The following is a 59,191-nucleotide window of genomic DNA, read 5'->3' as shown; positions in this document are numbered from 1 at the left end:
AAGTGTCCCTATGATGAAAATTACAGTCCTCTCTCATCTTTTTAAGTGGGAGAACTTGCACAATTGGTGGCTGACTAAATACTTTTTTGCCCCATTGTATGTGGAGTGGAGGAGTTTGATGCACAATGCTTCATTTACGGATGTTGTTTGTTTCTTTATCAGAGAATAAAAGATCAACACCAACCTGTTCTTGTAAGCCGATCAAAACACAACGCAGAGGCCGGTCTACACCGGTCAACATAGTTGTGTTCTGTGTCTGTCACGGAAGTAGGCTGGACATTGCAATACACAATGTTTAACTGGTGAGCTTAATGTTCATTGCAATGGAGTCCCGCAGTAAGAGTTACACTGCTAATATACAGTTGAAGTTGGTAGTTTACATACACCTTAGGCAAATACATTTAAACTCAGTATTTCACAATTCCTGACATTTAATCCTAGTAAGTAAATCCCTGTTTTAGGTCAGTTAGGATCACCACTTTATTTTAAGAATGTGAAATGTCAGAATAATAGTAGAGAGAGAATGATTCATTTCAGCTTTTGTGTCTTTCATCACATTCACAGTGGGTCAGAAGTTAACATATACTCAATTAGCGTTTGGTAGCATCGCCTTTAAATTGTTTAACTTGAGTCAAACGTTTCGGGTACCCTTCCACAAGCTTCCCACAATACGTTGGGTGAATTTTGGCCCATTCCTCCTGACAGAGCTGGTGTAACTGAGTCAGGTTTGTAGGCCTCCTTGCTCGCACACACTGTTTCAGTTCAGCCCACAAATTTTCTATGGGATTGAGGTCAGGGATTTGTGATGGCCACTCCAATACCTTGACTTTCTTGTCCTTAAGCCATTTTGCCACAACTTTAGAAGAATGCTTGGGGTCATTGTCCATTTGGAAGACCCATTTGCGACCAAGCTTTAACTTCCTGACTGATGTCTTGAGATGTTGCTTCAATATATCCACATAATTATCCTCCCTCATGATGCCATCTATTTTGTGAAGTGCACCAGTCCTTCCTGCAGCAAAGCACCACCCCCGTGCTTCACTTTGGGATGGTGTTCTTCAGCTTGCAAGCCTCCCACTTTTTCCTCCAAGCATAATGATGGTCATTATGGCCAAACAGTTCCATTTTTGTTTCATCAGACCAGAGGACATTTCTCCTAAAAGTACGATCATTGTCCCCATGTGCATGGCGGTTTTGGAGCAGTGGCTTCTTCCTTGCTGAGCGGCCTTTCAGGTTTTGTCGATATAGGACTCATTTTTACTGTGGATTTTGATAGTTTTGCACCTGTTTCCTCCAGCATTTTCACAAGGTCCTTCGCTGTTGTTCTGGGATTGTTTTGCACTTTTCACACCAAGGTACATTCATCTCTAGGAGACAGAACGCGTCTCCTGCCTGAGCGGTATGACAGCTGTGTGGTCTCATGGTGTTTATACTTGCATACTATTGTTTGTACAGATGAACGTGGTACCTTCAGGCGTTTGTAAATTGCTCCCAAAGATGAACCAGACTTGTGGAGGTCATCAATTGTTTTTCTGAGGTCTTGGCAGATTTCTTTTGATTTTCCCATGATGTCAAGCAAAGAGGCACTGAGTTTGAAGGTAGGCCTTGAAATACATCCACACCTCCAATTGACTCAAATTATGTCAATTAGCCTATCAGAAGCTTCTAAAGCCATGACATCATTTTCTGGAATTTTTCAAGCTGTTTAAAGGCACAGTCAACTTAGTGTATGTAAACTTCTGACCCACTGGAATTGTGATACAGTGAATTATAAGTGAAATAGTCTGTCTGTAAACAATTGTTGGAAAAATGACTTGTGTCATGCACAAAGTAGATGTCCTAACCGACTGGCCAAAACTATAGTTTGTTCACAAGAAATTTGTGGAGTGGTTGAAAAAAATGAGTTTTAATGACTCCAACCTAAGTGTATGTAAACTTCCGACTTCCAACTGTATAGTGCCCTATGTCAAAGCTCTGCAATAAGAGCTGCGAAGCTAATATAGGTGTAAACTCTACATAGTTGTGTTCTGTTGATGTCACTGAGTAGGCTGATAACCCATTTCATGGGTGCACAGTCCATAGGTTAGGCTGTACATAGGTCTCGAAAAACTAGGCGGCATTTCGACTTCACTCCCTACAGTTCTCAGCCATTAGCTTTGCACACGACTGCCTCATATGATAACTATATTACCGAAGTTGTGTTTTAGCGTTTGGGAACGTCAACAATCGTCGCTTGTGATAACGGCTTTCAAAACATATGGCCCTTATCTTTCATCCGAGAGAAGGAATCCTTTAAATAAAAAAATATACATTTACTGTAGCAGTTTTGCACAGATGAACAGAGTACCAGAGTATGAGTCATAATACCCAAAAAACCTAGCAGTCAAATAAGGAAATAGTTCCAATCTCATTTTCCACAATTCATTTCTGCCATAGAGAGTTTTAGAAACACTTAAAATAAGGGCTATGTTTCCTGTAGGCTTACGTTTGACGTTTTGCGTGACGTTTTGATAACCAATTTACAATTTACTCTCAGATTTCAAAAATGCTAATTTTCCTGGTTGACCGCTAGATTTTATGGGTATTGAGACACCTCCACTGTGGGGCTCTATACAGCTACAGGTGCCTACAGACTAAACTACATTTCTGCTCCACTTCCCGAGTTACGTTAGCGCGCAGTTGTTCGGAGCATGCCAAGTAGCTAATTAGTAGCGACGGTCTCCGTGTTTTCCGTAAACACACGCTGTAACATGGAGATGTGGCCCTGTGGGAACACTAAACCCTATAAATGTGTGTATCAATTTAACCTTTTTGTTTTTCCAAAATGATGTCTCGCTGATATGAAAGAGGTCCTTAGGCTTCCAATACCAAGATCTTAACAAAACACAAGAGACCTTCGTCCAATGACTGGTGTTGGGCCAGTAACTGAAAGGATGCTGGATCAAATCCTTGAGCTGACAAGGTGAACATCTGTTGTTCTGCACCTGAGCAAGGCAGTTAACCCACAGGTGCTGTGGATGTTGATTATGGCAGCCCCCTGCACCTCTCTGATTCAGAGGGTTAAATATGGGAGATGCATTCAGTTGTACAACTGACTAGGTATCCCCCTTTCCCTCTTATGTGTAATGGAACTGAAATGGTCCACCCACACAGACAGTGTGGTGAAGAAGGCACAACACAGCCTCTTCAACCTCAGGAGGCTGAAGAAATGTGGCTTGGCTCGTAAGACCCTGACAAACTTTTACAGATGCACAATTAAGACCATACTGTCGGGCTGTATCACTGCCTGGAACGGCAACTGCACAGTCAGCAACTGCAGGGCTCTCCAGAGGGTGGTGCGGTCTGCCCAACGCATCACCGGGGTCAAACTACCTGCCCTCCAGGACACCTACAGCACCTGATGTCACAGGAAGGCCAAAAAGATCATCAAGGACATCAGCCACGGCCTCTTCACCCCACTATCATCCAGAAGGCAAGTTCAGTACAAGTGCATCAAAACTGACACAGAGAGACTGAAAACAGCTTCTATCTCAAGGCCATCAGACTGTTAAATAACCATCACTAGCAGGCCTCCACCCGGTTACTCAACCCTCCACCTTATAGGCTACTGACCTATATACATAGACATGGAATCACTGGCCACTTTAATAATGGAACACAGGTCACTTTAATAGTGTTTACATACTGCTTTACTCATCTCATATGTATATACTGTATTCTATTCTACTGTATTTTAGTCAATGCCACTCCTACATTGCTCAATCTAATATTTATATATTTCTGAATTCCATTATTTTATTTTTAGATGTATGTATTGTTTTGAATTGTTAGATACTATTGCACCGTTGGACCTAGGAACACAAGCATTTTGCTACACCCATCTACTAAATATGTGTAAGTGATCAAAAGAATTTGATTTGATGATCAGGGGCTAGGCATATAAATCCCCAACGCAATTCTGAATCCAAATACATTCACAGTGCGATTTGCACAGATTTTTCTTGTAAAAATTAACTTATTATTTTGTTTTGTTGAATATATGTAACAACATTCCAAACTCGTTCACCATTATTTACTCTAATTGTGGCATGATTCCACTATTATTAAAAAAAAATCCGTTTACATGTTTCATTGGCGGCCATTTATTTTGAAGGCGAACCTCCGATTCCACTATAGTTGCTCACGGTAATGTAGTTCCCAAAACACTGGTATAATTCCGTACGTAATTCCGTAAATGCAACGCCAGGCGGATATGTGTCTTGCTAGTTTTTTCCGAAAAGAAATCTTTTTTTAAATGATTATTTTTTTAATTCAAACAAATCTTTCGAAAGGATTCCCTGATAGCTTGGCGTGATTATATATCGATGACCAATAATACTGTATCTACATATTGAATAATTTATGTTTTTAACTATAGAACTTTCGCGTTCTTTAAAACAAGGTTTTGTAGTTAAAGAATATTAATAGTTACGACATGGGAGTAGTTTTCTCGGTTTGATATTTTGTATAATGTTTGATATACGTTATGAAATGTGAAAGGAAAGACCGGGACGGACCTGAAGTTAGCCAGCTAAACTAACCAGGCATGATCAAACAGTGTCGGTGACTGAAGAAATTTAGCTAGATGCCTGACAGCGAGTAGGTATGTTGTAGTCACCTGTACTACAGGCTAACACACCGAAATCTTTCAGATAGTATTACGGTAATTTGACTAGTTAGTCAACTATAGTGGTCTCAAGTTGAAGGTCTCCACTCCACTTTTGGGTGCAGTTTGAGTAGACCGTTCCCCCCCCGAAAACCGCATCAAGCTCAACTTCAGCAGAATCATCTCTCGACTTGCGGTCAAATTAAATGATGACAAAGATGCTGAATATTCTACTTGTCCTTGCAACACTAGTAGGTCAGTGATCATTCGATATTTAAAAAAATATATATGTGTGGTATAATTTGTTAATTGTAGAATGAGCTAGTTTAAGTATTTCAATATGCTTGTGTGATGAGTTAAGTATCAGAAACAACCTTGAGTACTGATACTGTAGCAGCTAACATCGATATGACTACTTTTGCTGAAGTATTGTCAAGATTGTAGATCAAATGTACAGTTTTCCTCACTCTTTCTGTTGCTGTTCCCATAAAGACTGTGCTCTTGTTGTACAGGCTGTGCTCTTGTTGTACAGGCTGTGCTCTTGTTGTACAGGCTGTGCTCTTGTTACTTGGGATGGGGTAGGTGCAGACGGTGTGTCACTCAGAATAATTCCAGCTGCAGATGGCTTTTCGTTCATCCGTCTAGTCCGTGGGGACAGTGACTGTGCGGGGCGCGTGGAGCTGCTCCAGGGGAATCAGTGGGGGACAGTGTGTGACAAAGGCTGGGACCTGACAGATGCTGACGTGTTGTGCAAGGAGCTGGACTGTGGGCTGGCTGATAAAGCCGTCCGTGGAGCTGCGTTTGGAAGGGGCACCGGAGAGATCTGGCTGAGGCACGTCAACTGTTCGGGCCAAGAGACGAGCCTGACGCAATGTCCCAGGGTCGTCAACGGGAACCCCACCTGCACCCATGATAATGACGCTGGGGTGAAATGTTCAGGTGAGACTGAGTCCCAGGATTATAGCCTGGTACCAGATCAGTTGAAATTGTTTAAACAGATCTGGGGAAGCCATGCTTCAGGAGGTAAAGTAATTAATAAATAAAGTAAAATACATTTTTGTTGTTGTTATGGGACAGAAAACATTTCCACGTTGGAATGTAAATTAAGTAATACATATTAACAATAGTAATGTTTTAAGAATTGATAATATTCGTGTGATGTGTTTGTACAGTGCTTCAGCAATTTAAAGTTGCATCATACCATGGTGTAATGTGCGGTATGCGTTACAGTGCTTGCCGTTAATGCTCGTTCAAACCACCAGAGGGCATCTTTGAGCACTTCTACTCCATTTATTAGTAAGGGCTTTTGAAGCTGAGCAGAGATCACCATGCCATGCAATTGTGAAGAGAGGTCGGCCGATTAATCGGAATGGCCGATTAAATCGGAATGGCCGATTAATTGGGTCAGATTTCAAATTTTCATAACAGTCGGTAATCGTCATTTTTGGACACGATCATGGCCGATTACATTGTACTCCACGAGGAGACTGCGTGGCAGGCTGACTACCTGTTATGTGAGTGCAGCAAGGAGCCAAAGTAAGGTGCTAGCTAGCATTAAACTTATCTTATAAAAAACTATCAATCTTAACATAATCACTAGTTAACTACACATGGTTGATGATATTACTAGTTTAACTAGCTTGTCCTGCGTTGCATATAATCGATGCGGTGCCTGTTAATTTATCATTGAATAACAGCCTACTTCGCCAAACAGGTGATTTAACAAGCGCATTCCCGAAAAAAGCACTGTCGTTGCACCAATGTGTACCTAACCATAAACATCAATGCTTTCTTAAAATTAATACACAGAAGTATATATTTTAAACCTGCATATTTAGTTAAAAGAAATCCAGATTTAGCAGGCAATATTAAACTAGGGGAATTGTGTCACTTCTATTGCGTTCATTGCACGCAGAGTCAGGGTATATGCAACAGTTTGGGCTGCCTGGCTCTTTGCAAACTAATTTGCCAGAATTTTACGTAATTATGACATAAAATTGAAGGTTGTGCAATGTAACAGGAATATTTAGACTTATGGATGCCACCCGTTAGATAAAATACGAAACGGTTCCGTATTTCACTGAAAGAATAAACGTTTTGTTTTCCGGAAATGATAGTTTCCATATTAATGACCTAAGGCTCGTATTTCTGTGTGTTATTATGTTATAATTAAGTCTATGATTTGATATTTGATAGAGCAGTCTGACTGAGCGGTGGTAGGCAGCAGCAGGCTCGTAAGCATTCATTCAAACAGCACTTTCGTGCGTTTGCCAGCAGCTCTTTGCTGTGCTTCAAGCATTGAGCTGTTTATGACTTCAAGCCTATCAACTCCTAAGATGAGGCTGGTGTAACCGATGTGAAATGGTGACGTCACTCGCTCTGAGACCTTGAAGTAGTGGTTCCCCCTTGCTCTGCAAGGGCCGCGGCTTTTGTGGAGCGATGGATAGCGATGCTTCGAGTGTGGCTGTTGTCGATGTGTTCCTGGTTCGAGCCCAGGTAGGGGCGAGGAGCGGGATGGAAGCTATACTGTTACACTGGCAATACTAAAGTGCCTATAAGGACATCCAATAGTCCAAGGTATATGACATACAAATGGTATGGAGAGATATAGTCCTATAATTCCTATAATAACTACAACCTAAAACTTCTTACCTGGGAATATTGAAGACTCGTGTTAAAAGGAACCACCAGCTTTCATGTTCTGAGCAAGGAACTGAAACGTTAGCTTTCTTACATGGCACATATTGCACTTTTACTTTAATCTCCAACACTTTGTTTTTGCATTATTTAAACCAAATTGAACATGTTTCATTATTTATTTGAGGCTAAATTGATTATTGATGTATTATATTAAGTTAAAATAAGTGTTCATTCAGTATTGTTGTAATTGTCATTATTGCAAATTAAATAAATAAATAAAAATCGGCCGATTTAATCGGTTCCGTCTTTTTTTTAATAGTCTTCCAATAATCGGTATCAGCGTTAAAATCATAATCGGGCGACTTCTAATTGTGAGTACACTTTATGATTAAAATGGAATGATATATTTCATTTTTGGTCAATGGGAAGCGAAAGGGGAGAAGATCAAGCAAGCCAAATCCCAACATGGGCAGAATATTGTATGAAATATTTGGATGGTTAAAGGCCGACATTTGGTCGTTTCAATTACATCTGGTTATTTCAATTCAAATGTGACTTGTTCCATTCTACATTCTCTTGTTGATATTTTATTTAGGATTATTTTAGTGTTTTCCCAGCGCTGTATGGGTTTGACAGGCAGCAGTTAGAAACTTCAGCACCGCGCAACAAGAAGATGCCCCATCCTTCCAGCTAATTGGGCTACTTTTGCAAAAAATGTTGTTCTCTTAGTGAGGGAAATGCTGTAAATCAAGATGCTACAAGATGCTTCTTTCTGTTGTTGTCATCTGTTCGGTAACATAACATAATAATTCATTCATTCATCAGCAGGATAAACCCATTCCTGGCACAAATTGGGGGATTTTCACACCTATCCCTTTGTAAATGAATGGAGCTGTGAATGTTTTCTGTCTGAGAGTCTCTCTCCTCTCGCACTATAGTCCTGCATCCGGGACAAAAAGAATCAGCTGGCGGGTAGTTGAGAGAACTTGAGTAATGGCGCAATTACACTTCACGTGGACTGACGATTTTCCCCCCCCAAAAAAAGGATACAGTCCATTTACATAAACAAAGAGTGGTTGCTCGTCTATCATGGAGTGGGACAGTTCCCAGCGCAAAACTGCAGATAACATAAGGCCAGCTATTGTGAAAGAATACTTGGGGCTCTTGTTGATTTCCTCTCGCTTCAAAGAGACCAGACGACTCTTTCTCTTTATGTGTATTTCACTGAGGCGTTCATTTAGGAAGGTCATAAAAAAACATGGATACTAAGACGATGTATTTCAAAAGAACAGAATAGCATGTTTTGAATTGTGCTTAGTAGCCGAGGATATATGGCTGCGTCATCGACTCATTCATTTAAATCAAATCAAATTTATTTATATAGCCCTTCGTACATCAGCTGATATCTCAAAGTGCTGTACAGAAACCCAGCCTAAAACCCCAAACAGCAAGCAATGCAGGTGGAGAAGCACGACATCGACACGACATCGACTCATTCATTTAGCAGACACCAATCGCGTATATTCAGTCAACACACATATTTTACAGTAAGAATTTAATGAAAAATGTAATGTAACATTTTAGTTTATCTTTTAAAAACATTATAGTGTAACAACAGTTATAGTTAGTCATATTCTACAGTCCAGTTACAGCTTCTTCTGACAAAGTAAAAAATAAAAAATAAAGTGTATTTGTCCAGGTGTGAGCCTTTGCACATGGGACAGAGGAAGAGCAATTCTTACACTGTTGTTCTAAACTCAATCATCATTATTCAGTTCGTTCAAATATATTTGTGAAGTCATGTGCACAATTTTCAGTTTCTATCTGGTTTTCACCCATTCATCAATTGACGTCATTCATTCAGTGAAACACAGATTCAACCGCAAAGACCAGGAGGGGGGAGGTTTCCAAAACCTCGCAAAGAAGATCACCTATTTGGTAGATGGGTAAAAACAAGTATCCCTTAGAGCATGAAGTTATTTAATTACACTTTGGATGGTGTATTAACATACCCAGTCACTACAAAGATACAGGCGTAACTCAGATGCCTGAGAGGAAGGAAACCGCACAAGGATTTCACCATGAGGCCAGTGGTGAATTTTAAAATAGTTACAAAGTTTAATGGCTTTGATAGGAGGAAACTGAGGATGGATCAACAACATTGTAGTTACTCCACAATAAAACCTAATTGACAGAATTAAAAAGGAATCCTGTGTATAGAATAAGAAAAACATTTTAAAAAATGCATCCCATTTGCAACAAGGGACTGAAGTAATACTGCAAAACATGTCGCAAAGCAATACATTTTTTTGTCCTGAATACAAAATGTTACATTTGGGGCAAATCCAACACAACACATTACTGAGTACCACTCTCCATATTTTTAAGCATAGTGGTAGCTGCACCATGTTATGGGTATGCTTGTATTTGTTAAGTACTGGGGAGTTTCAAGATAAAAAAAAAAAAGAAACGGAATGGAGCTAAGCACAAGCACAATCCTAGAGGAAAACCTGGTTCAGTCTGCTTTCCACCAGACACCGGGAAAGGATTTCACCTTTCATCAGGACAATAACCTAAAACATAAGGCCAAATCTATACTGCAGTCGCTCAACAAGAAGACAGTGAATACTCCTGAGTGGCCGAGTTACAGTTTTGACTTAAATCTACCTCTTAAGGATCCGCCCCCCTTTCTTAAAATTTTTCACCTAAAATGACACGCAAATCTAACTGCCTGTAGCTTAGGAACTGAAGCAAGGATACGCATATTATTGATACCATTTGAAAGGAAACACTTTAAAGTTTGTGGAAATGTGAAATGAATGTAGGAGAATATAACACATTCGATCTGGTAAAAGATGATACAAAGGAAAAACATGTTTTGTATTTTTTTTTGTACCATCTTTGAAATGCAAAAGAAAGGCCATAATGTATTATTCCAGCCCAGGTGCAATTTAGAGTTTGGCCACTAGATGGCAGCAGTGTATGTGCACCGTTTTAAACTGATCCAATTAACCATTACATTTCTGTTCAAAATGTTGTATCAAGTCTGCCCAAATGTACCTAATTGGTTTAGTAATAACTTTTCAAGTTCATAATTGTGCACTCTCCTCAAACAATAGCATGGTATTCTTTCACTGTAATAGCTACTGTAAATTGGACAGTGCAGTTGGATTAACAACAATTTAAGCCTTTTGCCAATATCAGATATGTCTATGTCCTGGGAAATGTTCTTGGTACGTACAACCTCATGCTAATCACATTAGCCTATGTTAGCGTACAACCGTCCAGTGGGGGACTCACCACTCCTGTAGAGTTTTTAAATCTATGGCAAGACGTGAAAATGGTTGTCTAGCAATGATCAACAACCAATTTGACAGAGATTGAATAATTTTCAAACGAATCATGGGCGAATGTTGCACAATCCAGTTGTAGAATGTTCTTCGAGTTACCCAGAAAGACCTCACAGCTGTATTCTCTGCCAAAGGTGATTCTAACAACTCAGGGGTCTGAAAATCTCATGTAAATGAGATTTCAGTATTTCATTGTCAATAAATAGGCAACATTTTCTAAAAACATCTTTAATTATGGGGTATTGTGTGTAGATTGGTGAGAAAAAATGATACATTTAATCAATTTTGAATTCAGGCTGTAACATAACAAAATGTGGATTAAGTCAAGGGTTATGAATACTTTCTGAATACTTTTTCTGTCTCCCTGACAGGTACACTGTTGATGCCCACCCTGTCCCTGCTCTCCCCTCACACCATCTTCTCTCCCGGGGAGGCGGTTCGCTTCAGCTGTACTGTGCTACCGGGCCACCACCTGAATTACTTCGACCTGTATAAGAGGGGCATAGCCAACCCGTTGATGACTCAGCGGGTGGCCTTTGCCCAGTCCAGGGTGGAGTTTACTCTGCCAAACCAGAAGACTACTCAACAGGGCAGCTACAGCTGTCTGTACAGGATCAAGGGTATCCCTCCCTCCTCCTCCATGCTCAGCTCTCCACCCAGCAACTCTATCAACATCACTGTGGGTGAGTCATCTAGGGCCTGTTCAGTTAGAGGAAGATGGAAGGGATTTGCTCCAATGGAAGAGGAAAAAGGGATTTACTATAGTATGCTTTAAAGTTCATTAGGGCACAATGTAGAGAAATGTTTTTGACACATAAAAAGGGACAAATTAAAAAAAAATATATATATATTGGACGAGTTCAGGACAGGTAGTACTGCCTCGTTTCACTCTGTTCTCCCTACTGAACTTATCTTTTATCATTTTGGTTTTGTCATGAGATCCTGACATCTTTTCCCACAACCCCCTGTCTCCCTCCCATCTCGTCAGTGGAGCTGCTCACCCCTCGGCACTGGTACAACACGTCCATCGAGGCTCCCACAGGCTTTGTCATCAAAGGCCACAGCTTCAACATCACCTGCTTCACTGAGAAGCAGTATCCTGGAGGTAGCTTAATTGATTGATACATTAATTGATTTGATTTATTTTACCATTCATTTTTAAAAATAATAATACTAATTGGTCTGGTTTATTTTGACATTAAGCCTAGGCCTGGACTAAATAGCCATTTCAATGGAGATTCTCCAATAAGAAATCTTTTTAGTCTAGTGCTAAGCTGTCTCAGGAAAACCGTCCCGTATAGGCAAGAACAAGCAGTACATAGCTACATTTACTAAAACTATCCAGGATAACACAATTGTTTTATTTCCTTATTGAGGTTCCTTCCAGCTGCGTCTGATCCGCTCCAACGACACGGTACGCCAGTCGCTGCCCGCCCTCACTCCCTCTGTCACCTTCAGCTTCTCAAACGCACAGCTCTCCAACGAGGGCTACTATTACTGCCTCTATATGGTCCAGCTTGACGGGAGAATCTTCGTGTCCCGGGAGAGCCAACCGCTTCATGTCTCCATCAGAGGTGAGGGCAGGTCAGTCAGCATCTACGGCAGGGATGAAGCCCTCGGATCAACTTCCCCCAAAATAGTAGAATAGAAATAGAATAGTAGAATAGAAAATATGCAATTTCAAAATGTTGTTGTGCATCAGCAGTTTTTTTGTTTCCATTGATCATCCTTGAGATGTTTCCACCTGTTGTATATTCAATTGATTGGACATGATTTGGAAAGGCACACACCTGTCTTTTTAAGCTCCCACAAAAAAAAAACAAGCCATGAGGTCGAAAGAATTGTCTGTAGAGCTTCGAGACAGGATTGTGTCTAGACACGGATCTGGGGAAGGGTACCAAGTACACATTAATGCCCTTAATTTTTTTTTTTAAGATGTTCAATGTGCAGGTGTCCACATACTTTTGGTCACGTAGTGTATAGTCGTGTTTGTTTGTGTCCACCCACCCTAAGACCTGGAAGTTATTGACCGTAATATAAAACATTTCTCACTTCTCATATTGTCTGTCCATCTGTGTTGCGTCCACCCTCATCAGACCCAGACCCAGTGTTGAGCCTTATGGTGATCAGCTGGCTAGCTTCTGCTCTGGCCTTCCTCGTGGCTCTCGTCGCCGTCATCATCATCATCATCGTTGCCAGAGTCGAGCTCTGCAAGCAACGGGAGAACCCCTTGGCGCTAGAGCTAGAGACCAGAACCTGTGAGTCCTTGTATCGTCTCACTCCTAGCTTTTATCCTGGAATCCAGGTTGGGGTCAGTTTTTAAAAATAAATTTTAATTTTAAATTTTTTAAATTTTTATTTCACCTTTATTTAACCAGGTAGGCTAGTTGAGAACAAGTTCTCATTTGCAACTGCGACCTGGCCAAGATAAAGCATAGCAGTGTGAACAGACAACACAGAGTTACACATGGAGTAAACAATTAACAAGTCAAGTAAACCCAATTCCATATTTTCCTCTTTGAAAATAATTTGACTTTAACTTAACGGATAGAAACACTGGTGAAACTGGGCTTATCAGTTTGGATTCTTGGCTATCTTTGCTTACCACGGTCAAGTTAATTTAGAAGAATCGTCCTGTATAACCACTAACAGACTGACACATCTATTTACATGTCTGATTTGACCAACAGGTGTGGACAACACGTACGTTGCCTTGGATGATGAGCTGGGCAGATATATTGGATAAAGAGAAGGACCATGTGTTTGTGAGAGAACCATCAAGATGGAACCCACAATGCAGACATTCCTGAGCTTGACAACCTTCCTCAGGGATGGGTCACAGACAGAGATAGTGACACAAGACGAGTACCAAAGCACTACGTAGGAGCCATACACACGACATCTACTAGAACCTGATAGAATCCTGCATTAGAACATGACAACAACACTTGTAGGTAGATATGTTAAGCCATCATACATATACCAGGCACACTATAATGAACACTACAATCAACTAACTATAAAAGGACAATGACTACAATGACCCTATGGGACACTTTGGCTTTTCTAGGCCAGTTCTCATGACAAAAAATCAGGTACAACTGACGAGACTGGACATGAATTCGACTGAGCACTAAATTCCAATGCCAATGATTTTAATTGTTGAATAAGACTGAAGGTCAGTTAAACTTTTTCACTATTGACGTCAACAAGAGAACAGCGGACACTTGTTGGACTGAAGATTGATTCACTTTAAGGCGTCAGCATACGGCAGTTCGGCTAGGCAACCGAACGAGTGTGGTCGCGTACTCCCTTAAAAGACCTTCGCTTGAAAAACAAGAGGCAGTAGTACTGTTTGTCCAGTTTGAGGCGCCGTAGCCAGTATACACTTCCTCACAATAGTCTGAATTAATCTAAGATACAGTAACTAAAGAAATCTGCATTTTTTACGTTTTTTCTCAAGAGACTTTAGTTTTTTTTTTACATCTAACTAAGATGTTTGGTGCAGTATTTCGCAATGAAAATAATGTGCATGACAACATGTCGGTTTGAAGACCGAAAAGCACCCTATCCCCTCAGCATTGAAATTAAGTGGACACTTGTGATGACGTGTCATGACAAAAGACGAGTAATACACTTGGAGGGCGAGGGAGGAAGGGATGATTTTTAAATAGACCGCCCTTACCCGGAAATTCGTCCCTCGTTCATCCCGTTATGATTATGTTTTCAGCCAATTATGATTGCATGTCTACTTACATTACATATATAAGTATTAATATACGCCTACTATATGACAGCTAGAAAATGTATTAGCTAAATAACATTAGCCTGCCTAGTTGGAACTTCCGAAGAAGGAAAATGTTTTATTTATACATTTTCCAAAAGCTAACCAAACAAAAACCTTACTTTTCTGAGACATGTTTATGCCTTCATGCGCATTAGTAGCACAATTTCTGACTTATTTAACATTCGTTTTTACTTACACGTGTATGTTGACTCCATATGTTGTTTTAATTTTTGGCATACTTGTCTTAGTGGATGTACAATCGCCGCGAATTGAATTATGGGGAGTTTCAGGCCCCGAAGTGAACATAATTGTACACAAGCTTTTGATTTTTTTTAAATTTAAATTAGATTTTTTATTAACAACAAATCAATACATAAAGCACATGAGGGAACACAAGCATACATAGATTACAAACACTCGTCTAAAAACGAGGGGCTGACGTTGCAAACTTCCCTTGCTAATCATTTGGACCGCCCTCCAAGATGGTGACGGGGATTCCCCCAAGGGCATAAGGCGAGGGTCTCTTTTATGAATTGGAATCGCAAACGTCGTCTCTCGTTGAATGATAAGAGACTTTACGGAATAATCTCTGCTATTGATCAATCACCGAAGAAGGGGTTCGGTTCGCCTAAAAAAAATGTGTGCATGAACAACATTCAAAAACGTCACAATTGTCATAATATAAACACAAACTTCCGAACTGTTTCGGTTTGTAAGCATGTGGATGGATGCTTTCAGTCTTGGCAGCAACCACTCCTGATTGGTGGAGTAGTTTGATAGCCTGGTCCCAGATCAGTTTGTCCTCTTTTGCCACTGTTGGTAAGACAATGACCACAGGAGTGGGCAACATGGCATAAACAGATCTGGGACCAGGCTAGCCGTTTTTGATGATACTGGTATTCAGGCAAAGCTTTGACTGTGAAGTCAGTTTGTTCTCTTCAGGTCTCTTGTTAATATGTTGTGTATTTACACTATTTATTAGTTGAATCCATTTTTATTTTATTTTACAAGATTGTAAAATTAACACGAGGCTACATCAAGGATCATGAATTGTTGTTTTCACAGATAACAGTCCATGATTAGTGAGATAAATGTGTAGTTATGTTTCAGTAGAGGTGACCCAAGCGACCATAGTTAGGAGGGGTAGCACAAACAGAGCTGGGATCATCTTGCTGGTAGTTATGATGTAGCCTCGGAAGCCCAGGATCGGATCGATCTGGAAGTTAGAATTTGCAAGACTAATTGCTGTCCATCTCCCGTAGAGACTGACTTGCTGATGTCCATCTCCACTAGAGACTGACTAGCTGATGTCCATCTCCACTAGAGACTGACTAGTTTATTTCCACGAGACTGACTAGCTGATATCCATCTCTAGTAGACTGACTAGCTGATGTCCATCTCCACTAGAGGACTGACTAGCTGATGTCCATCTCCACTAGAGGACTGACTAGCTGATGTCCATCTCCACTAGAGGACTGACTAGCTGATGTCCATCTCCACTAGAGGACTGACTAGCTGATGTCCATCTCCACTAGAGACTGACTAGCTGATGTCCATCTCCACTAGAGACTGACTAGCTGATGTCCATCTCTAGTAGACTGACTAGCTGATGTCCATCTCTAGTAGACTGACTAGCTGATGTCCATCTCTAGTAGACTGACTAGCTGATGTCCATCTCTAGTAGACTGACTAGCTGATGTCCATCTCTAGTAGACTGACTAGCTGATGTCCATCTCTAGTAGACTGACTAGCTGATGTCCATCTCTAGTAGACTGACTAGCTGATGTCCATCTCTAGTAGACTGACTAGCTGATGTCCATCTCTAGTAGACTGACTAGCTGATGTCCATCTCTAGTAGACTGACTAGCTGATGTCCATCTCTAGTAGACTGACTAGCTGATGTCCATCTCTAGTAGACTGACTCGCTGATGTCCATCTCTAGTAGACTGACTAGCTGATGTCCATCTCTAGTAGACTGACTAGCTGATGTCCATCTCCACTAGAGACTGACTAGCTGATGTCCATCTCCACTAGAGACTGACTAGCTGATGTCCATCTCCACTAGAGACTGACTAGCTGATGTCCATCTCTAGTAGACTGAGTAGCTGATGTCCATCTTCACTAGAGACTGACTAGATGATGTCCATCTCTAGTAGACTGACTAGCTGATGTCCATCTCTAGTAGACTGACTAGCTGATGTCCATCTCTAGTAGACTGACTAGCTGATGTCCATCTCTAGTAGACTGACTAGCTGATGTCCATCTCTAGTAGACTGACTAGCTGATGTCCATCTCCACTAGAGACTGACTAGATGATGTCCATCTCTAGTAGACTGACTAGCCGATGTCCATCTCTAGTAGACTGATTCGCTGATGTCCATCTCTAGTAGACTGACTCGCTGATGTCCATCTCTAGTAGACTGACTAGCTGATGTCCATCTCCACTAGAGACTGACTAGATGATGTCCATCTCTAGTAGACTGACTAGCTGATGTCCATCTCTAGTAGACTGACTAGCCGATGTCCATCTCTAGTAGACTGACTAGCTGATGTCCATCTCCACTAGAGACTGACTAGATGATGTCCATCTCTAGTAGACTGACTAGCCGATGTCCATCTCTAGTAGACTGACTCGCTGATGTCCATCTCTAGTAGACTGACTCGCTGATGTCCATCTCTAGTAGACTGACTAGCTGATGTCCATCTCCACTAGAGACTGACTAGATGATGTCCATCTCTAGTAGACTGACTAGCCGATGTCCATCTCTAGTAGACTGACTAGCCGATGTCCATCTCTAGTAGACTGACTAGCCGATGTCCATCTCTAGTAGACTGACTAGCTGATGTCCATCTCCACTAGAGACTGACTAGCTGATGTCCATCTCCACTAGAGACTGACTAGCTGATGTCAATCTCCACTAGAGACTGACTAGCTGATGTCCATCTCTAGTAGACTGAGTAGCTGATGTCCATCTTCACTAGAGACTGACTCGCTGATGTCCATCTCTAGTAGACTGACTAGCTGATGTCCATCTCCACTAGAGACTGACTAGCTGATGTCCATCTCTAGTAGACTGACTAGCTGATGTCCATCTCTAGTAGACTGACTAGCTGATGTCCATCTCTAGTAGACTGACTAGCTGATGTCCATCTCTAGTAGACTGACTAGCTGATGTCCATCTCTAGTAGACTGACTAGCTGATGTCCATCTCTAGTAGACTGACTCGCTGATGTCCATCTCTAGTAGACTGACTAGCTGATATCCATCTCCACTAGAGACTGACTAGATGATGTCCATCTCTAGTAGACTGACTAGCCGATGTCCATCTCTAGTAGACTGACTAGCTGATGTCCATCTCTAGTAGACTGACTCGCTGATGTCCATCTCTAGTAGACTGACTAGCTGATGTCCATCTCTAGTAGACTGACTAGCTGATGTCCATCTCTAGTAGACCGACTAGCTGATGTCCATCTCTAGTAGACCGACTAGCTGATGTCCATCTCTAGTAGACCGACTAGCTGATGTCCATCTCTAGTAGACTGACTCGCTGATGTCCATCTCTAGTAGACTGACTAGCTGATGTCCATCTCCACTAGAGACTGACTAGATGATGTCCATCTCTAGTAGACTGACTAGCTGATGTCCATCTCTAGTAGACTGACTAGCTGATGTCCATCTCCACTAGAGACTGACGAGATGATGTCCATCTCTAGTAGACTGACTAGCCGATGTCCATCTCTAGTAGACTGACTAGCTGATGTCCATCTCCACTAGAGACTGACTAGCTGATGTCCATCTCCACTAGAGACTGACTAGCTGATGTCCATCTCCACTAGAGACTGACTAGCTGATGTCCATCTCCACTAGAGACTGACTAGCTGATGTCCATCTCCACTAGAGACTGACTAGCTGATGTCCATCTCCACTAGAGACTGACTAGCTGATGTCCATCTCTAGTAGACTGACTAGCTGATGTCCATCTCCACTAGAGACTGACTCGCTGATGTCCATCTCTAGTAGACTGACTAGCTGATGTCCATCTCCACTAGAGACTGACTAGCTGATGTCCATCTCCACTAGAGGACTGACTAGCTGATGTCCATCTCTAATAGACTGACTAGCTGATGTCCATCTCCACTAGAGGACTGACTAGCTGATGTCCATCTCTAGTAGACTGACTAGCTGATGTCCATCTCTAGTAGACTGACTAGCTGATGTCCATCTCCACTAGAGGACTGACTAGCTGATGTCCATCTCTAGTAGACTGACTAGCTGATGTCCATCTCTAGTAGACTGACTAGCTGATGTCCATCTCCACTAGAGGACTGACTAGCTGATGTCCATCTCTAGTAGACTGACTAGCTGATGTCCATCTCTAGTAGACTGACTAGCTGATGTCCATCTCCACTAGAGGACTGACTAGCTGATGTCCATCTCTAGTAGACTGACTAGCTGATGTCCATCTCTAGTAGACTGACTAGCCGATGTCCATCTCTAGTAGACTGACTAGCTGATGTCCATCTCTAGTAGACTGACTAGCCGATGTCCATCTCTAGTAGACTGACTAGCCGATGTCCATCTCTAGTAGACTGACTAGCCGATGTCCATCTCTAGTAGACTGACTAGCCGATGTCCATCTCTAGTAGACTGACTAGCCGATGTCCATCTCTAGTAGACTGACTAGCCGATGTCCATCTCTAGTAGAGACTGACTAGCTGATGTCCATCTTTAGTAGATAAAGTTTGCCCTTTAGTATCTGTGTGTCAGGGTTTTATATTTCACTCAGTTACCACATTCGCCGCTATCACTAAGTTCTGTTCGCCGTATGTTGCTGTGAATAAATAAACAAATATATTTATTATCTGTGATCACATTTTATTCTCTACTAACCTGTATTCAATCATTTTAAAGAAAGACATGACAGAAATTCTGTTTGATACATAAACATTTATTTTAAAGTTGGGAGATTCATAGGAATGACTCAAAATGGCTGGATAGAAAATATGTGAAGAGTTACTGTCTCGCTGAAAATAATTTACTTGTAGACTGCATCCTATTTATTCCCACTACAAAAGTAGTGCACTATATAGGGAATAGGGTGCCATATGGGACGCGGCCTGTGCTCAATAAACATTCTTGTGTGACCAAAGTGATCTCTGATTAAAAAAAAACAGACAAGTGTATGGTAACGTCAAAGTGAGTATTACAAATGATACTGCAGGTGTAGAAACATGTACTCGTGACGTCACCATAAGACAATTAACAGAACCACCTCCCACACTGAACATTTGAATGACAATACACCTGTCACAGCAATTGCATTTGTATAATAGTGCGAATGGAAGCATTAACAGGTCAAAATGCTAAGGCACTTCATTTTCAACTTTTTAATGCCATTTAGAACCTTGGAATTTAGAACTTTAATGCCATTTAGAACCTTGGAATTTAGAACTTTAATGTCATTTAAAACAACCAAAAATAACAATTGATTTTCATGTTCAAGAAGAAAGCTTAACTTGTGTTTTTGATTCAATTAGACCATGCCCATTCCAAGCTTATCTTCCAAATAAATACAGTTTTTCACAATAGTTAGGCAAGAGTCATTGTTGCTGATGTGTAGTATACCCCCCCCCCCCCCCCCCCAGGATGCAGAGAGAATACGAGGATACTGCGTATGGCTGACTAAGCCAGACTATACAACTAGATAGCACATTGCGTCAGGACATTTACACAAATAGCCATTACCAAATCATAATACACCACATGACCAAAAGTATGTGGACACCTGTTTGTCGAACATCTCTTTCCATATCACGGATATTGATATGGAGTTGGTCCTCCCTTTGCTGCTATAACAGCCTCCACTGTTCTGGTAAGGCTTTCCACAAGATGTTGGAACATTGCTGCAGGGACTTGCTTCCATTCAGCCACAAGGATTAGTGAGGTTGGGCGATTAGGCCTTGCTCGCAGTCGGCGTCATCCCAAAGGTGTTCGATGTGGTTGGTCAGGGCTCTGTGTAGGCCAGTCAAGTTCTTCCACACCGATGTCGACAAACCATTTCTGTATGGACCTCGCTTGGTGCACAGGGGCATTGTCATGTTGAAACAGGTAAGGGTCTTCCCCAAACTGTTGCCACAAAGTTGGAAACACAGAATGATCTAGAATATCATTGTATGCTGTAGTGTTAAGATTTCCCTTCACCGTAATTATGGGGACTAGAACCATGAAAAACAGCCACTGACAATTATTCCTCATCCACCAAACTTTACAGTTGGCACTATGCATTGGGGCAGGTAGCGATCTGGCATCCGCCAAACCCAGATGGTGAAGTGTGATTCATCACTTCAGAGAACTGATTTCCACTGCTTCAGTCCAATGGCAGTGAGCTTTAAACTTGTGTGTGGCTGCTCGGCCATGGAAACCAATTTCAAGAAGCTCCTGACGAACAGTTCTTGTGCTGACGTTGCTTCCAGAGGCAGTTTGTAACTCGATAGTGAGTGTTGCAACCGAGGACAGACGATTTTTACACTCTAGGCGCTTCAGCACTCAGGTCCCGTTCTGTGAGCTTGTGTAGCCTACCACTTTGTGGCTGAGCCATGGTTGTTGCTCCTAGACGTTTCCACTTCATAATAACAGCACTTATAGTTAACTGGGGCAGCACTAGCAGGGCAAAAATTTGAGGAAATTATGTTGAAAGTGGCCATTCTACTGTTTGTCTATGGAGATTGCATGTCTGTGTGCTCAATTTTATACCCGTCAGCAACAAATAGCCTAATCCAACAATTTGAAGGGGTGACCACATACTTTTGTGTATATAGTGTATTTCTGATTTGATAAATTTTTTGGGAGATGATGAAGATAGTGATGACACTTTCTCACAGTACTATTACCCATAGTAGAAGCACCCTATTTTGGTAACATAGTTGTATGATAACAGAATACGATACATCATCTAGTAACTAAATACAAGTCTGGACGGAAAGAAATGTCCTGGCTTTCCTTTGGCAGAATCCAATGTCAGTCACCTTTTTATATAAACCACAAGCACAAAGAATGACAGGCATGGGATTTCCATAATTCATCTGTCAAAATATGAACACTGGGACGTATTCATTCACACCGTAGCAAAACGTTTTAAAAACGTTGCCCAACAGAAAATTTGTGATTTCATTATTGGACGAGTTAAAAAAAGTTTTACTTCCATTTTGGACTGTTTTCTTTAAAATGTTCTGCCTAATGAACTTATCCCATATTTTGTAAAAATGTGATCATTGGATTCTGTTAAAGGGGCTACTCTCTACGGACTCCATGTTGATAAATATGAAGTAGAGGAACCCGGCTACGATCAGGAAGACCAGAAACTGGATCCAGAGAGGGACCAGTCTCCCAGAACTCTCTGTCTTTTCCTCCTTTACAACGACACCTCCAGACTTCACCACAGGCGTTGGTTTGGAGTAGGATGAGTATGATGGTGTGTTGTAGACATGGGGCCTGAAAACAGGGGGGAGGGGGGGGGGGGTTAGTCTCACATGACTATATTCAGGTATGTGATCAGAACATAGAAAAGCAGGCTCTTAGCTAGGGGATAGGTCAGTTTCCATATACACCGAGTATACCAAACATTATGAACAACTTCCTAATATTAGGTTGCACCCCTCCCGTCAGAACAGCCTCAATTCGTTAGGGACATGGACTCTACAAGGTGTCAAAAGCTTTCCACCAGGATGCTGGTCCATGTTGACTGCAGTGGAGGCTGCTGAGAGGAGGACGGCTCATAATAATGGCTGGAACGGTGCAAATGGCATCAAATGCATGGAAACCATGTATTTGATATCATTCCACTTATTCTGCTCCAGCCATTACCGCGAGCCCGTCCTCCCCGATTAAGGTGCCAACAACCTCCTGTGGTTGACTGCAATGCTTCCTCACAGTTGTGTCAAGTTGGCTGGATGTCCTTTGGGTGGTGGACCATTCTTGATACACACAGGAAACTGTTGAGTGTGGAAAAACAACCACAGCGTCGCAGTCCTGATAAACCGGTGCATTTGGCACCTACTATCAAAACCCATTCAAGGGCACTTTAATCTTTTGTCTTGACCCTTCACCCTCTGAATGATACACAATCCATGTCTCATTTAATCTCAAAGCTTAAAAATCCTTCTTTAACCTGTCTCCCCCCCTTCATCTACACTGATTGAAGTGGATTTAACAGGGGACATCAAGAAAGGATGATAGACTGACTAGGTGAATGCTGTCATGGAAAGAGTGCTCTTAATGTTTTGCTCAGTGTATATACAGTGCCTTCAGAAAGTATTCACACCCCCTTGACTTTCCCCACATTTTGTTGTGTTACAGCCTGAATTTAAAATGGATTCCATTGAGATGTGTCACTGGCCTACACACAATACCACATGTGAGGGTGGAATGTTTTTAAAATATTTTTTTGTACCAATAATAAAAGGAAAATCTGAAATATCTTTAGTCAATAAGTATTCAAGCCTAAATCAGTTCAGGAGTAAAAATTTGCATAACAAGTCACATAAGCTGCATGGACTTACTATGTGCAGTAAGTGTTGAACATGATTTTTGAATGACTACCTCATCTCTGTACCCCACACATACAGATAATTGTACGGTCCCTCAGTCGAGAAGTGAATTTCAAAACACAGATTCAACCACAAAGACCAGGGAGGTTTTCCAATGCCTCACAGAGAAGGACACCTATTGCTAGATGGTTACACTTTTTTTTTTAAAGCAGACATTGAATATCCCCTTTGAGCATGGTGAAGTTATTTATTACACTTTGGATGTTGTATCAATACACCCAGTCACTACAAAGATACAGGCATCCTTCCTAACTCAGTTGCCGGAGAGGAAGGAAACCGCAAAGGGATTTAACCATTAGACCAATGGTGACTTTAAAACAGAGTTTAATGGCTGTGATAGGAGAAAACTGAGGATAGATCAACAATGCTAACCTAATTCACTGTGAAAAGAAGGACGCCTGTACAGAATAGAAAACGTTCCATAACACATTGAGTACCATTCTCCATATTTTCAAGCATAGTGGTGGCTGCATCATATTATAGGTATGGTTGTAATCGTTAAGGATGGGGGAGTTTTTTTAACATTTTTATAAAAAAGTTTACTGAATGGCGCTAAGTACAGGCAAAACTAGAGGACAACCTGGTTTCAGTTTCAGTTTGCTATCCACTGGGAGACTAATTCACCTTTTAGCAAGACAACCTGAATCAAGGCTAAATCTACACTGGAGTTGTTTACCAAGAAGAAAGTGAATATTCCTGAGTGGCCAAGTTACAGTTTTGACTTAAATCTGCTTAAAATCTATGGCAAGACTTAAATGGTTGCCTAGCAATGATCAACAACTAATTTGACAGAGCTTAAAGAATTTTGAAAAGAATGGGAAAACATTGTACAATCAAGACTTACCCAGAAAGACTCACAGCTGTAATCGCTGCCACAGGTGATTCTAACATGTATTGACTCAGGGGTGTGAATACTTATGTAAATTAGATTTCTGTACTTAATTTAATACATTTGCAAAAATGGCTCAAAACATGTTTACACTTTGTCATTATGGGGTATTGTGTGTATATGGGTGAGGAAAAAAAACAAATATTTAATCCATTTTGAATTCAGGTTGAATTCAACAATGTGGAATAAGTCGAGGGGTATGAATACCTTCTGAAGGCTCGGAATATGAATGGAGGATAAATGTCAGAAAAGTAGGAATCACATCCCTGAACATTAGCATAGATTCAGTATCTGTTTGTCAAGTATTGCCAACTCATATGGTTCTCGTCGGCATGACAACGACCATAGGACTTGGCATAGACAGCATTAAAAAAAATGGGACCAAGCTATGAAAACATTATTATACATAATCAATTAGAAATCTTTCAAAACAAGAGACTCACTCATCAACGTATTGCCTTCCACTGCTGTACTCTGGTCTTGATCTCGAATAGAGTTTTCTGCAAAGGAGAGAGAAACAAGGGGATTCGTTTTTATTGGTCCACTTTAAAAATCAACTGACCATAAAAAAAAATACACTGGATAACAAAAAAATCTGTAAACAAACGTACTCATCCACAAAGTCCATCTCACTATACTCTGGTCTTGACCTCATGTAGGGTTTTCCATCTCCTGAAGGTCCTTCGCTTATAACCTGCAAATATGAGAAACAGAATAATATTGATGGTAAGACTGTTTGATTTTCCAGCTATAAAATGTGTTTATTTTTCATTTAACTAGGCAAGTCAGTTAAGAACAAATTCATATTTACAATGTAGAAGCAACTGTGCACTAATGAATCAACCCAAGGTTGGATACTTACTGGTGTCCGATAGGTAACGTAAGTGACTTCTTCCTCTGAAATGAAGAAAGAAAAAGAAAAACTGTCTCTGTGCCCTTGAGCAAGGCACTTAACCCTCAATTGCTCCTGTAAATCACTGGATTAAAGCCTCTGCTAAACGACAAAAAATATAATTCCTGATTTCCACTTAGCTCAGTCTAAAGATAGTATATGTATGCATAATGTAGCATTGTGTTATCATGCATGTATAACTTACGCTCTTCTCTGTAGAAGGTTTTGTCTGAGGATGGTTTTGTGACTTTCTTGTCTTTGGCCATGGCCTCTTTTAGCTTCTTTTCATATAGGGGTCTTGTAGTGTCTCCAAAAATGCAGAAATGTTAGACGTGGCTCAGTAATGCAATGAAACCATTGCTACATGACTATTATAATATCCTCAATTACATTTGAGACTGTCTGGTCATAAACATAACGTTAGTCTATTTATTAGGCAGGCCTACTCAGTAGGCTAGGAATTATTAGCTATCGTTAACGTTAAAAAATGAAAGCATGACTTACCAACGATAGGCCCGTGCTTAATTCCATACTCGTCCAACAGTTCCCTGATTTCTTGGTCAGACTTACTTCTCAGTGTGGCCATACTGTCGCCTATATATTTTGCTCTTTGATTGCAACGGAAAATTACTCGTGTTGACTGGCTACATTAACTACAGTTTAATTTGCAAAAATCAACAATGTTCTGGCACCACCCACTTCCACACATTGCTACCATAGAAATATTATGAATAGAACGGACTTGGACCCTCTAACCACAAAGTTTCTAAAAACCCAGAGGGGTAACATCGCGAGACTTCCGGGGAACGCTTTTGAAAATGGAAACAAACAGTTTTTCATTTTCGTCAAACGAGATTTTAATCGAAGGAGTGCGTTTGAATTGACGGTTGGTACATGCGCAGTTCGGTGCGAGACGACCGTTAGACCCTAGCTTGTAGCTAGCTAACATCGGCTACAAGTGTCATCGGGGATTTATATTTGGATAAGATAAGAATGTAAATTGTTGATCTGTATTTTGAATTTTAAAAAAAGAAATAGAAAAAATCTATTGGGATAAGCAGTTTTGGCCCCTCTTCATACTGTACTGTCTTTGGTACTACCCTGTCAGTTTGACTGGTACACTCGCAATGGCTGCCTGTTATTGTGATGCGATAATTTCCATGGTAATGTAGAGTTGTTCATTTACATTATATTACCTGATGTGGCTCATGCAATAGAATGTACGTATTGTAATGTCAATTGAGTTGGATCAACAAATCCACAGCATAAGTAAGCATTTCACTGTTAGTCTACACCTGTTGTTTACAAAGCATGTGACAAATAAAATTAATTTGATTTATATTGATGGGTGCACTTCCGGCTTTTACTTCCTGCTTTGCTCCTATGGGTGGGTACACTCCCAATGACCACCAGTCCGATCATTATACCGTCATTGACTTGAATGGCGGATGTCCGTTTGATTCATTCTATTTATATGATTGTTACAACGTTGTTTCAGGTTCCTCTTTTAAAAAACCATTCACCCGTGACAGCAGCTTCTTAGGTATATCTTACGCTCTGGCAAGAGTCACATAGTACCAGAGAATTTAGACAATAAGGCTTATATTTGTGTGGAAAAGCCAAGCTTTCTGGTATCTGTGATGTAAAACAATATATAAAATGCTGAACCTTAAAGTTAAATGGGAATATAATAGACCCCTTTTTATTATCCATCAAAACAGATGAAGACATGATGAAAATAAAAGTGACAGCAACTACAGTATAAGGAGAGAGTATTTTCCTTATAAGTAAGCATTTTTCTACTTAGCTGCTGCTACTTTATTATCTAATTATTTTCAGGCATAGGCATATTGACAATACAGTACAGTCGTTTGCAAAAAACTGTATTTGGTCCAGATCACCAGTCCAAGTCCTTTAGGTCTGTTGTCCACCAGAATGTCAAAAGTCCAATCAATGTCAAAAGGGCCATCTTCAGCAGGAACTTCAGCACCCTCAGACACTACACAAACACAGTGTGTCAGAGTAATCCCATCAATTTCATGAAGCCCTTTTTTTTTACAGAAAGTTGTGGGGTAAAGACTTACCCAGTCTCTCTTGCTGTGTGTCCGAGGTATTTTGCTGAGATCTTGTAGTTCTCCTTGTGGCTTTTGACTCTCTTGAGTCTCAGGCTCACGCTGCTCCTGAAATAGACACACTGCATTGTCATGTGCTGCTGGTGGCTAAGCGAGAGAGAGAGAGAGAGAGAGAGAGGGAGCTCTCACTTCAAGCCTTGCTGTAGAATCCAGGTCCTCATCTCTGTCAGATGTGCCGTCGACCAAATCCGTGTCACTGCTGCTAAGAACGCAGTAGACAGACAGTAATATAGGAAATTATTTCACTTATCTATCTACCACAGTGACAGTACAAATTACATGTCTTGTGCAAGTAGAAATAAGCATTTCCTGGTTGGCGGTGTCTTGAGTCATTTTATGTAGGCAATTTCTCTTACCTGTCTGTATATTCAATGACTTGATGCAGGGGATCCATGCAGAACTGAACTCTAGGCTTCCTCCTTGAAAAAGCACCTTCTGTTTCCATGGCCTCCTTCTCTTCGTCATTATAAAACTTGTAGAATGCCTCGATTCTCACTCTCTCTTGTTTCCAACTCCTCTCCTCCTCTTCTTCATCATCTGCAAATTGTTCCTCTCCGACTGTGATTCTGCTCCCCTCGTACTGGTAATCTAGAATGAAACCACTCCTGTCCACCTTATTTTCCCCTGTGTCCCAGTTTATATTGGTGTGAAGGTGGTTCTCCAACTTTCCTTCTAGCTCCGGCTGGATTTCTCGAAGATACTCCTCTTTACCCCAAATCCAAGTCTCCCCTTTGTCCTTTCTTAGTTCAGTCTCCAACGTACAAAATTCTCCCGGAAAATTATCCTCAGAGTCAGATGATGACATGTTGCCTGTACTCCTCTTACCCCTGTTACACCTGGTTACATCTGCTGTACTGAGTCCAGCCTCACTGTGAAGGGTAAAAGTGGGGACATCAGAGATGGTGTCTGAAAGATGCAGGTCGGCAACACTCTGCTTGGAGATGTTCTCCTCTCCACCCTCCCAGTCAGGTAGAGGTAAAACATCAGATCTGCAGTCTCTCTGAGGAAGACCCTGGTATCTTGGCAGGGCTGGGTGTTCTTCATTATCCTTCTCATCCTCACTGGAACTATCACTGGAGCTATCAGTGGAGCTATCACTGGAACTATCACTGGAACTATCAGCTTCAAGATTGTTTTCAATAATCTTCTTCATGCTAATGTCAATATTGATATTACACATCGCACAATCTGCAAAATCTTGTTTGCCTTCTACGCTCAGAGAGATAGCAGGTCTCACATCAACCTTTTCATCTTCCTCTCCCTGTACATGGCTATCCTTCTGCTCGGTTGTCTCTCTCTCTGGGTCGACATTCTCGTCTATCTTTAAATGACCCTCAGAGGGACTAGACAGTGTGCTCCCATTTTTGTTTCGCTCTCTCCCTTTCCCTCCATCCTTGTCGTATTCACTTGGAAAGAAGTCAGAGGGGTAATCTGCAAAGCTTTCACCTGCCTCTTGGTGGTCATCCCCTAGGAAGTCCTTAATTTTCGCCTCAAGCGGGTGTTCCACAAAGGTATTGACCATAATAGATAGCAGATTCTGTGTTGCTGCGGGATCAGGACAATCAGAAACAATCTCTGGAGCTCCAGGTTCATCTTGCTCTTCTTCCTCTTCATTCTCCTGGGGAAAATGTGGGGAGAGTAAGTTCACTCCTTTCTTTCCCTCTTCTCTCTGGTTTTCAGTGATAGAGCTTGTCAGGACCTCCAGGTCTGAATCAGATGATTTCTCTTGGTTTTCTTCAGCTGCCAGTCTCTCCTCTTCTTTAATCCCTTCACTTATATCTGCTGTGATCTCCATGGTGTCATCTTCAGTAACACCCTCAAAACAACCCACATCACTGTTCTCGTAAGTACCTTGCTCTATGTTTCTGATGTTAGGGTTTTCCCTATCCTCTTGGGCAAAAGGTTGTCCTGTAGTTACGATATTTTCTTTGTCGTAGTGAACAACCACAGACCTACCCCCTGGGGAGCCAATGTTCTCTATTCCTGTGTCCTCTTCTTCTCCTGAGGTGATCTCTTCATCTTCCTCCTCCTCTTCCTTGCCCTCCTCTTCCTCCTCCTTGCCCTCCTCTTCCTCTTCCTTGCCCTCCTCCTCCTTGCCCTCCTCTTCCTCCTCCTTGCCCTCCTCTTCCTCTTCCTCCTCCTCCCACTTCTCCTCATCATCAATATGTTGTGTATCCTCTTCAGTCAAACTCACATCATATGTCTTCACTGAGATAGGGTCAGGTACAGTTCCAGTTTCTCCACCAGGCTCTTCCTCTTCCTGTCCTTCATCCACATCTTCCTCTTCCTCTCTCAGCACTGGTAATCTTCCAGAGGACATTTCTGTCTTGGCTTCATCAAAATCAAGAGGCTCAAAGTCAAACCCTCCTTCAGGGAAAGATGGGAGGGATGTGTCTGCAACAACAACATCAACATGGCGAATAATGACAGAAAACCCAAGCAATAATATATTTCTTGTAACTTTCAGGAAATGATTGTACTAAATGTCAGTGAAGTTGCAGTGCTCTAGCTTCAACCTGCATAATGCTTACCTGAAAATGCATCCGTTAACAAATCAGCAAAGTTCTGTTCCATCTTCTCTAGGTAATAGGTAAAGTCAAACTATATGTCATAAGATTTCTGTGCCTTTTAAGTTAGTCAATTTACCAAGAGACACGTTTCGGCAACATTTGAAAGCATCTTTTACAACAAAATTCTTCTGATTTCTGACAGGAAGTGTGTTAGGTTTCTTGTCTGTTATTGCTTCAACTAGCTTCCTGTCAGAATAGGGGATGCAGAAATATATCAAAACACATCGACAAGTAGTGACAGTCAGGACAAAGAGAACAACAACTTAATTTTAAAAAAATATGCAAATTGAAATGTCACAAAACCCAAGTCTGTTAAAGGCTTTGGTTGTTCATAAATAAAGTCACATATAGGAAGATGTTGATGTACTCACCGTAGATTTAGCACATAAGCCGTGCTGTGGTTTTACTTTCTGATGTCTAACACAAGACCCAGCCCTCCCTCCCTCAGAGATGTAGGCTACCACTTCCACCCTGCCTGTGTCTGGCTCTATCAAATTAAGCATCGTCTGTATAGGGCAGGCCCTAATTTATACTGAACAAAAATGCAACATGTAATGTGTTGATCCCATGTTTCATGAGCTTAAATAAAACATCCCAGAAATGTTCCACGCGTACAAAAAGCTTATTTCCCTCAAATTTGTGCACAAATTGGTTTACATCACTGTTAGTGAGCATTTCTCCTTTACCAAAATAATCTATGCACCTGACAGCATGATCATTACACAGGTGCACCTTGTGTTGGGGACAATAAAAGGCCACTCTAAAAATGTGCAGTTTTGTCACACAACACAATGTCAAAGATGTCTCAAGTTTTGAGGAAGTGTGCAATTGCCATGCTGACTGTAGGAATGTCCACCAGAACTGTTAACTGAGAATTGAATGTTCATTTCTCTACCATAAACCAGCCCAGGACCTCCACATCCGGCTTCTTTACATGCGGGATCTTCTGAGACCAGCCACCAGGACAGCTGATGAAACCGAGGAGTATTTCTGTCTGTGATAAAGCCCTTTTGTGGGGAAAAACTCATTCTGATTGGCTGGCCCTGGCTCCCCAGTGGGTGGGCCTATGCCCTCCCAGGCCCACCCACGGCTGCGCCCCTGCACAGTCATGTGAAATCCATAGATACGGGCCTAATGAATTTATTTAAATTGACTGATTTCCTTATGTTAGTCTGAGTTAGGGATTAATCCAAAGTAGAATTCATTCTACATCACAATATTTAGATATCCAATATATTACGTTTATTAGTCTCTGTGCAGACAAAGACAGTTTGTTTATTTTCCTTAATAGTATATACAGTTCGGTACAGTATAAATTCCAACAAAAAATCACTCTTAATTTTTTTTCTAAACTCCTACATAATTTAATTTAAGTACCTAAAATAATTTGAAATAAATAAATACAACTGAAATAATTGGGAGTAAAAACATAATTGCAATGGTTGTTGGTAATGTTGATGGTGCAGTGGGGGTTAAAGTTCATGGCGCAGGAGATAGCGATGGATGGGCTTCAGGTCAACTTCTACTGGGAAGTGGTCGCTGACTTCCAAGGCCTAAATGTAAACAAACACATAATCAAAATCGGTCAATCAAAAAAGAATACAAGTTAATTTAAACTTATATTATACATATCAACTGATTTAAAATGTCTGAGAAGTTAAGTTACCTCTTCTTCAGTAAGGTGGAACTCCTCTTTAAAGTTGAAGGGTTTAGCTGAATCTGGAACTATCCCAGAGATCATCTCTCTGCCATGAATAACTATCCTGGAGTATGACGTATAGAGAGAGAGGAGACATATCATGATTACAGCAAGAAGAAGCTTCACCCACAGATAAACATACAGAACACATGTACCAGCACACATCCAAGTCTTCTACAATGATTCTATTGTATGGGTCACTGACCTGTCGTAAGCGCAGTGTGTCTTCTGCCGAACGGTTGTATCCTGTTCATCTCCAATCAGCCAGCGGAACTTGGGGTCGCTTCTCAAACGCACAGCTCTAAAGCCCTTGATGGTGATGTAGCTGCAGGCTGCGTTCAGGTCCCCTAAGATCACCACATTCTAGAGGAAGACAGATGACCAGTATCAAACAAATAAACACAACATAGTTAGTTATTATCAAGAGAAAGGAATAAGATGCTAGAAATCTGAGGAGCTTCTAGTAATGTTATCTGATATCAGTTATTTAAACCAACTAACCTCAGTCTTCCACTTCTTGCAGATCCCATTGAAAACAGTGTAGAGTTCATCGATCTCTTTCATTGCTGTTTTGGGACAGGTGTGTTGACCCACCAAGACAAAATCCTTCACCACTGCAGAAGGAGAGATTTAAAAGAAATTCCTCTTATATCATTTATAATTTTGGGAGTTTGATAGGAGTATCTTAGCCTTGTCCCAGATCCCTTGTCCCAGATCTATTTCTGACAGTGTTGTCGAGTCTGGTCTCGAGACCACATGTTGAGTGTCATGATCTTGTCTCGGTGTCGGATACATTTTTACTCAGTTTTGACTCGGTCTCGGACAGTGAGGACTTATCATTTCCTCCCAAGACCAGCGGAATATTTGTATTTGTATTTATTATGGATCCCCATTACATTACATTTCACAACAGATTTCGCAACACATTAAGTGTGTTCCCTCAGGCCACTACTCTACTAATACATATCTACAACACAAAGTGCGTATGTTATCGTGTGTGTGTGTGTGTCTCTTCACAGTCTGCAGATGTTTTATCTGTTTAAAAAAAAATCTAATTTTACTGCTTGCACGAGTTATTTGATGTGGAATAGAGTTACATGTAGTCATGTCTCTATGTAGTACTGTGTGCCTCCCATAGTCTGTTCTGGACTTGGAAGATACCTTTGGTCTTGTGGGGTATGCATGGGTGTCTGAGCTTTGTGCTAGTAGTCTAAACAGACAGCTCGGTGCATTCAACATGTCAATACCTCTAACAAATACAAGTAGTGATGAAGTCAATCCCTCCTCTACTTTGAGCCAGAAGAGATTGACATGCATGTTATTAATGTTAGCTCTCTGTGTATATTTTAAGGGCCCGCTGTGCTGCCATGTTCACGGCCAATTGTAATTTTCCTAAGTCCCTCTTTGTGGCACCTGACCACACGACTGAACAGTAGTCCAGGTCTGACAAAACTACGCTTTATTATGGAAAGACCCCAGCTTAGCTACTGTTGCATCAATAGGTTTGGACCATGACAGTTGACCTCAACTGCCTCAATTTCCACATTATTCATTACAAGATTTAGGGTTTTGTGAATCATTTGTCCCAAATACAATGCTTTATGTTTTTGAAATATTGAGGACTAACTTATTTTTTGCCACCCATTCTGAATCTGACTGCAGCTCTTTGTTAAGTGTTGCAGTGATTTCACTTGCTGTGGTAGCTGATGTGTTTAGTGTTGAGTCATCAGCATTAAGAACATGCTAAAAAAACATGCATAAAGGTTAAAAAACATAGACACTTAACTCAGAGCCAGTGGCATGTCATTAGTAAAGACTGAAAAAAAGTAAAATGGGCCTAAACAGCTGCCCTGGGGTATGCCTGACTCTACTTGGATTATGTTGGCGAGGCTTCTCTCAAATTTCTCTCCTTCCCTATAAGCATGCTGAAAACCTGTTAATTTGTTTACTGTGAAATATCTGGTTAAACACCATTTTCCCAAAAAGTTTACTAAGGGTTGGTAACAGGCTGATTGTGTCACACCCTGATCTGTTTCACCTGTCTTGTGCTTGTCCCCACCCACCACCAGGTGTCTCCCACCTTCCTCCATTATCCCCTGTGTACTTATACCTGCATTTTCTGTTGGTTTGTTGCCAGTTCATCTTGTCAAGTCTTTTCCAGTATCTCTAGTTTCTGTTTTCTAGTCGTCCCAGTTCTGCCCTGAGCCTGCAGGCCGTTCTGTCCCATATTGACGCTGCCTTGGATTACTGACCCTTGACCTGCCGTTTGCCTGTCCCCTGTTTTGTAATAAACATCTGAGATTCAAACTGTCTGCTTCCTGTGTCTGCATCTGGGTCTTATCCTGAGTCGTGTTAGATTGATCGGCTGTTTGAGCCAGTAAAGGGTGCTTTTCTATTCTTGGGTAGTGGAATGACTTTTACTTCCCTCCAGGCCTGAGGGTACACACTTTCTAGTAGGCTTAGATTGAAGAGATGGCTAATAGGAGTGGCAATATCCACTATCATCCTCAGTCATTTTTCATCCAAATTGTCAGGTCATTGTTGATAGACAATTTTTTCACCTCTTACACACTCACTTCACGAATTGCAAAATTACGTTTTTTTTCCCTTCATAATTTGGTGAGAAATGCTTAGATATGAAGGTTCAGAATTTGTGGCTGTCATGTCATGTGATGTGATTGTGATGCCATGTCTAAATTTGCTAATCTTGCCAATGAAAAAAATAATTAAAGTAGTTGGCAATATCAGTGGGTTTTGTGACAAATGAGCCATCTGATTCAATGAATGATGGAGCCGAGTTTGCCTTTTTGCCCAAAGTTTCATTTAAGGTGCTCCAAAGCTTTTTACATCATTCTTTATATCATGTATCTTGTTTTATAGTAGTTTTATTCTTGTTGTTGTTGGGTTTAGTCACATGATTTTCTCAATTTACAGTACGTTTGCCAAACGGCTGTGCAGCCAGACTTATTTGCCATTCCTTTTGCATCATCCCTCTCAACCATACAATTTTTCAATTCCTCATTAATCCTCAGCGATTTAACCGTTTTTAGTCATTTTCTTAATGGGTGAATGTTTAGCTTTAGTTCAGTGTCTGGTTGCTCCTCATTACACACCACAGATCTTCAACATAGGAATCACTACAAAACGTATTGTATGACCTCTTATACACTATATAAGGCCCAGCCTTTGGAACTATGGTTTTCCTAGATATGGCTACTGTATTGTGATCACGACATCCAAAGGATCTGGATACGGCGTTCGAACACCTTTCTGCAGCATTAGTAAAGAAGTGATCAATACATGTTGATGATTTCATTCCTGTGCTGTTTGTAAATGTCCTGGTAGCTTGACTGATAACCTGAACTAGGTTACAGGCACTGGTTACAGTTTGAAACTTTTTGCTGAGTGGGCAGCTTCATGAAAGCCAGTCAATATTCAGGTCACTCAGAAAATATACCTCTCTGTTGATGTCACATAAATTATCAAGCATTTCACACAAACTCAGAAAAAAAGAAACGTCCCTTTTTCAGGATCCTGTCTTTCAAAGATAATTCGTAAAAATCAAAATAACTTCACAGATCTTGATTGTAAAGGGTTTAAACACTGTTTCCCATGCTTGTTCAATGAAACATAAACAATTAATGAACATGCACCTGTGGAACGGTCGTTAAGACACTAATAGCTGACAGATGGTAGGCAATTAAGGTCACAGATATGAAAACTTAGGACACTAAAGAGACCTTTCTACTGACTCTGAAAAACACCAAAAGAAAGATGCCCAGGGTCCCTGCTCATCTGCGTGCAAGGAGGAATGAGGACTGCAGATGTGTCCAGGGCAATAAATTGCAATGTCCGTACTGTGAGACACCTAAGACAGAGCTACAGGGAGACAGGACGGACAGCTGATTGTCCTCGCAGTGGCAGACCACGTGTAACAACACATGCACAGGATCGGTACATCCAAACATCACATCTGCAGGACAGGTACAGGATGGCAACAGCAACTGCCCGAGTTACACCAGGAATGCACAATCCCTCCATCAGTGCTCAGACAGTCCGCAATAGGCTGAGAGAGGCTGGACTGAGGGCTTGTAGGCAGGCCCTCACCAGACAGCACTGGCAACAATGTCACCTATGGGCACAAACCCACCGTCGCTGGACCAGACAGGGCTGGCAAAAAGTGCTCTTCACTGACGAGTCGCGGATTTGTCTCACCAGGGATGATGGTCGGATTCGCGTTTATCGTCGAAGGAATGAGTGTTACACCGAGGCCTGTAGTCTGGAGCGGGATCGATTTGGAGGTGGAGGGTCCGTCATGGTATGGGGCGGTGTGTCACAGCATCATCGGACTGAGCTTGTTGTCATTGCAGGCAATTTCAATGCTGTGCGTTACAGGGAAGACATCCTCCTCCCTCATGTGGTATCCTTCCTGCAGGCTCATCCTGACATGACCCTCCAGCATGACAATGCCACCAGCCATACTGCTCTTTCTGTGAGTGATTTCCTGCAAGAGAGGAATGTCAGTGTTCTGCCATGGCCAGCGAAGAGCCCGATCTCAATCCCATTGAGCACGTCTGGGACCTGTTGGATCGGAGGGTGACGGCTAGGGCCATTCCCCACAGAAATGTCTTAGAACTTGCAGGTGCCTTGGTGGACGAGTGGGGTAACATCTCACAGCAAGAACTGGCAAATCTGTTGCAGTCCATGAGGAGGAGATGCACTGCAGTACTTAATGCAGCTGGTGGCCACTGTTACTTTTGATTTTGACCCCCCTTTTGTTCAGGGACACATTATTCCCATTTCTGTTAGTGAGTTTATTATCCAGATACTGACTGTTAGCACTTGGTGGTCTATAGCAGCCTCCTACAAAAATGGGCTTTAGGTGAGGCAGGTGAACCTGTTAACATATTACTTCAACAGCATTTGACATGAGATCCTCTCTAAGCTTGACAGGAATATGACTCTGAACATAAATGGCAACACCTCCACCATTGGCATTCCTGTCTCATCTGAAGATGTTGAAATCATGTTTTGCTACCACTGTATCATCAAATGTACTGTATTATCTAAGTGAGTTTAAGAGATAGTCAGTATATGAATGTTATATGTTACTAGTAAGTTATTGAATTCATGAGCCTTGTTTATTAGGCTACATATGTTCATGTATATGTTAATTTGGTGCGGCAAGTAGCCTAGTGGTTAGAGCATTGGGTCAGTAACCGAAAGGTTGATGGATTGAATTCCCGAGCTGACAAGGTAAAAAGCTGTCGTGTTGCCATGACAAGGCTGTTCCCCGGTAGACCGTCATTGTAAATAAGAATTTGTTCTTAACTGACTCGACTAGTTAAATAAGTGTGCAATTTTTAGCACTTTTCTGGGATTCTTGATTGTTTTTAATCGCTTTACAGGGAGACTTATCAGAGGTAGATATGACAGTGTTATTTTTGTTTGAGATGATAGTGCAGGGTGAGCTGCACACGGTGGACCTCCTAATAGGGCCCACCGCCTCAGTGCTAACAGTATAACTCAGGTTCATAGGCGCAAGATTACTGCATACAATATCTGTAGGATTAACAGAGGTATTCAGGGGAGTTAAGAGGGGACATACATGAGGTTGCTTACATTATTGCCAATGACCCATAGCAGCACTATGACAACTCAGCGACACAATGGTAGGGATCATCTCAGCAGGGTTTTGGTTCACTGGTAAGTCATTGTCTCAACGCGGCCTTGAAATGCGTGGACAGGGTCCAGGAGCCAAGATGACTTGGATGGACTCCCATCATTTCTGTAGAACACGTTCTGTTTCCAGAAGGTGTTATTTATAGAGGCCAACAACGCTACAGTAGACTTAGTAATGCCAGTAGCTTGATGAATATTTCACAGCAGTGGCACAGCGATGTTATCGGGCCTGCAATAATTGGCCGTAGAATGGTAGGAAGCAGCCTTGTAATGACCTGTACTCAAGCTCCAGGATAGTATAGGCAATAATTGGCCCCTTTAAAAAAAAAAAAAAATCTTTCAGACCTAGAATCAGTTCTTTAAAATCAATTTTCAGCAGTTCCGAGCTACCCCTCCTAATGTCGTTTGACCCCAACATGGACTACGACAGCGTCAGTCCGCCTGTGTCAGCCCCCAGCAGCTGTCGTAGAATGGTAGGAAGCAGCCTTGTAATGACCTGTACTCAAGCTCCAGGATAGTATAGGGTTTATTCCCCTCCCCCACCCCTCCCTCACCATAGAGCTGCAGGTGACAGCTGTGAAGTAGAAGGAGTAAAAAAAACTCATACAGTAATTATCAGCTTTCATTCAGTCAGCGCATAAAACTGCTTCACCAGGCCAAATATATATGGTTTTTGATTTAACTAGGCAAGTCAGTTAAGAACAAATTCTTATTTACAATGAAGGCCTACCCCAGCTAAACCCTCCCCTGACAATGCTGGGCCAATTGTGCGCTGCTCTATGGGACTCCCGATCAATCACAGCCGGTTGTAATACAGCCCGGGATCAAACCAGGGTCTCTAGTGACGCCTCTAGCACTGAGATGCAGAGCCTTAGACCGCTGCGCCATTCGGGAGCCCAATATAGACACATTCATGAAACAATATCTTAACGCCTATTGAAACCTGGGCCTCTTACTTTACTCATAACATTACTGTTCTTTACTTTAATTGAAAAATATCCTCAAAACTTTGTCTCTCTCGGAGTTGAGTGGTTGGAAATACAGCTCATCACTCACGCGCACCGCTCCATGTCCTTTACTACGGCTCTGTTAAAAACTGCTCCATACAACAACAAAAAATCCCGTTACAATTTCGCTCCATTCATTTAAAATCACAATTTAACCAACACCCATCTATTTTTGTGACTACCTGGATCTACCATTTGGTATTTAAGTATTGAAACCAAACCATATGGATTTGAATTCAAATGATTTGAATAAATATGAAAAAGTGAACGTAAGAAGCGCACACCATTTCAAATAGGCTACATGTCATTGTAAACAGCATATAAACACCCGTTCTACCAGTCACATTCGGTTAAAGGTCCCCAAAGCACACACACATCTCTGGGTCGCTCCTCTTTTCAGTTCGCTGCAGCTAGCAACGGGAACAAGCTGCAACAAACACTCAAACTGTACAGTTTTATCTCAATCTCTTCATTCTGTGACTCACTCATGGACACTCTTACTGACAGTTGTGGTTGCTTCGCGTGATGTATTGTTGTCTCTACCTTCTTACTCTTTGTGCTGTTGTCTGTACCATGTTTTGTGCTTCTACCATGTTGTGCTACCGTGTTGTTGTCATGTTGTGTTGCTAACATGCTGTGTTGTCATATGTTGCTGCCATGCAGGTCTCTCTTTATGTAGTGTTGTGATGTCTCTCTTATCGTGATGTGTGTTTTGTCCTATATTTTTAATAGATTTTTAATTTTTAATCCCAGCCCCCGTCCCCGCAGGATGCCAATTACCTTCTGGTAGGCCGTCATTGTAAATACGAATGTGTTCTTAACTGGCTTGCCTAGTTAAATAAAGGATACATTAAATAACCACTATAGATAGGTCAGGAGCCAGACATGGAGCCTAAGAAGGAACGGAAATGAATTATTTAGGCTATATTATTTCAATTAGTTCAAGGCTATAGCCTACAAATGAATACATTGTGATGTATTTGCGAACTCGACATAATAGGCTAGTGGAGACATAAAGCGCGCAGCATTTAAACAACATTTCGTTGTATTAAATAATTATAGTCTATACATTGCGCATATAGGCTGTGACTTACTTAGAATTAAATAGCCTACAAATTAAACCAAAAATTACTTATTATTGCCTTTTGAATTCATCTTATTTTTTAAAATTCATTTTTAAAATTCAAAAGGCACTCGCACATTGAGCAATTTTTTTTGCAGGTGCATGGTAAGAGGAGAACAAGATAGAGGAAAAAAGAAACCGCACACTGCTCTTGATAGTATCAGGCTCTTTTACGCCCTCTTCCAAATGGTAGCTTTAAATGCAGAGGATGCGCACAGTGCAACAATATGATGAAGTGTGAATATGTCTGCCACCCACATACAGGAAAATGCTTCCAAATAAATGACATTATTACGTGTTCCACCACCCATGTTATTTACATTATTAAATGTCCATGTGGGCTCTGCTATGTAGGTAAAAACCTCTTGTTCTCTCAAACAGAGAATCAGTGAACATAAAAGTTCAACCAGGAGAAACGACAGGGATTATCCAGTCGCAGTACATTTTAATGACCTGAAGCATGACATTTCCACCTTTAGATTTTGTGGCATTGAGAAAGTTAAGATATCAGACAGGCGAGGTGATATTAATAATACTCTGAGTAAAAGACATGAATTTTGCCCCTATTTAAGATTACCCTGATGTTTTTCGTACGATGTACTCAATGATTAATGAAAACTTGCTCGGTAGGTCTATGTCCTCATTGTGGTTTTACAGACGTGTTTAATACATCGTATTTACACACTTTATTTGAATATTTATAAAATGCATATTGTTATATTTGGTAGCACTTATTTGTTTTTCCTTCGCCTGCAACCCCATTCGACGCGTGGAACGGATGTGGGTGGGGCTAGGTCTACTTAAGGGTGCTAATTTAAAAATAAACTCACAAAAGCTCTGACTGAGGCCGATACGTACGCTTATTAAATATCAGTTATACTATCAAGAACAGTGTGCGGTTTCTTTTTTCCTTCATCTTGAATTCATTTTTAGAAACACGAGTTTGGCCAGTCTGTGACTTCCGGCTCATGCGATGGTGCAAGGAGAACAGGTGTTGTGCAAGGAGAACAGGTGTTGTGCTGAAAATCTCCCCCCCTGCCAGAATCCGCCCCTTGGCGATCTTCATTGCTGCGACTTGCTTGCTAGTTGAGATTTCTGCTATTCACTCCGTTGTCAGTTTAGCCTACATTTCACTGTTCTTAGTAGCATAAAGCATTTGTGTCTGCAGTTTTCGGTTTGGATATTTGTTTCAAGTGTATATGGCGGTTCTAGCAAGTCAACCAGCGTTTTTCCTATTCTCCTTTTTCTGGTCCTCCCGGTTTTAACCCGTGCCTGTTTCTGGACTCTGCACCAGCCTGCCTGACCATTCTGCCTGCCTTGACCACGAGCCTGTCTGCCACTCTGTACCCCATGGACTCTGATCTGGTTATGACCTATTTTCCTGTCCACGACCATTCTCTTGCCTACTCCTTTTGGATTAATAAACATTGTAAGACTCCAACCATCTGCCTCCTGTGTCTGCATCTGGGTTTCACCTTGTGTCATGATACAATATTATATAGAGCCATTATTGCATGGAACTCCCGTCCATCTCATATGGCTTAAATTAACAGCAAACCTGGTTTAAAAAACAGATAAAGCAACACCTCATGGCACAACTCTTCTCCCCTATTTGACCTAGATAGTTTGTGTGTATGTTTTGATATGTCTTTTTAAACTGATGTAGTTCTGTCCTTAAGCTGTTGTTGTCTATTAACGTTCTGTATTATATCATGTTTCATGTTCTGTGTGGACCCCAGGAAGCTGCGGCTTTTTTTTGCAACAGCTAATGGGGATCCTAATAAAATACCCAAAGCAACAACCACAACCACACTGTTCACACAACCCTATGGTAGCCTAACACCATCACTCACATTTTTCCGTTCAAGGTGTCTAGGTCTTGAATCGGTCTCGCCCCCCTCCGGTCTAGGTCTTGAATCGGTCTCGCCCCCCTCCGGTCTGGGTCTTGAATCGATCTCGCCCCCCTCCGGTCTAGGTCTTGAATCGGTCTCGCCCCACTCCGGTCTAGGTCTTGAATCGGTCTCGCCCCCCTCCGGTCTAGGTCTTGAATCGGTCTCGCCCCCCTCCGGTCTAGGTCTTGAATCGGTCTCGGCCCCATCCGGTCTAGGTCTTGAATCGGTCTCACCCCCCTCCGGTCTAGGTCTTGAATCGGTCTCGCCCCCCTCCGGTCTAGGTCTTGAATCGGTCTCGCCCCACTCCGGTCTAGGTCTTGAATCGGTCTCGCCCCACTCCGGTCTAGGTCTTGAATCGGTCTCGCCCCCCTCCGGTCTAGGTCTTGAATCGGTCTCGCCCCCATCCGGTTTGAGTTTATTTATTGAGTTTATTTTTATTTTTACAGGGACAGTGCACATTAATCAACATTTCAGTAAAAGTGCCGGTTTTAGCCAGCCGGCTAATTTTCAACCGCAGTCCCTGGGCAGGTTATTAAAAACAATTACAATATAGACAATAGCAACATAGAACAAGCAAGACATAGCAACATAGGACAAGCAAGACATAGCATACAGACAGAGCAACATAGGACAAGCAAGACGTAGCATACAGACAGAGCAACATAAAACAAAAAGCAGCAAGACAAAATTCATAAAAGCAACAAAGTGTTTCCACACCTCACAAGCTACAGACAACAGACAACAGACAACATGGAGAGCGGCAACACACAGCTAGGGACCATGTTCACAAATCTGATTGACCTTTAGCCATGTCTTCAAGCATTTTGGCCCGAGAATTGGTCTCGGCCCCCTCCGGTCTAGGTCTTGAATAGGTCTCGGCCCCCTCCGGTCTAGGTCTTGAATCGGTTTCGCCCCACTCCGGTCTAGGTCTTGAATCGGTCTCGCCCCCCTCCGGTCTAGGTCTTGAATCGGTCTCGCCCCCATCCGGTCTAGGTCTTGAATCGGTCTCGCCCTCATCCGGTCTAGGTCTTGAATCGGTCTCGCCCCCCTCCGGTCTAGGCCTTGAATCGGTCTAGCCCCCATCCGGTCTAGGTCTTGAATCGGTCTCGCCCCCCTCTGGTTTAGGTCTTGGATCGGTCTCACCCCCCTCTGGTTTAGGTCTTGAATCGGTCCCCCCCGGTCTAGGTCTTGAATCGGTCTCGCCCCCCTCCGGTCTAGGCCTTGAATCGGTCTAGCCCCCATCCGGTCTAGGTCTTGAATCGGTCTCGCCCCCCTCTGGTTTAGGTCTTGGATCGGTCCCACCCCCCTCTGGTTTAGGTCTTGAATCGGTCCCCCCCGGTCTAGGTCTTGAATCGGTCTCGCCCCCCTACGGTCTAGGTTTTGAATCGGTCTCGCCCCCCTCCGGTCTAGGTCTTGAATCGATCTCGCCCCCCTCCGGTCTTGAATCGGTCTCACCCCCCTCTGGTTTAGGTCTTGAATCGGTCTCACCCCCCCCCCCCCCCCCCCCCCCCCCCCTCCCGGTCTAGGTCTTGAATCGGTCTCGCTTTAGGTAGACATGAAAACAACACTGTCGTCTTGACAACCCCATATGGTCACATGGCTGGCAAGACAGCACAAACAGATGTAAGAGACCAGGCTAGGACTATCTGTCTAAGGTATCCTAAAATCCTTTAACACATGGCATGTTCCTATCTCCAAATTGCATGATATGAGATGATATGACATTATAACTTAAGACGGTGATTGATATATGGAAAGTTCTCACAGGTAGTGGGTGAGTGAAACCGGACAATGAAAGGCTCTCTGGAGAAAACCTCAGTGTCGTTATTCGTCCCCTCTCCTCCCTCTAGCTCAGGATACTGGCAATGCTCTCGGACCTGCAGCACATCTTTCCTAGAGATGATTCAAGCCAATTAATCAATCAACCAACCAACCAATCAAACGAGAGAGAGTATACTAGAAATTAGGAGTGCTGCAGTGTTTTAAAGATTCTTATCTAAAATGTAAAGTTTAATGTAAAGTCTGTGTAAAAATGTAAACAGCTTACTTGTAAATGTAGACATATTGCTCTTTGTAGGTTTTCTTCCCCAGTCTCTTACTCTCCACGTAGGAGTATGCATGTGATTTGTCAAAGCTGATGGTGGAATGACAAACAGACATCAGTTGACGATTAGAACCCTAACCGTGATAAGACTTCCTCTCTACATACTGTATATTCTGTAATGGTGGACCCTGCTGTATACAGCCTGTATTGTTGCCATATTACTTCAGTAAACATGTTAACCTGACTCACTCTCTCTGCCTCATCCATATCTAAAAACATAACACACATTTTTTAAAAAGGTCAACAAAGCAATTTCAAGACCCCCCCCCCCCCCCGTGTTGTGTACCTGTTAAGATCCTGTTACGATCCTGTTAAGATCCTGTTATGTACCTGTTAAGATCCTGTTATGTACCTGTTAAGATCCTGTTGTGTACCTGTTAAGATCCTGTTAAGCTCCTGTTATGTACCTGTTAAGCTCCTGTTATGTACCTGTTAAGATCCTGTTATGTACCTGTTAAGATCCTGTTATGTACCTGTTAAGATCCTGTTGTGTACCTGTTAAGATCCTGTTGTGTACCTGTTAAGATCCTGTTAAGCTCCTGTTGTGTACCTGTTAAGCTCCTGTTGTGTACCTGTTAAGATCCTGTTGTGTACCTGTTAAGATCCTGTTAAGCTCCTGTTGTGTACCTGTTAAGCTCCTGTTGTGTACCTGTTAAGATCCTGTTAAGCTCCTGTTATGTACCTGTTAAGATCCTGTTAAGATCCTGTTAAGATCCTGTTATGTACCTGTTAAGATCCTGTTAAGCTCCTGTTATGTACCTGTTAAGCTCCTGTTATGTACCTGTTAAGATCCTGTTAAGATCCTGTTAAGATCCTGTTATGTACCTGTTAAGATCATGTTATGTACCTGTTAAGATCCTGTTAAGATCATGTTATGTACCTGTTAAGATCATGTTATGTACCTGTTAAGATCCTTCACCAGTGTAGGTATGGCTTCACCTTTTGCATCTCGAACCTCCTGGATCAAACACAGGTCACAGCGAGCAAGAATCTGGGAAGGGGAGGGAAACAGCTTTTGGTTATATTGTTGGATATCAAAAATACCATAATAATGAACACAGAATAGTGGTGACCAGAGTTTGTGAGTCGAGATGAGCAGTTGGAAATCAGGCTCATCGCTCATGGTGCTTCATGTATTTTCCTACCGCTCCAAGCATCCACAGGGGGATTAGTGCCTAGTGGTTAGAGCGTTGGACTAGTAACTAGTAAAATCCCCGAGCTGACAAGGTACAAATCTGTCGTTCTGCCCCTGAACAGACAGTTAACCCACTGTTCCTAGACCGTCATTGAAAATAAGAATTTGTTCTTAACTGACTTGCCTAGTAAAATAAAGGTTAAAAAAAAGTTAGAAACACGAGTTTGACCAGTCTGTAGCTTCAGACTCATGCGATGGCGCTCGGAGAGCCGGTGTTGTGCTGAAAATCTCCCCCCTGACAGAATTATGTCCACCCCCCTTCGCGTGGACGCGCACGAACTCAATTCTTCATTGCTTCGACTTGCTTGCAAATTGAGATTTCTGATCACGTTAGGCTGCGTTTCATTTTTTTTTATGTCGGTGTGATCGCGGGGGGGTCACTAGTAATGTCTGCAATTTTCGGTTTGGCTATTTGCTTCAAGTGTATTAGTCTATAAATATAAATGCGTCATATCAGCCAAAATTCGTCATCTCTCCCATGTCTTATTGTTCTGAAATGTTTATTGCTTGCCTACATTTGACTCCATCCTATATGTTTAATATAACACACATACATTCATTATTAATTTCGGTTGCCTATTTTTGGCTGAGATGACGTGAAGTTCGTTCTATTTTAAAGTATTTGACTCGGATGTGTGCCACAAAAAGAACTTGACTCTAGTCACAAAATGAAGGAAATTAGAAGGGGGGGGGAGAAGTAAAATGAAACGCAGCCTAACGTGAACATAAATCTCAACTAGCAAGCAAGTCGCAGCAATGAAGAATTGCGTGCGTGTGCGTTCACACGAAGGTGAGGGAGGATTCTGGCAGGGGGAGATTTTCGGCACAACACCAGCCAACAGCGGAGAACTTTCTCTCCACACCCGCAGAGCCACTGGGGATGCTAAACAGCCGTTTTGCCAGTCTAGGCAGAGATGCAGAGTTGTTTCTACACATTTTTATAGGTAGGCCTAAAGGTTTTTAGACAAAATAAACAAATCAAAACGGAAAGCTCCTTGAACGTGGGAATATGCCAGGCCCATTGGGTCAAAATCAATTATGGCCTATTGTTTAGATAATAGAACAAAAATGAACGAAACACAGTGGTCGCCAATCGACTGGTTGATCTTTAAGGCATCCTAGTCGAACACCAAATATTTCTGTAGAAAAGCCAACGAAAGATAAAGGCTTTTGAGCTCAACTAAAGGCTGTTTAGTTGTAGTTTTCTAGCAGTAGTTGTTTAGTTGTAGCTGTTTAGTTGTTTAGTAGTAGCTGTCTAGTTGTTTAGTAGTAGCTGTTTAGTTGTTTAGTAGTAGCTGTCTGGTTGTTTAGTAGTAGCTGTCTGGTTGTTTAGTAGTAGCTGTCTAGTTGTTTAGTAGTAGCTGTCTAGTTGTTTAGTAGTAGCTGTCTAGTTGTTTAGTAGTAGCTGTCTGGTTGTTTAGTAGTAGCTGTCTGGTTGTTTAGTAGTAGCTGTCTGGTTGTTTAGTAGTAGCTGTTTAGTTGTTTAGTAGTAGCTGTCTGGTTGTTTAGTAGTAGCTGTCTGGTTGTTTAGTAGTAGCTGTCTAGTTGTTTAGTAGTAGCTGTCTAGTTGTTTAGTAGTAGCTGTCTAGTTGTTTAGTAGTAGCTGTCTGGTTGTTTAGTAGTAGCTGTCTGGTTGTTTAGTAGTAGCTGTCTGGTTGTTTAGTAGTAGCTGTCTAGTTGTTTAGTAGTAGCTGTCTAGTTGTTTAGTAGTAGCTGTTTAGTTGTTTAGTAGTAGCTGTCTAGTTTAGTAGTAGCTGTCTAGTTGTTTAGTAGTAGCTGTTTAGTTGTTTAGTAGTAGCTGTCTAGTTGTTTAGTTGAGGCTGTCTAGTTGTTTAGAAGTAGCTGTCTAGTTGTTTAGTAGTAGCTGTCTTGTTGTTTAGTAGTAGCTGTCTAGTTGTTTAGTAGTAGCTGTCTGGTTGTTTAGTAGTAGCTGTCTGGTTGTTTAGTAGTAGCTGTCTGGTTGTTTAGTAGTAGCTGTCTAGTTGTTTAGTAGTAGCTGTCTAGTTGTTTAGTAGTAGCTGTCTAGTTGTTTAGTAGTAGCTGTCTGGTTGTTTAGTAGTAGCTGTCTGGTTGTTTAGTAGTAGCTGTCTGGTTGTTTAGTAGTAGCTGTCTAGTTGTTTAGTAGTAGCTGTCTAGTTGTTTAGTAGTAGCTGTTTAGTTGTTTAGTAGTAGCTGTCTAGTTTAGTAGTAGCTGTCTAGTTGTTTAGTAGTAGCTGTTTAGTTGTTTAGTAGTAGCTGTCTAGTTGTTTAGTTGAGGCTGTCTAGTTGTTTAGAAGTAGCTGTCTAGTTGTTTAGTAGTAGCTGTCTTGTTGTTTAGTAGTAGCTGTTTAGTTGTTTAGTAGTAGCTGTCTAGTTGTTTAGTAGTAGCTGTCTAGTTGTTTAGTAGTAGCTGTTTAGTTGTTTAGTAGTAGCTGTCTGGTTGTTTAGTAGTAACTGTTTAGTTGTTTAGTAGTAGCTGTCTAGTTGTTTAGTAGTAGCTGTCTAGTTGTTTAGTAGTAGCTGTCTAGTTTAGTTGTTTAGTAGTAGCTGTTTAGTTGTTTAGTAGTGGCTGTCTGGTTGTTTAGTAGTAGCTGTCTAGTTGTTTAGTAGTAGCTGTCTGGTTGTTTAGTAGTAGCTGTGTGGTTGTTTAGTACTAGTTTAGTTGTTTAGTAGTAGCTGTTTAGTTGTTTAGTAGTAGCTGTGTGGTTGTTTAGTACTAGTTTAGTTGTTTAGTAGTAGCTGTTTAGTTGTTTAGTAGTAGATGTGTGGTTGTTTAGTACTAGTTTAGTTGTTTAGTAGTAGCTGTCTGTCATATCGTTCGTAATAATGATGGTCGGACCAAGGCGCAGCATACGTAGAGTTCCACATATTTTATTGAATAAAGTGAAATTTAAGCAAAATACAAAATAATAAAGACCAAACGAACCGTGACGACAAATACTGTGCAACTAAACATAAACAATATCCCATAATCCACAGGTGGGAAAAATGCTACTTAAGTATGATCCCCAATTAGAGACAACGATAACCAGCTGCCTCTAATTGGGAATCATACAAATCACCAACATAGAAAATCAAACCTAGAACCCCACATAGAAAATATAAACTAGAACAAAAACCCCTAGTCACGCCCTGACCATAGAAAATACAGGTTTTCTATAGTCAGGACGTGACACTGTCTAGTTTAGTTGTTTAGTAGTAGCTGTCTAGTTTAGTTGTAGCTGTTTAGCTTAGTAGTAGCTGTCTAGTTTAGTTGTAGCTGTTTAACTTAGTTGTAGCTGTCTAGTTTAGTTGTAGCTGTTTAACTTAGTTGTAGCTGTCTAGTTTAGTTGTTTAGTGGTAACTGTTTAGTTTAGTTGTTTAGTGGTAACTGTTTAGTTTAGTTGTTTAGTTGTAGCTCTCTAGTTTAGTAGTAGCGGTCTAGTTTAATTGTTTAGTTGTAGCTGTCTAGTTTAGGCGTTTAGTTTTAGCTATCTTCACAGTTCTTGTCTCTTACACCTACCTTGATCAGAATTCCCATAATCTTTTTGTTGTTAGCTTTCGCCTCCCCAAAGCTCTGAACGTTAAAGGCACAGATTTTCAGTGACATTGCAACGTGCCACAGTCCCACAGAACACGTCACAAGAACTGGCCACTTCATTCTGTTTTGAATAGGAATTCTGTAAACACGGAAAAACAGTAGAGCTGCTCAAAATTATGTTTGAATTGTGACAACATAAAAACATTTTCTTGGGCCTGTAATTGTCTGGGGTTATAGATAATCATCCATAATTACGTTTGTACTAGATCAGCTGTGTAGCTTAAAGTTTAAATTTCCGTTGTATAATATGTAATATTCATCAAATTAGACATCATTAATATTACTCATTTGAAATCAGAATATCTCTTACCCTCTGTGCCAGTTTTTCAGGTAGGTCAGCCCTAGTGGAGTGAAGAGCCGTCTCCTGAATGTCCTGTCCTGTGGTATATTGGGAACATACAGGTAACGTAGAGGGTGAAAGACATGAGAGCGGCGTCCCAAACCGCACCCTATTCCATTACCCCCTACTGTCTTTTACCCATAGGGCTCTGGTCAAAAATAGTGCACTATATAGGGAACAGGGTGCAATTTGGGACCGGGGCAGAGGGCAGGGGTCTGTTGTGCTGTGTCAGTGGGAAATTCAGAATGGAGCTCAATCTGGAAACGTTGGCTATAGCGCTGAACACAGTGGCTCAATGGACTCCATCACACATTCAGAAACTTCTGCTTCTGACTGACTACACACACACACACACCACGTTGGCTACACCACTGAATACACACAGGCACAATGGACTCCATCACACATTCAGAAAGTTCTGCTTCTGACTGACGATTGTCTCAAAGGTGAAGGGCTACCCAACAATAGACCAGAGAGAAACAATATGATACTCGGACTATGAATAAAAGACTGGCAATCATTCTTCTAAATCTGTGAGCTAGATCAGGGGTTTTCAAACTTTTTCATGTCAAGGAACCCCAACTATGATCAGCCCCTGGCCGAGAACGCCCAACTGAATATTTTCACCCTGTGCATTGTAGCCGTTAGACGTTACATTTTAAGATTTCAGAAGGATACCCCGTACTGCCTCTGACCTGGTGGATTCACTAAACAGAGAACATCCCTGGCCATCCCTACTGCCTCTGATCTGGAGGACTCACTAAACAGAGAACATCCCTGGTCATCTCTACTGCCTCTGATCTGGTGGACTCACTAAACGGAGAACATCCCTGGTCATCCCTACTGCCTCTGATCTGGAGGACTCACTAAACGGAGAACATCCCTGGTCATCCCTACTATCTCTGATCTGGAGGACTCACTAAACAGAGAACATCCCTGGTCAACTCTACTGCCTCTGATCTGGTGGACTCACTAAACGGAGAACATCCCTGGTCATCCCTACTGCCTCTGATCTGGAGGACTCACTAAATGGAGAACATCCCTGGTCATCTCTACTGTCTCTGATCTGGTGGACTCACTAAACGGAGAACATCCCTGGTCATCCCTACTGCCTCTGATCTGGTGGACTCACTAAACAGAGAACATCCCTGGTCATCCCTACTGCCTCTGATCTGGTGGACTCACTAAACGGAGAACATCCCTGGTCATCCCTACTGCCTCTGATCTGGTGGACTCACTAAACAGAGAACATCCCTGGTCATCTCTACTGCCTCTGATCTGGTGGACTCACTAAACGGAGAACATCCCTGGTCATCCCTACTGCCTCTGATCTGGTGGACTCACTAAACAGAGAACATCCCTGGTCATCTCTACTGCCTCTGATCTGGTGGACTCACTAAACAGAGAACATCCCTGGTCATCCCTACTGCCTCTGATCTGGTGGACTCACTAAACGGAGAACATCCCTGGTCATCCCTACTGCCTCTGATCTGGTGGACTCACTAAACAGAGAACATCCCTGGTCATCTCTACTGCCTCTGATCTGGTGGACTCACTAAACAGAGAACATCCCTGGTCATCCCTACTGCCTCTGACCTGGTGGATTCACTAAACAGAGAACATCCCTGGTCATCCCTACTGCCTCTGATCTGGTGGACTCACTAAACAGAGAACATCCCTGGTCATCCCTACTGCCTCTGACCTGGTGGATTCACTAAACAGAGAACATCCCTGGTCATCTCTACTGCCTCTGATCTGGTGGACTCACTAAACAGAGAACATCCCTGGTCATCCCTACTGCCTCTGACCTGGTGGATTCACTAAACAGAGAACATCCCTGGTCATCCCTACTGCCTCTGATCTGGTGGACTCACTAAACAGAGAACATCCCTGGTCATCCCTACTGCCTCTGACCTGGTGGATTCACTAAACAGAGAACATCCCTGGTCATCTCTACTGCCTCTGATCTGGAGGACTCACTAAACAGAGAACATCTCTAGTCATCTCTACTGCCTCTGATCTGGCAGTCTCACTAAACACAAATTATTCATTTGTAAATTATGTCTGAATGTTGGAGTCTGCCCTTGGCTATCGATAAATCAAATAAATACAATTTAAAAATTGTGTCGTCTAGTTTGCTTAATATAAGGAATGTGAAATGATTTATACTTTAACTTTTGATACTTAAGTATATTTTTAAAGCAAATGTTTTTAGACTTACTCAAGTAGTATTTTACTGGGTGACTTTCACTTTTACTTGAGTCATTTTCTATTAAGGTATCTTTACTTTTACTCAAGTGTGATTATTAGGTACTTTTTCCATCACTGTTTCTGAGTCTGTTTAATTATGATGGTGATAAGAGAATTATGTTCTCCAGGTACATAACCCAATTTAATTATATTACTCTCAGTCTGCAAACCAGAATTGGTAAGATCCTGGTCGAATGAAAACAGACAGAAAACAGAGGCCCAGTCCACAATAGTCAAATGTTTATTCACGGGAACGTTCTGGTTGTGCACAGTACAAAGACCTTAATTTTATAGTGACACACATACTTCCACACAAAACATTAGTTCTCATACGCCCACACGGTCCTGCTACCCAGCCAACATAGGGAGAGACCCTGGGAAGTTCTCAGTGCCCCAGCCAAGGTCGGCCCCGAATCTTGCTCAGACAGTCCGTTATCAAGACACTAGATATATTGTCACCAAAACATTAATTCTAACTACGAACTACACTCTCAGATATAATTCTACTGACTAAATCACGCACAGCATTAAAATAGTCTAATGATTCTAATCAATTTCATACTATCATATAGTTTCAGAGTTATGGTCTCAGAGGGTAATATTCTAATCATTCTAATCATATAATTCTATTAACAGATGGGGGAAAAAGATGTGTACATGTCTTTGGTATAACTTCAACCAGAAAATTACGTCATTAACGTCTCATGCCATTTTGCTCCTTTGTTTTATACAGTAGCCGACAATATTGTCAACAAATGTCTAATGTTATGCTTTCCCATTGTGTAATAAGGTATAGTTTATGTTATAAGACAAATCACATAAGATAAATGACATTGAAACTAGCATACTGAACGGGTGTTGTACAATGCAAGACTGTCTGGCAGTGGTACATGTCCTCTTCTTTATCCATCATGGCAAAACCCATTGTGAAGTCTCTGCAACAAATGCTGTTTGCTGAGAAATGTTGTGATTTTATCAGGAGTTTCAGACAGGGTTGTTGCTTGTGAGGGGAAAACTGGTCATCTGTATTGTGATAAGTTCTGATAGGAGCCTAGCTCATACCGTTATTTCAATAAATGATGTACTATTTCAATATACAGTACATTCGAAAGTATTCAGACCCCTTAACTTTCTCAAAATGTTGTGTTACAGCCTTATTCTAAAATGGACTAAATAGGTTTTTAGATATTTTAGTGATTACACCCTTGGCAGTGATTACACCCTTGGCAGTGATTACACCCTTGGTAGTGATTACACCCTTGGCAGTGATTACACCCTTGGCAGTGATTACACCCTTGGCAGTGATTACACCCTTGGTAGTGATTACACCCTTGGCAGTGATTACACCCTTGGTAGTGATTACACCCTTGGTAGTGATTATACCCGTGGCAGTGATTACACCCTTGGTAGTGATTACACCCTTGGCAGTGATTACACCCTTGGTAGTGATTACACCCTTGGCAGTGATTACACCCTTGGCAGTGATTACACCCTTGGCAGTGATTACTCCCTTGGTAGTGATTACACCTTTGGCAGTGATTACACCCTTGGCAGTGATTACACCCTTGGCAGTGATTACACCCTTGGTAGTGATTACACCCTTGGCAGTGATTACTCCCTTGGTAGTGATTACACCTTTGGCAGCGATTACAGCATTGAATCTTCTTGGGTATGACACTACAAGCTTGGTACACCTGTATTTGGGGAGTTTCTCCCATTCTTCTCCACAGATTCTCTCAAGCTCTGTCAGGTTGGATTTGGAGTGTCTCTGCACAGCTATTTTCAGGTCTCTCCAGCGATGTATGATCGATCGGGTTCAAGTCTGGGCTCTGGCTGGGCTACTCAAGGACATTCGGAGACTTGTCCCGAAGATACTCCTGCGTTGTCTTAGCTGTGTGCTTAGGGTCGTTGTCCTGTTGGAAGGTGAACCTTTGCCCCAGTTGGAAGGCCTGAGCGCTCTGGAGCAGGTTTTCATCAAGGATCTCTCTGTATTTTGCTCCATTCATCTTTCCCTTGATCCTGACTAGTCTCCCAGTCCCTGCCACTGAAAAACATCCCCACAATGTGATGCTGCAACCACCATGCTTCACCGTAGGGATGGTTCCAGGTTTCCTCCAGATGTGACGCTTGGCATTCAGGCCAAAGAGTTCCAACTTGGTTTCATCAGACCAGAGAATCTTGTTTCTCATGGTCTGAGAGTCCTTTAGGTGCCTTTTGGCACACTCCAAGTGGGCTGTCATGTGTCTTTTACTGAGGAGTGGCTTCTGTCTGGCCACTCTACCATAAAGGCCTGATAGGTGGTATATAATACCAACTGCTACGCTGGGATATTATGATATTATGTCTTCCAGGTAAGGCTTTTCTCTTGTGTCCATCTTCCCTTGAGATATATTTATACAGTAGCCTACAATATCCTTATATGTATTATTTGAGTGTTGCTATATTAGTACCATTTTGTAATGATAATGCAACTAACACAATTGAAAATGTATTTCTTGGATGTTGGATGCTGTTGTGTGATAACCAGCAAGCAAAATAGCTTTGAAAAGATTAATAAAAGACGACTTTTAAATGTATTTTATAAACTCAGCAAAAAAATAAAACTGCCCTTTTTCAGGATCCTGTCTTGCAAAGATAATTCGTAAAAATCCAAATAATTTCACAGATTTTCATTGTAAAGGGTTTAAACACTGTTTCCCATGCTTGTTCAATGAACCATAAACAATTAATGAACATGCACCTGTAGAACGGTCATTAAGACACTAACAGCTTACAGACGGTAGGCAATTAAGGTCACAGTTATGAAAACTTAGGACACTAAAGAGGCCTTTCTACTGACTCTGAAAATCACACACAAAAAGATGCCCAGGGTCCCTGCTCATCTGCGCGAACGTGCCTTAGGCATGCTGCAAGGAAGCATGAGGACTGCAGATGTGACCAGGGCAATAAATTGCAATGTTCATACCGTGAGACGCCCAAGACAGCGCTACAGGGAGACAGGGCGGACAGCTGATCGACCTCGCAGTGGCAGACCACGTGTAACAACACCTGCATAGGATCGGTGCAGGATTGCAACAACCACGGCCCGAGTTACACCAGGAATGCACAATCCCTCCATCAGTGCTCAGACGGTCTGCAATAGGTTGAGAGAGGCTGGACTAAGGGCTTGTAGGCCTATTGTAAGGCAGGTCCTCACCAGACATCACTGGCAACAACCTTGCCTATGGGCACAAACTCACCGTCGCTGAACCAGACAGGACTGGCAAAAAGTGCTCTTCTCTTACGAGTCGTGGTTTTGACTCACCAGGGGTGATGGTCGGATTCACGTTTATCGTCAAAGGAATGAGTGTTACACCGAGGCCTGTACTCTGGAGCGGGATCGATTTGGAGGTGGTGGGTCCGTCATAGTCTGGGGCAGTGTGTCACAGCATCATCGGACTGAGCTTGTTGTCATTGCAGGCAATCTCAACGCTGTGCGTTACAGGGAAGACATCCTCCACCCTCATGTGGTACCGTTCTTGCAGGCTCATCCTGACATGACCCTCCAGCACGACAATGCCACCAGCCATACTGCTCATTCTGTGCGTGATTTCCTGCAAGACAGGAATGTCAGTGTTCTGCCATGGCCAGCAAAGAGCCCAGATCTCAATCCCATTGAGCACGTCTGGGACCTGTTGAATCGGAGGGTGAGGGCTAGGGCCATTCCCCCCAGAAATGTCTGGGAACTTGCAGATACCTTGGTAGAAGAGTGGGGTAACATCTCACAGCAATAACCGGCAAATCTGGTGCAGTCCACGAGGAGGAGATGCACTGCAGCACTTAATGCAGCTGGTGGCCACACCAGATACGGACTGTTACTTTTGATTTTGACCCCCCTTTGTTCAGGGACACATTATTCCATTTCTGTCAGTCACATGTCTGTGGAACTTGTTCAGTTTATGTCTCAGTTGTTGATTCTTGTTATGTTCATACATGTTAAGTTTGCTGAAAATAAACGCAGTTGACAGTGAGAGGACATTCTTTTTTTTAACTGAGTTTAGATATCAAATCATGGCCTCGCATGGCCAGCCCAATAATCAACTTCTGTGGACATTCAGACCATCTACATTTCAATCCATGATTAATGTCCATGGATGTCACATGTCAGTTCGTACACACTGGGTAAAAGTCTGGCAGTTGTACATAACAGCTCGTTTTTTTTATTTATCATTGGTGTCATGGCCACAACCAATGTGCAGTCTCTCCAACAACCTCTGTCTTCGGGGATCCATGTCCGGCAATTTGGAAATATTTAGAAGTGAGGTAAGAATGCAGCTATCCTGCCAGTGAGTCTCTTTTCTCCCACCAAAAATATCTGTATGAACATTAGCCTACATATTTCACAGTGACAGTATCATTGTTTCAGAAATCATTTGCATTTCAAAAGATCCTGCTGCAGAGACTCCACAACAGAAGCAGTCAGCCCCTCCAGCCACCTCCTCCTTTGATTTAATGTCTTTAATAGAGTTCATTAAAAATATATATTTTACAACAAAGGCACAACAAAAAAAAAGAGACACCTCATTGGAAATGGTTCTGCATATTATTACACCTTACAGGCATTTTATTCAAGTTCTACAAAAAGGAGTAGTAGCGGTTCTCTTGTGGTGAAGGAGAGTCGGACCAAAATGCAGCGTGTAGATTGCGATCCATGTTTAATCAAACGTAACACGAATACACACAAAACAATAAACGTAACGAAAACAGAAACAGCCTATACTTATGTCAACTAACACAGCACCAGGAACAAAGACACTAAGGACAATCACCCACACCAAACTCAAAGAATATGGCTGCCTAAATATGGTTCCCAATCAGAGACAACGATAAACACCTGCCTCTGATTGAGAACCACTTCAGACAGCCATAGACTTATCTAGAACACCCCACTAGCTACAATCCCCCATACATACACACCACATACAAAAACCCATGCCACACCCTGGCCTGACCAAATAAATAAAGATAAACACAAAATACTTCGACCAGGGCGTGACAGTAGTAGTTTGTAGCTGAGATGTTAGAGAACAATGTACAGAAAATAATGACCATTAAAGTATGGAAACACCCATCCACTACTTTCTTTATCAAACAAACAAACTTATGAACTGATTTTCATTTACTGCACTGATTTTGGTCCAAGTAAAATGTGTTGCCAAATATAATCATTTTAAACACAGCTAATTGAACAATTATTACATATTGATGCATATAGGTAGTATATTGTACTTTTAGTCCCTGAGTTTGCATAACGTGTAACATATTGTAAACATTTAAGTACTATAAATCAAACTATTTGCAGTGACTTCTTTAAAGTTGAAATGAAAAAACAACTTATTCTCAGTCGTCATTCATCTATAAAGGTACCTAACGGTTCTGAGATACAAATTAAATCAATGTTTAATACCAGAAGAGAAACTCCTATTTTACACCATACAAACTTCTATTATTGAGCTGTGCTGTGGTAGCCTGAGTCCCAGATCTCTTTGTACTGTCTTGCCAAGTCCAATGTCGTACAGTTGACAAGACAGCTTCCAATGTCATAGAGTTGGCAAGACAGCTTCCAATGTCATAGAGTTGGCAAGACAGCTTCCAATGTCATAGAGTTGGCAAGTGAGCTTCCAATGTCATAGAGTTGGCAAGAGAGCTTCTAATGTCATAGAGTTGGCAAGACAGCTTCCAATGTCATAGAGTTGACAAGACAGCTTCCAATGTCATAGAATTGGCTAGAGAGCTTCCAATGTCAGAGTTGGCAAGACAGCTTCCAATGTCATAGAATTGGCTAGAGAGCTTCCAATGTCATAGAGTTGGCAAGACAGCTTCCAATGTCATAGAGTTGACTAAAGAGCTTCCAATGTAATAGAGTTGGCAAGAGAGCTTCTAATGTCATAGAGTTGGCTAGAGAGCCTCCTATTTCATAGAGCTGGCAAGATAGCCTCGTCTGTAATTGAGTTGGCAAGAGAGCATCCACCAACCTGGGACTCAGGCTAGTGTTGTGGCCAGATAGGCCCGAAGCAGTCAGAGAGCTGTGGTCAGATAGGCTTGAAACAGACAGAGTATTGTGCTGAAGCTGCCTGCAGTAGATAGCCCTCTATGTGTTCCTCTACAGCCGAGTACAGGTCCTGGACCTGCTCCCTGAGAGGATGGAGCCACGCCCACAAGGTGGCACCCATCACCAGGGACAGGTGCAGCAGCAGGAGCACACACACAGTCAGCCACAAGACACAGGGCTTCTAGAAACATCTTTAAAACATTAACCTGTACTGAAGCACAGTAATAAAAAACATTTACTTCACAGTGGATGTAACTGGGCCGTCAGGGGCATATTTGAGATTCATTTCATATGGGGCCAATAGATGGAGGGAGATGGTCACTGTACTGCTGCTGCATCAGACGGATCTGATACGACTGGCACTCTGCCTCCACGGCCTCCAGCTCCTTCTGCAGCTCCTCACACACACACACACACTGTTTTCACCTTCCTCGTGTATAAATTATTCATTTCGTAACTGAATTGAAACATCTGTACATTCTATTCACGGTTATTGGACCATTTCAGATGATGATTTGAGGTAATCAATGAACATGTAATAACTCATTTTCCTCATGCTTTCACAATCAGGCTTAGCACAGTAAAGAGGGTTTATTGTGAGCCCCTCCTCCCTCATCTCTCTCTCCTCCTCCACTAGCCCCTCCTCCCTCCTCTAGCCCCTCCTCCCTCACCTCTCTCTCCTCCCTCCTCTAGCCCCTCCTCCCCTAGCCCCTCACCTCTCTTCCTCCACTAGCCCCTCCTCTCTCACCTCTCCCCTCCTCCTCTAGCCCCTCCTCCCTCCTCTAGCCCCTCCTCCCTCCTCTAGCCCCTCCTCCCTCACCTCTCTCTCCTCCTCCACTAGCCCCTCCTCCCTCCTCTAGCCCCTCCTCCCTCATCTCTCTCTCCTCCTCCACTAGCCCCTCCTCCCTCCTCTAGCCCCTCCCCCCTCACCTCTCTCTCCTCCCTCCTCTAGCCCCTCCTCCCCTAGCCCCTCACCTCTCTTCCTCCACTAGCCCCTCCTCTCTCACCTCTCCCCTCCTCCTCTAGCCCCTCCTCCCTCGCTTCTTTCCCCTCCTCCTCTAGCCCCTCCTCCTCCTCTAGCCCCTCCTCCATCACCTCCTCCACTAGCCCCGCCTCCTACACTAGCCTGTCCTCCCTCACCTCTCTCCCCTCCTCCACTAGCCCCTCCTCCTCCACTAGCCCCTCCTCCCTCACCTCTCTCCCCTCCTCCACTAGCCCCTCCTCCTCCTCTAGCCCCTCCCCCCTCCCGCTCTCTCCGTCTCCTCGAGCACGTCCTCCTCCACTAGTCCCTCCTCCCTCACTTCCTCCTCTAGCCCCTCCTCCTCTAGCCCCTCCTCCAGCCCCTCCTTCCTCACCCCTCTCCTTCAGCTGTGGTTTTTCCTGAGTTCCTCCTCCACCTCTCTTCTTCAGCTGTGGTTGGTCCTGAGTCCCTCCACTAGTCCCTCCTCCACCTCTCTCCTTCAGCTGTGGTTGGTCCTGAGTCCCTCCACTAGTCCCTCCTCCACCTCTCTCCTCCAGCTGTGGTTGGTCCTGAGTCCCTCCTCCACCTCTCTCCTTCAGTTGTGGTTGGTCCTGAGTGTGACCTTCTCCCCATGAGAACTGCTTCTGCTGTGATGACACAATCAGCTCCTCCTCCACCACCCCCTCTCTTTCTCCTCCTCCACTAGCACGTCCTCCAACACAGCCAACTGCACCAGGGTCTCGTCCAAGTCTTCTGACTGCTCTGACAATACATCCAGCTCCTCCTTTGCTTCTGGTACCTCTAGCAACACACTCATGTGCTCCTCCTCTTCCACAAACAGAGCCAACTGAGCCAGGGACTCCCCAAGGGAGTCCTCCTCAGCGCTGGGATCTAGGAGTCAGGGTATCCAGGGTTAAAGTGGAGATACTGCCTCTAGTTTTTTGGTAGTGTTCTTCTCGTTTTTATCCTAATGGTGTTTGCTCTCTCCATACTGAGGCCTGGTAAGAAAGGAAAAGCAGCAAAGGGACTCTGTAATTAAGGTATAATAACATTGCCTTAATAAATGAGCTCGGGATCGTCTGAATAAAAGGATAAAAAGGTATAATATCAACAAGATTAACTTCAAATATATTGATAGACAATAGACGTGTACAGTAGACGGTGTCACTGGTGTAGAGAGGAGTAGGCAGGAGGCAGGAGGCAGTCACAGGTTTAGAACTGCTAAATTGATTTAAGAGCCATAGATCAAAGTGGGACGAACCCCAAACGCTGTTGTTCTCAAAAATATATCTTCATAAATTGAAAGGCACAGGGCGAACCCAAAGCGCAAAATATAAAGTACTCAGGAAATAGTACATTTACAATGATCGACAAAGATAAATGGCAGCGGGAGTATGTATACAGCGATAGAGTAGGGATTGGAACCAGGTGTGTGTAATGATGACGAGACAAGTCCGGGGTTGATGAGTGAAGGGCGTTTGCCAGCAGTAGGTACGGCAGCAGCTAGAAGGCCCGGCGACGAACGCCTGAGCTGGACAGGAGGGGGAGCCAAAGGGAAGGCTGTAAGCTAAGGAATTCCATTTATCTTTTCTTACCAATTCACTGCTGTCCAGTTCAACCAGGTCATCTTTAGTTATTCTTGTTCTTCAAGCCAGAATTAACGAACATTCATTGGAAGTAGTTCCCGAGAAATAGGCCAACCCACAGGGCACAATTCAAAGTCTATTCCACGTTGGGTCTTCGTAATTCCATTTAAAAGACGTGGCTTCGTTGCAG

The 59,191-nt window shown here is 42.3% G+C and overlaps 4 protein-coding genes across 12 annotated transcripts; 1 reads left to right on the top strand and 3 right to left on the bottom strand.

The window, feature by feature from the left end:
* Window positions 1-4,234: 4,234 nt before the first annotated feature.
* On the top strand, window positions 4,235-19,585 carry LOC109907101 (uncharacterized). Of its 2 annotated transcripts, XM_031794790.1 has the most exons (7): window positions 4,235-4,900; window positions 5,228-5,584; window positions 11,007-11,318; window positions 11,624-11,740; window positions 12,012-12,209; window positions 12,732-12,893; window positions 13,326-19,585. In XM_031794790.1, exons 1-7 carry the CDS (start codon window positions 4,852-4,854, stop codon window positions 13,379-13,381), a joined length of 1,251 nt encoding a protein of 416 aa, XP_031650650.1. In that variant the 5' UTR covers window positions 4,235-4,851; the 3' UTR covers window positions 13,382-19,585. The 2 variants fall into 2 exon arrangements, with proteins under 2 accessions (XP_031650650.1, XP_031650649.1); XM_031794789.1 differs by lacking the exon at window positions 4,235-4,900 and having other exon boundaries at window positions 4,921-5,584.
* On the bottom strand, window positions 19,351-26,118 carry LOC109908383 (emerin). The gene is made up of 6 exons (XM_020507033.2): window positions 25,315-26,118; window positions 25,016-25,117; window positions 24,781-24,815; window positions 24,530-24,612; window positions 24,362-24,418; window positions 19,351-21,914 (listed from the first exon to the last, which is right to left on the bottom strand). The coding sequence occupies exons 1-6, from the start codon at window positions 25,394-25,396 to the stop codon at window positions 21,692-21,694; spliced, it is 582 nt and encodes a 193-aa protein (XP_020362622.1). The 5' UTR covers window positions 25,397-26,118; the 3' UTR covers window positions 19,351-21,691.
* Window positions 26,119-26,479: 361 nt separating this feature from the next.
* LOC109908382 (FK506-binding protein 5) lies at window positions 26,480-29,998 on the bottom strand. Of its 8 annotated transcripts, none has more exons than XM_031794782.1 (6): window positions 29,884-29,998; window positions 29,474-29,698; window positions 27,299-29,336; window positions 27,072-27,144; window positions 26,895-26,990; window positions 26,480-26,809 (listed from the first exon to the last, which is right to left on the bottom strand). In XM_031794782.1, exons 2-6 carry the CDS (start codon window positions 29,514-29,516, stop codon window positions 26,708-26,710), a joined length of 2,352 nt encoding a protein of 783 aa, XP_031650642.1. In that variant the 5' UTR covers window positions 29,517-29,698; window positions 29,884-29,998; the 3' UTR covers window positions 26,480-26,707. The 8 variants fall into 8 exon arrangements, with proteins under 8 accessions (XP_031650642.1, XP_031650645.1, XP_031650643.1 ...); XM_031794785.1 differs by having other exon boundaries at window positions 27,072-27,141; XM_031794783.1 differs by having other exon boundaries at window positions 29,474-29,694; window positions 29,884-29,951.
* Window positions 29,999-30,731: 733 nt separating this feature from the next.
* dnase1l1l (deoxyribonuclease I-like 1-like) lies at window positions 30,732-48,216 on the bottom strand. The gene is made up of 9 exons (XM_031794781.1): window positions 48,084-48,216; window positions 47,696-47,852; window positions 43,922-44,010; window positions 42,963-43,049; window positions 42,681-42,808; window positions 31,713-31,825; window positions 31,417-31,574; window positions 31,179-31,275; window positions 30,732-31,065 (listed from the first exon to the last, which is right to left on the bottom strand). Exons 2-9 carry the CDS (start codon window positions 47,831-47,833, stop codon window positions 30,985-30,987), a joined length of 891 nt encoding a protein of 296 aa, XP_031650641.1. The 5' UTR covers window positions 47,834-47,852; window positions 48,084-48,216; the 3' UTR covers window positions 30,732-30,984.
* Between the last annotated feature and the right edge of the window lie 10,975 nt (window positions 48,217-59,191).

Source organism: Oncorhynchus kisutch, linkage group LG17 (genome assembly GCF_002021735.2).
Source record: "Oncorhynchus kisutch isolate 150728-3 linkage group LG17, Okis_V2, whole genome shotgun sequence".
Classification (NCBI taxonomy): domain Eukaryota; kingdom Metazoa; phylum Chordata; class Actinopteri; order Salmoniformes; family Salmonidae; genus Oncorhynchus; species Oncorhynchus kisutch.
This window is presented reverse-complemented; position numbering and strand designations above follow the sequence as displayed.

What these genes read in the sequence shown, in the direction of transcription:
- LOC109908382 (XM_031794782.1), bottom strand. Translation starts at nt 29,516, where the DNA reads ATGGAACAGAACTTTGCTGATTTGTTAACGGATGCATTTTCAG. An exon ending in GTTAACGGATGCATTTTCAG is followed by an intron (nt 29,337 to 29,473) that starts GTAAGCATTATG and finishes TTGTTGTTGCAG; the next exon opens with ACACATCCCTCCCATCTTTC. An exon ending in GTCATTGAATATACAGACAG is followed by an intron (nt 27,145 to 27,298) that starts GTAAGAGAAATT and finishes CTGCGTTCTTAG; the next exon opens with CAGCAGTGACACGGATTTGG.
- LOC109908383 (XM_020507033.2), bottom strand. Translation starts at nt 25,396, where the DNA reads ATGGCCACACTGAGAAGTAAGTCTGACCAAGAAATCAGGGAACTGTTG. An exon ending in TAAGCACGGGCCTATCGTTG is followed by an intron (nt 25,118 to 25,314) that starts GTAAGTCATGCT and finishes GCATTTTTGGAG; the next exon opens with ACACTACAAGACCCCTATAT. An exon ending in GGAAGGCAATACGTTGATGA is followed by an intron (nt 21,915 to 24,361) that starts GTGAGTCTCTTG and finishes CCCTGTTTTCAG; the next exon opens with GCCCCATGTCTACAACACAC.
- LOC109907101 (XM_031794789.1), top strand. Translation starts at nt 5,095, where the DNA reads ATGTACAGTTTTCCTCACTCTTTCTGTTGCTGTTCCCATAAAGACTGT. An exon ending in CGCTGGGGTGAAATGTTCAG is followed by an intron (nt 5,585 to 11,006) that starts GTGAGACTGAGT and finishes TCTCCCTGACAG; the next exon opens with GTACACTGTTGATGCCCACC. An exon ending in TGAGAAGCAGTATCCTGGAG is followed by an intron (nt 11,741 to 12,011) that starts GTAGCTTAATTG and finishes TTCCTTATTGAG; the next exon opens with GTTCCTTCCAGCTGCGTCTG.
- dnase1l1l (XM_031794781.1), bottom strand. Translation starts at nt 47,833, where the DNA reads ATGAAGTGGCCAGTTCTTGTGACGTGTTCTGTGGGACTGTGGCACGTT. An exon ending in TTATGGGAATTCTGATCAAG is followed by an intron (nt 44,011 to 47,695) that starts GTAGGTGTAAGA and finishes TCCCCTTCCCAG; the next exon opens with ATTCTTGCTCGCTGTGACCT. An exon ending in CTGGTGAAGGATCTTAACAG is followed by an intron (nt 43,050 to 43,921) that starts GTACATAACATG and finishes TTCCACCATCAG; the next exon opens with CTTTGACAAATCACATGCAT.